This window comes from Mytilus californianus, unplaced genomic scaffold, assembly GCF_021869535.1.
Source record: "Mytilus californianus isolate M0D057914Y unplaced genomic scaffold, xbMytCali1.0.p SCAF_6, whole genome shotgun sequence".
Lineage (NCBI taxonomy): Eukaryota > Metazoa > Mollusca > Bivalvia > Mytilida > Mytilidae > Mytilus > Mytilus californianus.
Genome location: NW_026262712.1, coordinates 83008776 through 83076467, shown reverse-complemented (window position 1 = coordinate 83076467; position 67692 = coordinate 83008776). Strand labels below are relative to the sequence as shown.

General features: G+C 33.3%; 3 protein-coding genes across 3 annotated transcripts in view; 2 read left to right on the top strand and 1 right to left on the bottom strand.

The window, feature by feature from the left end:
• Nucleotides 1-7234, top strand: part of LOC127705201 (mitochondrial inner membrane protease subunit 1-like) — a 15256-nt gene extending 8022 nt beyond the window's left edge. The window contains exons 3-6 of the mRNA XM_052209524.1: nucleotides 4340-4428; nucleotides 5452-5563; nucleotides 5859-5969; nucleotides 6986-7234. Coding sequence (XP_052065484.1) covers nucleotides 4340-4428; nucleotides 5452-5563; nucleotides 5859-5969; nucleotides 6986-7036 — 363 coding nt within the window. The 3' untranslated portion in view covers nucleotides 7037-7234. The remainder of the gene's footprint in view (nucleotides 1-4339; nucleotides 4429-5451; nucleotides 5564-5858; nucleotides 5970-6985) is intronic.
• A 12175-nt stretch (nucleotides 7235-19409) lies between these two features.
• Nucleotides 19410-25909, top strand: LOC127706641 (uncharacterized). Its single transcript, XM_052211296.1, has 3 exons — nucleotides 19410-19965; nucleotides 23823-23985; nucleotides 25355-25909. The coding sequence occupies exons 1-3, from the start codon at nucleotides 19410-19412 to the stop codon at nucleotides 25644-25646; spliced, it is 1011 nt and encodes a 336-aa protein (XP_052067256.1). The 3' UTR covers nucleotides 25647-25909.
• Nucleotides 25910-27393: 1484 nt separating this feature from the next.
• On the bottom strand, nucleotides 27394-66677 carry LOC127706640 (uncharacterized). The gene is made up of 5 exons (XM_052211294.1): nucleotides 66249-66677; nucleotides 65635-65721; nucleotides 63935-65021; nucleotides 31138-31208; nucleotides 27394-29781 (listed from the first exon to the last, which is right to left on the bottom strand). The coding sequence occupies exons 1-5, from the start codon at nucleotides 66675-66677 to the stop codon at nucleotides 27604-27606; spliced, it is 3852 nt and encodes a 1283-aa protein (XP_052067254.1). The 3' UTR covers nucleotides 27394-27603.
• Between the last annotated feature and the right edge of the window lie 1015 nt (nucleotides 66678-67692).

Sequence of the window (67692 nt, the reverse complement as noted above, 5' to 3'; positions counted from 1 at the left end):
GTACAGTTTGGATGAGTTGTACAAGGATTGACAGATATGTGGGTTCTTTTGTGACGGTAAGTCCATGCTTCATGACATTGGTGCAGCTAGGTATAGTTTTGATGAGTTGTACATTGTATTGACAGATATGTGGGTACTTTTGTGATGGTAAGTCCATGCTTCATGACATTGGTGTAGCCAGGTACAGTTTGGTTGTGTTGTACATTGTATTGACAGATATGTGGGTTCTTTTGTGATGGTAAGTCCATGCTTCATGACATTGGTGTAGCCAGGTACAGTTTGGATGAGTTGTACATTGTATTGACAGATATGTGGGTACTTTTGTGATGGTAAGTCCATGCTTCATGACATTGGTGTAGCCAGGTACAGTTTGGATGAGTTGTACATTGTATTGACAGATATGTGGGTTCTTTTGTGATGGTAAGTCCATGCTTCATGACATTGGTGTAGCCAGGTACAGTTTGGATGAGTTGTACATTGTATTGACAGATATGTGGGTTCTTTTGTGATGGTAAGTCCATGCTTCATGACATTGGTGTAGCCAGGTACAGTTTGGATGAGTTGTACAAGGATTGACAGATATGTGGGTTCTTTTGTGATGGTAAGTCCATGCTTCATGACATTGGTGTAGCTAGGTACAGTTTGGATGAGTTGTACATTGTATTGACAGATATGTGGGTACTTTTGTGATGGTAAGTCCATGCTTCATGACATTGGTGTAGCCAGGTACAGTTTGGTTGTGTTGTACATTGTATTGACAGATATGTGGGTTCTTTTGTGATGGTAAGTCCATGCTTCATGACATTGGTGTAGCCAGGTACAGTTTGGATGAGTTGTACATTGTATTGACAGATATGTGGGTACTTTTGTGATGGTAAGTCCATGCTCCATGACATTGGTGTAGCCAGGTACAGTTTGGATGAGTTGTACATTGTATTGACAGATATGTGGGTTCTTTTGTGATGGTAAGTCCATGCTTCATGACATTGGTGTAGCCAGGTACAGTTTGGATGAGTTGTACATTGTATTGACAGATATGTGGGTTCTTTTGTGATGGTAAGTCCAGGCTTCATGACATTGGTGTAGCCAGGTACAGTTTGGATGAGTTGTACATTGTATTGACAGATATGTGGGTTCTTTTGTGATGGTAAGTCCAGGCTTCATGACATTGGTGTAGCCAGGTACAGTTTGGATGAGTTGTACATTGTATTGACAGATATGTGGGTTCTTTTGTGATGGTAAGTCCATGCTTCATGACATTGGTGTAGCCAGGTACAGTTTGGATGAGTTGTACATTGTATTGACAGATATGTGGGTTCTTTTGTGATGGTAAGTCCATGCTTCATGACATTGGTGTAGCCAGGTACAGTTTGGATGAGTTGTACATTGTATTGACAGATATGTGGGTTCTTTTGTGATGGTAAGTCCATGCTTCATGACATTGGTGTAGCCAGGTACAGTTTGGATGAGTTGTACATTGTATTGACAGATATGTGGGTTCTTTTGCAAATTATTTTAGGAAATATTTTTGAAACCCATACTGTGGATTCATTTATTTTCGTTGGTACTAATTTTTGTGGATTGAGGAAAAATTGTAGGACCTACCAAAGTATAATTGCCAAGTTCAATTACAAAACTATTGAAAATATGTACTTCTTTGACCATTTTAATTGGTTAACCTTTACCAATGAAATCAACGAAAACTAATATCCCACGAATAATAATGAATCCACAGTAAATAACATAACTTCTCTGTTTAAATGTTCTTCTTCTTAGTATTCGCTATAAATGTATGAAAAGAATACAGATTTTGTAAGTTTAAATGATGAGACAGTAAGTGATGTAGCACTATTTTTAAGGATAGATAAATTGATTACTGGAGCTTAACATCCAGTAGGGAAAAAGTACTGCCAGAATGGTCAAAATCACTGATCTACTGGTAAATCACCTGTTCCATTTTTAACATTTGTAACAGATTGCAAATGATTACAATGTACTAAATAAAGTTACATGGTCACAGCCATTTGTGAAGGGATTGGGAACATGTCATGGAGATGAAAGTAGCTGGCTATCTGTGATATCATATGCATGCAAATTATGGAAAGAATTTTGAATAAAATATCATGCAGGCACAAATTTGTCCTCAAAAGACTCTTTTTGGGGTAAATTTACTGCAAGAGCTCTAGGTATGGTAAAAAAATCCAAAATTCACAAAGAAAAGCCACGGGACCCTATAGATTTAAGTGCTGTAAAATCAGAAATAGATATTGTGCTCCTTTTAGTTAACAGCAGTTTTTCCATAAAAAGTTGATTAAAAGTGCCTTTAAGGAATTAATTGCTAAAAATAGTATTGTTGACAATGGGGCAAACATTTAGTACACACTTTATATATGTATATATATGAGTGTAAATTTGAATTGCCTTCCTTCACTAAGCAGCTCAGAGTTTTTAGAGAGATTGTTGAAAAAATGGAAATAACAAAATCTGCATTCAATTTTTAATTGATACAATTAAGTTGTGTTGGATATTGCTTATTACTAAAGATCGAAAATTGGTTGAAAATAAGATTTTGTAATATTAAGATAGAGTTGGAAGGACTCAAATTTTTTTTTCAATTTTTTAGACCAACTATCTTATATTGAATCAGTTTTTTTATGTAACATCCCAGATTTGAGTTGAAATGTACATTTTATGATGATCTGTTAATTCTGTACACAAGAATGCTGTTCAATATTGACACCTTGGAAAAGGGAAATAACTTATATTAGATTTGCCTCCCATTGGCAGCTATTTTGCTGAACAGGTTAGCTTTAAATATTCAACACTATAAGACTTCACTGTGTCACTAAATCTTATCTCTACATTAAAGCTTAAAAAGATGTATGCTTGTGCAAATCTGACATACTCTAATGTATTGTGCTTACTGGTACTTTAAAGGGGCATTAACTGCCAAATTCATTATCACCTATTTGACTTTAATTCTCATATGATTTATAACATATGTACAAAAACTTAGATCCAAATTACAAAAGGTCCAAAAAGAAACAATTAACAATGCATGAACTCATATAAATGTATCAGCATTTCATTCATATTTTAGACTACATGCAATCTAATTAACCATAGAGATGATCTCCGAAGACTGCAGATAGTCTTATGACCTGATAGAAACAAGAATATAAATATAAATAGATAGACAAACATGTGCAATTCTGTAATGATGATTTGTTAGGTCTGTTTGTTTTCATGTTATAGATAAAAAAATGTAACCATTGTTAACCTGTACTGTATATGAATGATTTTTTGTGGGACAAATCAGTCAAAGAAATGATTTTTCATGGTGGCTCCCTTGTTTCACTTTTCAATGTTGATATTCTTTTCTTTCTAATATATGAACATGGTTAGCACATGCGTAACCTGAGGTAAAATGTAAGTTTTCATGAATACCTATTCAAAAGAGTAAGCCAATAATACATTTGCAATGTTATTGAGCTTATTTAGATCAAATGAACCAAACTGACAGCTAATATATTATTTCAATATTACGCTTTAATAAATGTTTGAAACAAAAAAACATCATAATTTCGATTTTTATGCCCCACCAACGGGCATTATGTTTTTCAGTTTGTGCGTCCGTTCGTTCGTCTGTTTGTTCGTCCGTCTGTCTGTCCCGCTTCAGGTTAAAGCTTTTGGTCAACATAGTTTTTGATGAAGTTGAAGTCCAATCAACTTGAAACTTAGTACACATATTCCCTATGATATGATCTTTCTAATTTTAGTGCCAAATTAGAGTTTTGACCCCAATTTCACGGTCCACTGAACTTAGAAAATGATAGTGCGAGTGGGGCATCCGTGTACTATGGACACATTCTTGTTTTGTCTAATTTGTAGCTCATGTTCCTTGAAATCATTTTGCCTTTCTTTGTAAGAACGATAAGAATTGAAATGTGGTTACCATATTCTATAGACAGTACAAAAATATTGATATGAAAGTATCTGTATTAATGAATATAAACAAGACAGACAGGAGTCAATGTAAGCAGAACAGTATAAAGATAAGAAGATGTGGTATGATTGGCAATGAGACAAGTCTCCACCAGAGACCAAATGACGAAAATGAGAAATGTAAAACAATTCAAATGAGAAAACTAACGGCCTGATTTATGTACAAAACAATAAAAAAAACAAATATGATATACAACAAAAACGGACAACCACTTAATTACAAGCTCCTGACTTTGGATAGGCACATAACAGTGGTATATGTATTTTTATAAACATTTGTATTTTATACTTCATTCATTGTATGTTTGCCTATTGTACAGTCTTTTTCTTACAGTGTTGTGGAGATTCCATGGTTCCTACCTTATTCAATAATGATATTGTACTAGCAGAAAATATATCTGTGGCTTACAAAAAACTACAGAAGTAAGTGATTTTATGTTCGTATGTGAATGGAAATTTGAATAAGGCTCACTTGGCTCATGTAGTCAGTGTAAGGCATCTTTTTTTAGATCCTCTATCAAATATTGTGGCTTCAATCTGTCTGGAAAAATGGACACTAAGGGGAAATTTTGATTTTGAAATATCAACTTTCAAATTTTTCTTCCCCTGAAACTACAAAACTCAATCTTTCGCAATGAGCAAAACTCATACCATGTAGAACGGTAAGCTATAGAAGACCCTGGGATGACAAAATATGATACAATTATGGCCCACAGCAACCAAAGACAACTACTTGATAACAACACATCACAAGAACAAATTGTAAAAATTAGCTGTAAATGGCCTGAGAAAAAATCATATTTTCATCTTCACTCTGAAACTATTTTGGCAATGTGTGCCAATCGGTCTTTTGTTGTTATAAATGAGGATTTGTGATCTTTATTTTTTGTACCCTCACATTCTGCTTATGTTCCATAGAATTTTTCAAATTCTGTTCTTTAATATAATCAAGAATTTGTATAGTTAAATATACAAATCTTTGATATACTTGTGTTAATTATTATGAAAGGGAGATAATCAATGTAATAATGGAAAATTATTTTAATATTACTGTGGATTAATTATTATTGGCGGGATGCCAATTTTCATGGATTTTGTGCATAACCATGAACTTTTATGTTCCAAAAAGTACAAAATTTCTAAAGGTTTGTATACAAACTTTTGCAAACCACAAAATCAAATATCTATGAAAATTGGTATCCATGAAAATAAACAAATCCACAGTAGGATATGTAGCCCTCAAAATTGAATGTAACAAAACAATAAGCAAAAATAAAATTATTTCTTTAAATTGTGATTTCTTTAAATTGTTAAGTCTTGAATAATCAGAAAGTAATTTACAATATGCAAGCTTTAAACATGCAGTAACTATTTATAATGCTTTTAATAGCATTTTAGATAATTGAATCATAAAAATAAAAAAAGATAATCCTACTATCTTTACAGGGGTGATATTGTGATTGCCAGATCCCCAGCAGATCCTTACCAGTTTATTTGTAAACGATTAGTTGCCATGGAAGGGGACAGTGTTTTTGACGACAATGCAGAAAGGCAATATGTAAATATTCTCCAATATTTTAATTTGAAGTTCAATTTACATGAATTGCAATCAGATATATTATTATGAGATAAACACTAAATAAATGGAAAGCAAAATCAACATGCTTACACCCATATTCTTCAAAATTTGATGAGCAGTACTGGTATATAATTTTTATGTAGGTTAATACTTCAGGAAAGGAAAAAAATGTCTTTAAAAAATGTTACTTTGCTTTTCTTTATATTGTATTGGGAAAAAATGGCTTTATAGGAAAAATGTTTTAAAACTTTTGAAATGTCTGTTTACATTGCAGGTTCCAAAAGGCCATGTGTGGTTAGAGGGAGATAATCAAAGAAATTCCAATGATTCTTGCCATTATGGACCAGTGCCTGCTGGACTTCTTAATAGACGTGTATTCTTTAGAGTAAGTGTTAATCAGACAACAGTTTAAATAGTTTGATAAATTTTGTCAGAACTTTATAGAAATTTCTACAATTCCATCTCCAAAAAGTTTTAGCATTCAAAAGACAATTCCACCCCAACCCTTCTATACTATTGGTGTATGACCTGGGCATGTAAAATTTTGCAGTCTGTATTGAATTAAATGTCTTAAAGACATATATTTAATTAATAATTAATACATGATTAAAATGGCTGACTTTCTATTATTATATTGCTGCCACCATTTATTTATAATTTTGATTTGATTGAAACTGAAATATTTTATCACATTTGCTTAACACATTTTCAAGCTCAATTTAACTGTTGATAATGAATTCATTATCTTACAAGCTCATAACAAACAATAAATATTGCCTTGGTTTTCTCGTGGCTGCATGCTTGCCTCAAGAACAGGAAGTTGTGGTTCTATTCAACGTTGGGTCGAACAAAAGACTTTATATTGGTATCCCAACAAATTGATTGACATAGGATTAATTAAGGAAACTAAGTTGGATGAAGAATGAAACATAGGATTTGAGAATGAACACAAACAGAATTGGGATATAGGAAAATTATTTTTCAGAAGTGCTGTTCTTAATATAAGTCATAGTGTTTCTATGTTTTGAAGTTGATGTGGTAACTTTGGGTCAAATCATCTTTTTTTTACCAATAGATAATGTGAATATATATGAAATCAGGGGGATAAAGTATCTAAGGTCTATTCTGTGAATGGAAGTTAAATAGTAAAACTTTTGTAGTAGAACTGTACAAATATTTAGTTTGTTCAATTGAGTGTAAATGAATCAATTTAATAACAAAGATGATTCCTAGAAATAAGACAAGTCTCCCTGAAAAAACCCCAACAATAAACAGAAAATATTTCAGCTTTTTCTTTTGCAATGATGACTTACCATTGCAGCATGAATGACATGAGATTACAGAAAATAGAAAAATATGATAATATATAATCAGTTCTGACTGACTTTCTTATTTTTCCAGATATGGCCATTTCCTCATATGGGATATTTGAAACACCCAGCAGAAAGATGACAAATATTGTATCTAACTTCTCAGGGATAGTATGAATGGTACTGGTGTGTTGGAAAATGCTGACTATGATTGATTTTTTTTCTTTTATTAGAGAGACTTTTAACAGTTTTATAGCTCATTTTTTTAAATCAAAATTTACTATTGCTAAAAATATGTTTACTGTAGATTTTTGAATGAATAAAAATGTATATGATGCTATTGTTGTTGCTTACAATCAATCTCAGGATATGTTTTCTAATAATCCATTTATGTTAACTCAGACTGAAATTGAAATTCGTTGGAAGAATTTTATAAATGATTCATTATCTACTTTAGCTAAGTGTCTAAAGGAAGTCATCTGAAGTGTTTCATTGAAAGAGATTTTTCAGGTATCTTTAGTCATATTGTGTTGCATGCAAATTGTAATTACAAATTTTCTAAATCCTAAAATACTAGTAGTAGTATTTCTAAAGTTCAGATTCCAATGATATAGACACTTGTCTATTTATTAAGACTACATGTATATGATGATTTCTAGATATTTTTATGCCCCCGCTGTAGGCAATGGGGCATTAAGTGTTACCCTTGACTGTCATACCATCCTTCTGTCTGTCCCATTTTCTTTTCCGCTTTCTAACTTAAGTTTTCTTCATCCATATTTTATGAAACTCATACACAATGCTAAGAACCAAAACTCACAGACAAGAGTTTGAATTTGGGCAGTGAGTCTTTTATTAGTCCCCTACTGACGAAGTCGAAGGGGACTTTAGGTTTGCACTCCGTCCGTCTGTCTGTCCATCTGTCAGTCTGGCAAATCAGTTTTCCACACTTTTTTTCTTCATGCTTGAAGATATTGATTTGATATTTGGTGTATTGTTTTATCATGACAAGTTACAGATAAAGTTCGAATTTTGTTCCGGTCTGATGATTTTGTGCAGAGTTATGGTCCTTGGACGTAGAAAATTCACCAAAATAATCAGTTTTCCGCACTTTTTTTCGTCATGCTTGAAGATATTGATGTGATAATTGGTATATAGTTTTATCATGATAAGTTACAGATCAAGTTTGAATTTTGTTTTGGTCTGATGATTTTGTGCAGAGTTATGGTCCTTGGACGTAGAAAATTCACCAAAATAATCAGTTTTCCGCACTTTTTTTCGTCATGCTTGAAGATATTGATGTGATAATTGGTATATAGTTTTATCATGATAAGTTACAGATCAAGTTCGAATTTTGTTTTGGTCTGATGATTTTGTGCAGAGTTATGGTCCTTGGACTTCGAAAATTCACTCAAATCATCAGTTTTTCCTGACTTTTTTTCGTCATGATTGAAGATATTGATTTGGTAATTTGTATATAGTTTTATCATGACAAGTCACAGATCAAGTTCGAATTTTGTTCCGGTCTGATGATTTTGTGCAGAGTTATGGTCCTTGGACTTTGAAAATTCACTTAAATAATCAGTTTTCCACACTTTTTTTCATCTTGCCTGAAGATATTGACTTGATATTTGATATATAGTATACACCATAATAAGTTATAGATCAAGTTAGCATTTTGTTCCAGAACAATGAATTTTTAATTGGTAGGGCACTATGTATTGCCATGCAATACTTTCAGAATGCTTGTCATTCTAGAGTTATGCCCTTAAAGGGGCATTAGCTACGAGATATAAAAAAAATTGAAATATGTTTTTATTTTGTTCAATCATTTATGAAAGTGAAATAGTGAAATAATAATTCACTTTAAGCAGCCAGTTTAGTTCAATTTTGTCAAAATAAGCTAGGAAACATCGCTGATGAATTATTCACTTGCAAGTGAATAATTCGACCTCATTGACTCCATATTCTTGTGACCTTCAATTTAACCCCTTAGCTAGAGATTGGTTATGCATGTATTAGTCATGTTCAGCCATTAAAAGGAAAAGAATATCAACATTGAAAGTGAAACAAAGGTGAACCATTTTTGTTGACTGATTCGATCAACAAAATATCATTCTTATACAGGCAAAAACGATGATTAACTTATTTTTAGCTCACCTTGCCCGAAGGGCCAAGTGAGCTTTTCTCATGACTTGGGCGTCCGTTGTCCGTCATCGTTAACTTTTTACATTTTGAACTTCTTCAAGAGAACCACTGAATAGAATGAAACAAAACATGGCATGCATGTTCCTTATGAGGTGCTAACCAAGTGTTGTTACTTTGTAGCTGATCCATCATCCAAGATGGCCGCCAGCGGGGGACTTAGTTTAACATAGGACCCTATGGACAATACATACAAATGTCTTCTTTTAGAGAACCACTGAATGGAATAAAACCAAACATGGCATAAATGTTCCTTATGAGGTGCTGATGAAGACCTTAATACATGTATCTTTATAGATTGAGATATACAGTAAACTGCAAAAATATCAAGAAAAGAAGATCTACACATAAGTCAACATGAGCAAAATTGTCAATTGACATCTTGTTGGAGTTATTGTCTTATAAAGTAATTTTCTACAATTTCAATGAATTTATTGGTAATTTCTGTAAACTTTACAATACTCTTCTGCTTTTGATTAAATTACGGGGCCAATATTAAACCAAATTTGGCCTCAATCATTATTAGGGTATCTGTTATGATTTTAATCTATTTTTACATGATTTCCAAAACCAAAGTAGAATCAGGTGAGTGACACAGGCTCTTGAGAGCCTCTAATTTTAACCTATAACATGAAATCAAACAGACCTAAAAAGGTCCAATTGCACAAGGTCACCATCTATTTATATTTATGTTTGTTTATATCAGATTATGTGACTGTGGCAGTCTTCAGAGGTCATCTTGATGATTAATTAGATGGCGTCTAGACTAAAATACACACGAAATGCAAATGCTGATATATATTATCGAATCCATGCATTGTTAATTGTTTATTTCAGACTTATTGTAATTTGGATATACGTTTTAGTATGTTATAAATCAAATATGAGAACTTGAGTGAAATCTATGAACATGAATTTGACAGATAATTCCCCTTTAATAACTTTTAAATTGCCAATTTTTGTTTCCATACTCTTCCTTAAAAAATTATTACACCAGGGTTTTCGATATCACAAACTAGTCAAAACATTTACTAAATTTTATCATCGGTATAAGGACATCATTCGTAAATATAGCTCAACATGCAGACTTCTTATACGTTCAGGTATTTCACATCCAATTTTTTATGGAAATATTCTTTATAAAGCACAAAAATGTCAGTATTCACCTCTGAAACTAACAAAACCTTTAAATAGACTTATTAAGAAGGGATATAGTTACGATACTGTTGTCAGGTCATTAAAGATTGCATATTTTGGCGTTAATATTGATTCACTTATAGGGTCTTTGCATCGGCACTAAACACATTTATTTAAAAACCAGTTGTTGGCATGACACGGGTTATGTTCTTCTCATATATGTTATGATGGTATGATACTAAACCCCTAACGGGAAGGATTGTGCCTGATATTCATATGATGAAGACATAATCTTTCAATCAGTTTAATTGAAGTCTGGAGCTGGCATGTCAGTTAACTGCTAGTAGTCTGTTGTTATTTATGTATTATTGTCATTTTGTTTATTTTCTTTGGTTACATCTTCTGACATCAGACTCGGACTTCTCTTGAACTGAATTTTAATGTGCGTATTGTTATGCGTTTACTTTTCCACATTGGCTAGAGGTAAAGGGGGAGGGTTGAGATCTCATAAACATGTTTAACCCCGCCGCATTTTTGCGCCTGTCCCAAGTCAGGAGCCTCTAGCCTTTGTTAGTCTTGTATTATTTTTAATTTTAGTTTCTTGTGTACAATTTGGAGTTTAGTATGGCGTTCATTATCACTGAGCTAGTATATATATTTGTTTAGGGGCCAGCTGAAGGACGCCTCCGGGTGCGGGAATTTCTCGCTGCATTGAAGACCTGTTGGTGGCCTTCTGCTGTTGTCTGTTCTGTGGTCGGGTTGTTGTCTCTTTGACACATTCCCCATTTCCATTCTCAATTTTATCTTCCTTAAGTTTGACTCTTTCAAATTGAATGAAACTTTTACACAATACTTAGAACAAAAACTCGCAGACAAGAGATTGAATTTTGGCAGTGAGTCATTTACTGTTCTAGAGTTATGCCCTCTTTTAGCTCACATGGCTCTCAGGGCCAAGTGAGCTTTTCTCATCACTTTGCGTCCGTCGTCGTCATCATTAACTTTTTACATTTTGAACTTCTTCTAGAGAACCTCTGAATGGAATGAAACCAAACATGGCATGAATGTTCCTTATGAGGTGCTGACCAAGTGTTGTTACTTTGTAATTGATCCATCATCCAAGATGGCCGCCAGCTGGGGACTTCGTTCAACATAGGACCCTATGGACAATACATACAAATGTCTTCTTTTAGAGAACCACTGAATGGAATGAAACCAAACATGGCATGAATGCTCCTTATGAGGTGCTGACCAAGTGTTGTTACTTTGTAGTTGATCCATCATCCAAGATGGCCGCCAGCGGGGGACTTCGTTTAACATAGGACCCTATGGACAATACATACAAATGTCTTCTTTTAGAGAACCACTGAATGGAATAAAACCAAACATGGCATAAATGTTCCTTATGAGGTGCTGATGAAGACCTTAATACATATATCTTTATAGATTGAGATATACAGTAAACTGCAAAAATATCAAGAAAAGAAGATCTACACATAAGTCAACATGAGCAAAATTGTCAATTGACATCTTGTTGGAGTTATTGTCTTATAAAGTAATTTTCTACAATTTCAATGAATTTATTGGTAATTTCTGTAAACTTTACAATACTCTTCTGCTTTTGATTAAATTACGGGGCCAATATTAAACCAAATTTGGCCTCAATCATTATTAGGGTATCTGTTATGATTTTAATCTATTTTTACATGATTTCCAAAACCAAAGTAGAATCAGGTGAGTGACACAGGCTCTTGAGAGCCTCTAATTTTAACCTATAACATGAAATCAAACAGACCTAAAAAGGTCCAATTGCACAAGGTCACCATCTATTTATATTTATGTTTGTTTATATCAGATTATGTGACTGTGGCAGTCTTCAGAGGTCATCTTGATGATTAATTAGATGGCGTCTAGACTAAAATACACACGAAATGCAAATACTGATATATATTACTTAGTTTAACATAGAACCCTACGGACAATACATAAAAATGTCTTCTTTTAGAGAACCACTGAATGGAATGGAACCAAACATGGCATGAATGTTCCGTATGAGGTGCTGACCAAGTGTGGTTACTTTGAAGCCGATCCATCATCCAAGATGGCCGCAAGCGGGGGCTTCGTTTAACATATGGACAATACATACAATTGTCTTCTTTTAGAGAACCACTGAATGGAATAAAACCAAACATGGCATGAATATTCCTTATGAGGTGCTGACCAAGTGTTGTTACTTTGAAGCCGATCCATCATCTAAGATCACCGCCAGAGGGAGACTTAGTTTAACATAGGACCCTATTGGAAATACATACAAATGTCTTCTTTTAGAGAACAAATGAATGGAATGAAATAAAACATGGCATGAAAGTTCCTTAGGAGGTGCTGACCAAGTGTGGTTACTTTGAAGCCGATCCATCATCCAAGATGGCCGACAGTGGAGAACTTAGTTTAACATCACATGAACAATGAACATAGGACCATATGGGAAATACATACAAATGTCTTCTTTTAGAGAACCACTAAATGGAATGAAATAAAACATGGCATGAATGTTCCTTATGAGGTGCTGACCAAGTGTTGTAACTTTATAGGTGATCAATCATCCAAGATGGCCGCCAGGGGGGGGGACTTCGTTTAACATAGGACCCTATGGGAAATATATACAAATGTCTTTTATCTAGAAAACCGCTTAATGGATTAAAAATAAACATGGTATGAATGTTTCTTTTGAGGTGCTGACCAAGTGTTGTTACTTTGTAGCCGAACCATCATCCAAACTGGCTGCCAGCAGGGGGAGTAAGTTCAACATCGGATCCTTTGGGATATACATACAAATGTTTTCTTCTAGAGAACCACTGAATAGAATGAAACCAAACATGGCATGAATGTTCCTAATGAGGTGCTTACCAAGTGTTGTTACTTTGTAGCCGAACCATCATCCAAGATGGCTGCTAGCAGGGGACTTAGTTTAATATAAGACCCTATGGGAAAAACATACGAATGCTTATTCTAGAGGAGCACTGAATGGAATGAAACCAAACATGACATAAATGTTCCTTATGAGGTGCTGATGAAGACCTTAATACATGTATCTTTATAGATTGAGATATACAGTAAACTGCAAAAATATCAAGAAAAGAAGATCTGTAAACTTTACAAAAGTCTTCTGCTTTTGATTAAATAACGGGGCCCATATTAAACAAAATTTGGCCTCAATCATTATTAGGGTATCAGTTATAACTTTAATCCATTTTTACATGATTTCCAAAACCAAAGTAGAATCAGGTGAGCGATACAGGCTCTTGAGAGCCTCTAGTTAACTATGAAAATTGCAAATTTTTCAGTTTCCGCACTCTTAATTAAGTTTGACTCATTCAAATTTAATGAAACTTATACACAATGCTTAAGAACCACAACAAGCAGACAGAGTTCAAATTTTGGCAGTGAGTCATTTATCATTCTAGAGTTATGCCCCTTTTTAACCAGTTTCCGCACTCTAACTTAAGTTTGTCTCATGAAACTCATACACAATGCTAAGAACCACAACACACAGACAGAGTTCGAATTTGGTCAGTTAATTGTATACCATTCTAGAGTAATGCCCCTTTTTATCTTGGCTATTGCAAAACCTTAAGAGGGGTGGGGGGTGGGGGTGGTCATTCGTGTCCTCAGACACATTCTTCTCTTATTTTGTTTATGTTGTTGGGTTGCTGTGGAATGCATTCTACTTCTCTTTTTATTCATGAACCCACTATGAATGAAACAATAGGATAGCAGTTACCATATTGTTGTGTAAGGGTAGGCACTTTAAAAGCAAAGTGGTAGGTGACAACATGTTTTATGGACACCAAACCTATCTTGTAATATTTGCTGCTGGACATTTAGAAATCCACTTTCAATCAATCTCAATCATAGACTATAAATTCAGAATTGTTTGCATGCATTTATTTTTGTGATTGTTGAACAATTGACATAAATGGGAGATTGTGATTTTAGAAAATGGTACATACAAATAATACTATCAAAATTTTAAAATGAAAAGTTTTTATTTTTTTTGCGAAACCAATTTTATTAATGATAAAAACATCACAAAATTTTATGAATTAAAAGTAAATAAATTTTTCCAGGTCTAGTTGTAACTTTCAAGATTAAAAAAACCTAAATGATCATCCAAGGTTATTTTAAAAGTAAACTGATTTCCCTGGAGGAGGGCCTGGAGGGTTTGTCCATAGAAGGTGGTAATGATCCTTTCATTCAATCCCTTATCCTGTAAAATATTTCATGGAAAAACACTGATTAAACTAGAATTGGATTACTATCTTAAACCCCACACAACCATTAACCTAAATCAAATCAGAGTAGTGTGGATTCATTATTATTTGTGAGATACCGATTTTCATGGACAACGTAGGTATAGATGAAAAAAGAAAATTTAAATGTTCAACGAAGTACAAATTTTCTAAAGCTGTATGCAGACGGACAAAACAAATCAAATGTCCATAAAATACAATATTTTCTCAATGCACAAAAAATTGGTAGCCACGAAAATTAATGAATCCACAGTCACGGTACTGTAAATATTGTCAAAATTTAGCCAGAAATTATTTTATCAAATATTTTGTATATGAAACAGAAACACCTTTACGCCAGTAAATTGAATCTCTAAAAATAGTACAACATCATTGAGGCAGTCAAAGTATGAATGTCAAAATTTAGCCTTCTAAAAGGTCATGTACATATTATTTGTCAACAGTTGTTTAAAGGTTGCCATGCAGTCACTGGTTTTGCTCATTGTTGAAGGCTGTACAGTGACCTATATTTGCTAACTTCTATGTCATTTGGTCTCTTTTGGTGGAAAGTTGTCTCATTTGCAATCATACCACCTCTTCTTATTCTTATATTGTAAGAGTTGTTTAACATATATCAACATCAACACTTTGCTATCACAGGTTGCCTGGCTATTATTGTAACTATTTCCACCTTGATAAATGAACAGGGCTGTTTATTTATACCTTATATCATTTACCCATTTACAGCAAACCCCCTCCCCCACCCTTTTCAGGACATGACCCACTTCCTGAGATCAGAAATTTAGATAGTGATATTTATACTCTAGCTTCCAATTTGGAAAGGAATATAACATTCAAAAGGTAGATTGTATGGTAGACATGATAAAAAAAAACGTTCTATGACAGAAATAAAATCAATTTGATACAAAATAAATGAATTCTAGAAAAATCTTTTAACAGAAAGATTTTGGATGTAAACATGATATATGCAACCAATCTATGAAACACCATGTAATGAGGATGGTGAATTGATTTTAATTTTTCTTGACAATTGCTAGATGGTCTTCAATTATGAACAGTACAGCCAAACAACTTACTTTAGCATATCGATAGAGCACAAAGCATTGACTTAAGCCACAATATTTGATTTGTGTCTATAAATAAGGCAAGTATTTGAAAGACCATATGCAGAGGTAATCAAGGAATTCAATAAAAAGACATGTATATAAAAGTAAGCAGATGATGTATAATTGCCAATGAGACAACTGTCCACCTGAGCCCAAATGACATCGATGTTAGCAATTCTAAGACACAGTGCAGCCTTCAACAAATGAGCAAAACCCATACCCTATAGTAAGCTATTACTGAAGACAGTCGGTGAATTACAGGCTACTGACTTGGAAAACATACATACATAATGTTGCGAAAAAATCTATCAGTAAAAGAATACATAATGAATAGAGAGGTAACAGGATGACAAACAAAGATTTGGCATGACTCATACGGTTTCCATAAAGTAGACTTTACTGTATAGTAAGCACCAATAATGGCCCGGTCTTGACTAAATGTTAAACAATTCAAACAAAATCAAAGTACTGAAGTACTGAACATCGGATGACCGCAAGTTCTTGTGGATGGTCACAAACACTTGTCTCAGAAAAAAAAATCACATCTCTATACCTGAAAGTGAGGTTAATGAACAGAGATATATTTTTTTCTGAGACAAGTTCGTGCGTGGATGATGAATAAATGACAGGGAATTCAACCTCACCGTAATAACTATTATATTGTAGTGATACAAATCAGTATACTCTGGTTTGTTGTTATATATTATATTAATATTTGTATATAACAGTTACATGTATATATAATTTTCATCCATTTGTATATCATTCTATTCTACTATTCTAATAATAGTGCAGTGCAAGTGCATGGTGGACACTCTAATAATTCGATTTTTCTAATAGATTGGATTTGAGTAGGCATTCATATTTTCCCGCAAAACGTTCTTGAGATATTCTTCCGCATGCGTTAACACAATTTTTCTGTACGTGTGCATAAATATTAATGATTTTTTACTTATATATATATTCCTAACGTCAAACATTTTCATATTATTAAATTATGTTCTAAAAAAAAGACTCGTTTTTATGAGTATTCATTGAAGCAATGAATTTATAACAAGCGATAAGGAATGTTATTTTGCACTCGATAATGTCCGCGTATTTATACGATCGGTTCCCATTAAAAAACGAAAGTCAAATCTCTGTGGCAACAATACATCGGAATGCCCTCACGGTCATCGCGATGTAAAAACCAACATCTTGTTCTATAATACCACAGACAGCAACAAAAGACAACCAATGAATTACAGACTATTAAATATTTATACAGTTTCAAAAAAGTTTGAAAACGGACATAGGTATATAAAAGAATTAGTTAACTTATTTCACAGATCTATATATGTCCCTTCTTGTTTTGTTACTATTCTAACTGTTATTTATTTTTTAAAACTTTTTTATTCTTTTTTTCAACTCATGTCAGTTTAATTTTCATTAACTTAATATGTTACTTCAATTTAGTTTCCTTCTCTTTTTTTATGGGGAGGGTAGCATTAAAGAGAACAGTGGGAAACTCCTTGTTTTGTAAACAATTATGTTATGGTTTTTCTTGAGGTCAAATGCTTCAGAACTGTTTACCTTTTAACATACGGTTGCCTGGTTTGCGAGTTGTTTTAAGTGCCATTTTATGTTTAGCTACATGCTCAGCAAGCTATATCCTTAGCGTTTGCATAAATAGAAGAATATAATTGTATACCTTAATGAATTGATCAATGCAACACACCTGTTATTAAACACGTGAACAGGGTTTCTATTAATTGATTATTAGGTGCTTTCCAGTGCTATGATTATTGACACAAAACTATATTTTTCGTGTATAACAGTTTTCAACTATTTAAACGTTAGAGGAACTACTGACTCTCATTTTTAATCGAACCATGAAGATTTCTAATCAAGAGTATCGATTCGGAATTATGATAGTTATTTTCAATTAGAAAAATATGTCGAATCTTAAAAGTTATTATTCGGGAATATAGTTTTCTTTTAGTTAGAGAGAAAATACTTAAAGCACTAAAGGTGTGATTGTAAGTTTTACAACTGACCTGAAGATTAACCATATGGATAGAATCGGCTACGTTTTATTCTATTATATTCTCAAGGAATTTAGAACAATTGACGATCAAAACTAATAGAAAGGTCTGTTTTAATGTAATTTAATTTTTAAAAAAATCATGTCTACATCAACACTAACAAACAGCACTCCGAGTTTAGCAGAAAGCAACGTAGCAGCGCGATCTTCACGCCCGGCACCTACTACGTTGGAGATAATGTTACCATCCATGTTACTTATACTGGTTTGTGGAATTGGTAAGTTTTTTAAGGAGATTTTGTAATTTTCATGCCTTTTCTTTGAAGGAGAAATCCTATATTTAGTGAAATGAAAATAAAACATCCTATTTTTGTCTAATTTTGGGGACGCTCATTTGACATTTTTAGGAAGGGGTATGGGGGTTGAAATACATATCCTGTTCTGGATGAAAATGACTATTGATATTCTGCCTCATTTAAATGCTGAAGTAAAGAATTGTGTACAAAGATACAAAATTTAAAATAATTAAGCCGACCTAGCAAAAGGGGAGAAAATGAATATTCCGTATGCGAAACATCGTCCTGTCCCCCAAAAACTAATGTTAATGTTATATAGTAGTACTAGAAAAGAAAGGATATGGGGTATTCATCCATGACACAAAATCAGTTCATGCACAGCAAAACATAAAAAGCAAAGGAACAGCCCTTTTATTGCTATTCTTCATCTCAGTCATGGTGAGGCCTTCAACAAGGAGCAAAAACTCTCACCTAACTGCAAGTTTAAAATGGCTCCTGTAGCACTGGTTTGGGCGGATTTTTGTTCAAACTGACGATCACGCTACAACTGTTAACTATAGTATTCTTGTCTTTCTATTGATCTTAATGCAAATAGCCGTGTTCGTCTTAATACCTCCACAAAACATGTCTGTAAATAAACTCATCATAGATACCAGGATTGAAATTTTGTATTTGCGCTAGACGCGCGTTTTGTCTACAAAAGACTCATCAGTGACGCTCGAATAAAAAAAAGTTAAAAAAGCCAAATCTGTGCGATACCAAAAAGGAGTCGGTTATTGCATTTTTTTGTCAAACCTAACACGTTTTTGTCCGTGTTACAAGTTGATTCTTTCGGTATTATGAAAATATTTCCCCTCCCTTCCAGTCAGTAAGAACCCATTTTACTTTTTAGTTCAATGAAGCTCTAAGATTAGCAAATGTCATATGAAGTATTTATGTCTCACTACATATTTTTATTCAAGCAGTATTAATATGCGATTACCCTGTTTGACCAGACAATTAAGGCTATATGACTCGAATACCCCTTGTCCAAAATTTTCTAAATAGTTTTAAAAGGTGCTTTGATAAACATTGGCCTCTTTTTTGTTGGAAATGCCATTTTATATGATCTTTTATTGTGCTTGGTGTCTTCAAGTGCCCTTCAACTGTCGCATATCAAGTTTATTTTGAAATCTAGGAGAGTCACTAGTCAATAACGAGTACAGATTCCAGGTTGAGGGACTCCTAGTTGTCCGATATTTATCACTTTGACGCAAATGTTAATGTAGAAAACTCTCCTTTTTGTGTTTGTACATATAAATGAAGATTATAACTAATTACTTAAAGTTATAATTATGTCTTTCGTATAGGTATTATCATAAAAACTCTCCATGATAATTACAAGTGCCTAAGTAAGTTGCGAGCAAGGAGAAGAATTCAAATCGAGGACGAGTTACAGTGGATGAGCGATGGCCCAGACATTATGTTCTACCAAGGAATCATTCAGGTCAAGAAGAACAGAAATACAAAAAAAGCCTTCCTGTCATCCTTCGATCAAGAGGTCATGGAATCTATGAAAACGTTTAAACACTCAACCACAGAGTTCATTCAAATTAGTATACCAGCCTTAGCCACGATGATCATTGGTCCGTTAATGATACTCATGTACCATTCATCGACTGAATTTTTCTGGTCTCTAACAGAATTTCCGTCAATGCCCAATATTAACCAATGCGTTGCTTGTTTTCTGACTCCAGCAGGGCTTGTGTATGCTTTGTCGTTCGGTTTTGCATTTCAGCAAGCTCTTGCAAAGCAAAATGATGTATTAAACAAAATGACCACCGAAATAAGTTTCTTGGATCAAATAGCAACTCTTACTTGTAAGGTAAACTTCAGGACAGGGGGAATACGTACAAGTATTTACCGAGCTCTAAAATCTGAAGCTATATACATGATGACATTGGTTCAAAACAGAAAACTGTCCAGCTTCAACAGTAAACCAGACTGTGATATATCAAGTGAGTAAAGAATGTATAATCCGACCAAACAGTTTCACTCTTTATACCTTTTGTCTTTATTTACGTGGTTTTGAATCTAATAGGTCACATATTTATAACTCAACGTATATAATTAAAGGCATATTTATGTAATTTTTAAATGCAAAGTTTAAATTTATTATAACTCTTTAATTCGTAAATATTCCTGTGACTTGTTTTTAGCTCACGTATGTAAATCATTCAATGCAAGTTCTTTCAAACTTGAAGCCTTTAAAATATAGTCATATCGTTGTGCAGAAATCGTTGTTCAGAAATATGAAAAACAGTTGGAAGAAACTCAACCACATGAACATGTACCAAGGTAGTTGTTTTAATGACACTCCACTCGTGTTAAAATGGTCCCCCATTCCATCTAAATCTCCGCTCCGAAGGTTGGTGTAGCGATAAGTGAACACAACAGGTGCAGTTTACCCTAATGTATATACACATGAAGATGTTATTATACGAATATCTAATAAAAAAAACTTAAATTATCCGGTTCTTAGATAAATTCAAGGAGGAAATTGGATCTAGGTCTTTGTGTCCGATTTTTTCTGCCAAACATTTAACATGACTTCTGTTATAGAAATATTTTCTGCCAAACATTTAACATGACTTCTGTTATAGAAATATTTTCTGCCAAACATTTAACATGACTTCTGTTATAGAAATAGAATTTTAAGTGAAACGCAAAGAGCAAATAAATTAACAACAAAATAGCAAATCATGTTAAGAGACAGTTACTACCAAACTTTGTAAGTATCCTGTTCAACCTTTCAACTATTGTTTGCAAACTTTTACCATAGCAAAAATATCTCTCCCGATCCAACGTGCTGTCGTATTCTAGTGTCATAAAACATTTCTGGCTATCCTTCTGGTTCATCCATTTTTCCGAATCTATAATTGATTAATTGTATAAATCTTTTGCCCTTTATAGAAGAAATTTGTGTAACTTCATATTAAACAAACAACAATTAAACAAATTTCAATGTGAATACCTTGTTTGTTTAAGGTGATCAGTATCATAACACTTTATTGTCAAACAAAGCTAAGCATACTGTAAAGACACTTTTCTTAAATAATAAGTCTTTTTTAAATATTGACCAACATGTTTAAACAGTCAATAACATCGGGAATGTTTTCTCTGTAGCTTCCAAACATACATTTTTCCATCGAATATATATAGCACAAGATCTCTTACAGCATTGTTTCTTAGATGGTCTGAATTTTATATTATTTTTCAGATGAAAAGTGGGATATGTATGATTTGTAGAAACAGGGATTATCTAGAAGAAAAAAAGAATTGTTTTAGATTGCATGGTTGCCGTTTGCTTAACTTGGCGTCTAGTGAACAAAAAAATTAATCTTATATAACAAAAATATAGAGTATCCATTTTTCTACAAATCATATACAACTTCCCCTTCTCAGTTGAAATACGTTTTTCATTTTACAGATGAAATAACACCTTGACTTTGAATTTTCACAGTACACTTATAAAATACGATATCGAACATTTTCTTAAACTCACTTCCGCACATGTCTTATTAACACTTACGAATTTTTAAAATGTTTTTACAACAAAAGAGTCATACATTTCTTTACATTGACTTTCGAATGATTATAAGCTTAATGTACACATCTTTTTGGTGTATAGTTTGTATGCTTTAAAGTTACCCGAATGTCTTCAACGACCAGTGAAAATACTTTACAACCAATCTGGCATTGATCTAAGATTAAGAATATTTCCGACCGAATTAATGTCAACAACAAAATACGTCACATGCAGATAAAAAAAATGATGTCAATAATAAAATCAAATCTTAGACAAAATGGAATTCCTATTTTATATCTGAAACCAACCCAAACAACACAAAAGTTATTTTACTGCATATTCGCCAACAAAAAGCAATACATTGTATTAAATTATCCCACTTCAACGCCCTGAAAAGTTTCTCATTCTACTTATAGAAAATTCAATATTGATAAACTAAGTAAGACTTTCAGGGTGATAGTATTCATATATTCAAGCCTATTCGAGTGAACATTTTATTGATCAACGTACCAGCAAAACGTTTGAAAATTAAAACTTACATAAGGTAGCTTTCTAGTGAGTAATAACTATCGGTTGGCATAGCATGGAATAAATTCGTCTTTTAAATAACAAATATAAGAACAGAAGTATTAGCTTAAATTTCGTGTAGAAAAAAATCGTTTTGTTTCCTTTAATTTACTATCAAACGGACGTTGCTGTTTATTTGTACATCTCAACCAAACTGACACCCATCGGAAGCGTCCAGAGAGCCTAGCATACTTACAATTTCACATCCTCAGCAAAACGCAACTGCGTATCTATCCATCCCGCACAGTCATGCGGACCCTTGTCAAAAGTAGTGGCAACTACTTAACGTCCTCAGTCAGTTCCGACGCGGCTTCGTATTTATCCATCCCATACAACCAAACGGATTTTTTGGAAAGAATAATTGCCAGAATAAAACGTCTTTATCTAGGTTCGATGTGGCCACGTATTTATTCATCCCGCACAATCAAATGACCTGTTTGGTAAGAGTAATGACCACAATTTAACGTCCTTAGTCGGTTCATGCGTGGCTGTGTATTAATTTATCCATCCCTTACAATCAAACGGATTTTTGGCAAGAGTTGTTTGCCTTTAATAGCCAGAAAACGGTAAATATAGAACCAAACAAATGAGAAACAAGACAACGACAACATCATAGTACAACAATACGACCACATTTTCCCCTTTAAAACAGACAATGAGCCTTCAAACATTTGAATTATGCATCATTCTAAATTTCAAGTGAAATTCGTGATTTTATCATTACATTTTCAATGTTTTGCTTTGATTTTCTTTGTGTCGGTTTTTTTGTTTTTTTGTTGTTTTTTTTTTGTAACGTCAGTTTAGTTTTCTTGTTTTGATCACAATATACTGTCCCCTAGCTTTGTTTCTAAATAAATGAATACATCCTTGTTCGCGAGTCTAAGGCTGATAGCTATTATACCGCATCTCATTGTTTTCATAAAAATAAATAAATAAAAATGTACAAGGGGTGTCCAAAACTATCTTTAATTTGGCTCTCCTTTTTTACTTTTATACAGATCTATTCATGTATATTTATGTTATGCAAATACATCGCGTGAGACAGCTGCCTCATTGCAGTAATGAAATAAATGCCACGATACAACGGGAAGAGAAAAACTAATATATAATGGCCCAGCTGTATAGTTGTAATATTCTGGTAGCATAAGGGTGACTGGGGTATAGAAATATGGTCACCTTGGTCTCCTCCCGACCGACAGTAAAACTGTGACCTTTGCGATAAAGGGGCGTCCGTTAGACTGTGCGGGATGTATAAATTAGCAGCCACGTGCGATCAGATTTAGGAACGTTAAATCCGATGCCTCATTTATTGAGAGTGCCACGTTCTCTGCATGTGAAAGAATCCGTGTAACAACTCTTTGCGGCGATCCGTAGGTGGTCTTTTGCGAGACGAAATTTCTGCCCCTATCCAACATACTACCATTGTTTTTAAGTTACAGTCCAAACTTCCTACCTTTCATCCCTGTTGTATCACCTTACAGAACCTACCTATTGCTTTAATTGTCAAAGGTTTCTTGTCCTGAATTTGCATGAAACAATTGTCACTGGACGTTAAGCAAGCAACAATCAATCAATCTAAATATTATGGAGTAAATGCCAATGTACAGTACTAAATATTATTACATGGTCTTTTCATTATATATGACATAAGAAATTTATAAAATTGATCTAATTTCTTTTTTAAATTACTAAAATATTGTGTGTTTTTAATATTTACAGTTGATATATGGAATTTGTTAGATCTACTGAGAGAAACCAATAGAACAACCGAACATTATGTCGATACTATCATGGTTCGATACATCATCGATTATACATCGATTCTTAATAGTGTGTGTTCTGATCAAATCGGTATATTACACTCCAGAATTAATTGGATACTGTAAGTAATTCTAAAATGACGTATTGACAGATCGATTCTAGATAATTCCAAAATACAAAAATCTAAGACGTGGGAAAAAACAATAGATGCAACTTACGAGAACAATGTTACAGAAATATTCTTCAAAATTTTATGAATAATGATATTTACTCAGAAGTTAAGAAGTTGGTTGCATCTAGATTTTGACTGAACTTTATTTCTTTCATATTTTTACATCTGCAGAATGTTCTAAAACTAAAATTACACAGTTAATGCCGTGAACATTGAAGATATTATTTTTAGCACTCGAAATGATTTCTATATTACCTATAATTCACTAAATTTTAATAAATAACATATGTCGCCTGTATTACGCCAGTTATGCTGAAAAATCATTGCTTTGCTTGTGCAGCAATTCACAACTCTGTGATGGTTTTGTTTCAGTTCATCTTTTCTATAGAAATTTATTGTGGCAATATATATGTAGGACTCAAATCTATGGCGGGTTCCAAATCTATGGCAGATTCCTAATCTATGGCAAAAGTGACGTTACAAACGTCAAACAAATCAAATCTATGGCAGATTTTTGTTTTCTCCAAATCTATGGCAGACCTTTTCATAACGTCACAATTGAAAAACGCCATATTACATCGTCGCCGCCGCTTACGATTGCGGAACCCATAGATTTGAACATTTTTAAACAATTTGCGGATGGTTTAAAGGAAGATGTGACCTATTATCCGAAAGAGGGACAAAATGTGCGGTACCGGCCGAAGCCCGCAATGAATAAGTACACCGCTGTTTTCAGTACCGGATATTTTAGAAAAGGAGTTATAATAAATATTTTACGGCTGGCAAAGTTGACCATTATGGAATGTTTATTTCACAAATGTTTATAGACATGCTTCCGTTGTCGTACATGTCCACTTGTTTAAGAAAAGTCATTGTTCGTATATGTACTGCATTGTTTTCCATTTGAACAAAATCCACCATAGATTAGGAAACTACAAAACTTGCCATAGATTAGGATTGTAAAAAATCTGCCATAGATTTGGGATGTCATGACGTCATATTTGCCATAGATTAGGAATCTGCCATAGATTTGGAACCCACCATAGATTTGAGTCCTACATATATATATACATTTTTATAAGTGATATTTTCTCAAACCAACAATACCCCTTAAATGTTTAGAATTCCGATGTTAATTATAAAATCTATTTAGCAGAATGCGTCATCGAGAACATTAATATCATGAATGTATTTCATCAATATATGTAAGTATTTTTATCAGGGATATTCTCTTCAAAGCCAACAATTACTCTTCAATGTTTAGAATTCCAATTTTGTTTAGAAAATCTATTAATAAGAGTTGTTTTTTTTTCTTCAGATGGACATTTCTTGTAACTCTAGGATTTTTCTCACTATATGGTGTCATGATGATACAAGCCTTCTCCTACAAGATGGAACTCATGCTGTGTACTCTGACATTGTTTTCTATTGGAATGCTGTGTTACATAGTAGCTGACTTAGATTCTCCATTTACGGGAATATTTCGTATTGATCTGTCTATTCTGATTGATGTAATTCGACGCATTGAAATTATGTGCACGTTGGAGGAATCAGGGAGAACGGACCTTGTTTACTATCCAGACAGTTCTTATTTTAACAACATTGATTAAACATGACTGCTTAAAAATTGATATAAAGAATGTTCATTAACATAAATCTTCATGAACCTAAGTAAAGTAGCCACACAAAAGGAAATGTATGGGTGTTTTGATTTTGTTGTTGTTTTGTTCATTTGTTCATATGTCTGTCAGAAAAATCGTCAGTGTTTTTTTCAGTGGCGGATCCAGAAATTTTCATAAGGGGGCCCACTGACTGCCTAAGTGGGGGCCCGCTCCAGTCATGCTTCAGTGATTCCCTATATAATCAACCAAATTTTTCTCACAAAAAGGGGTGGGGGGGCGGGCCCCCTGAAAAACCCTCTAAATCCGCCTCTGGTGGTTCTTTTGTGTTAGACATCTTTATATCAGTATTGATGACATACCCTTGATAGTCTCTGTTTAATCTATTAAAGGAATGACTGTTATATTTTTTATGTGAATGAAGAAATAACATCAAAAATGTGGTGCACAGTGAATAACCCGCGTACAGGGTTATTTAAAAGTGTGCACCACATTTTTTAGGTTATTTCGAAGACAGAAAATATTACAGTCATTCCTTTTAATTTAATTCCAAATTCTATTTTTAAGGAGTAAATCATGAAAAAGACGATGATGACGTCACGGTCACATGACAAAATTATGTCTATGATCTGATAGACCAAAAAAAAATCAGCCAAGCAGAAGACGTGTTACATCCAAAATTAAATTATTCTAGAATGCTTTAGACTCGGTAACATTTAGGGCTTGGCATATTGTATAGACACTTGTGTTTTTTTGAACATTGTTTGTTGACCTGTAGCTGTCTTTTGGTTATGTGTTTCGTTGGTTTTCTGTCTCATTGATATACACCACTACTTCTTTTATTCACATCATGCAAGTCATGAATACTTGTGTACATCAATCAGAACTTATTAAAGCCATTAACTAATACAACATTTAAAGCAATAAAACAATCAAAAAGGTCTGAGATACAATATGATTAAAGTACAAACCTTGTGTCCACGCTTTGCTTAAAAGGAGTTTTGTTTTGCTGTTTTGATGAAAACTACATCCGCCAATGAATTTTTTTTATGGTGTGTATCATAAGGACAAGACCAGATGTGAAGAATGGACATATGATCTGTATTTGAATCAGATTTAATGTTGATAAATCTTGTAATAGAGGTTGAAGTAATCAATGGCTCAATTTGAAACCGGCAATTAAACAGAGATCCACAAAGACAACATCAAGAATGAATAAGCCATATCACGTGAAAACAGATCTATAATCATGGTATTATTGTGGTCACAGCCCCGTCGACTTATTCCTGGTAAAATTCTATATTAGTCCATTCAAAGTCAAAACAAGGATTGTAGAACATAAGGTAACGACGACAAACAACATCATTCGTTTAAACATACCAGTGCTTCAGGAATGACAAGTCGATATTTGATACCTTCGAGTATTCAAAGTCCAACACATCAGTGCTTCAGCTATGACAGCTCGACATTTTATACCTTCGAGTATTCAAAGTCCAACATATCAGTGCTTCAGTAATGACAACTCGACCTTTTTATACCTTCGAGTATTCAAAGTCCAACATCTTGAAACACATGTTAAATTATATATCTCAGAAAAGCCTCACTGTGACTTTGAGATAAAGAACAGCAATAAAAGCGCTGTTCCTTTGCTTTTTTTGTGTGTGTTTTTTGCTGTGCATGTACTGATTTTGTGTCACGGATGGACACCCTAAATCCTTTGTTTTTCTATTATAGAACATTATGAAGCATGCAAAATTTAATGAAAGTATGATTACTCGACGTTTCTCCACATTTAGCAAGCACAGTTTGATGAAATTAAGATAAATCGACATTTCTCGATGTTACCTTCAACAGGTGACTTAGACCTCGTCTGGTTTGTTATCTGCAACCTACCGAAACTGAGCTTTTAGTTTCATGTCACAAAAAACATTTAGTATCTCATTTCGCTCTATGTACTATTTGTCTTTTGATGGTAATCATTTCTTATTTTAGGCGCCAGTTCATGTTGTATATATTTTCTGACACTTTCTATTGAGTTTATCTTTTCGCGGTTGATATCTTTTCTGAATTCGCTGTCAAATGGACGAAATTTTTGGAATGTACCAAAGTTTTTACCATGAAATCCTTGTTTCCACAATTCGTGAGAATATTTTGAACAATCCGTTCTCCAAATTTGTGTCATAAAATTAGACGATACTGAATGAAATGTTTGAATTTTGTCCGATTTAAACCAACAATGAAACTGAAATTTTGTGTACGTGTTAAAAGTAGGAAGAAATGTAACTTTATATCCAAGATAATATAAACACATCCCGATATAAACATCTTCTAGTTGGAAAAATGGCACATCTCGCGATATTTGCATAATATCGTTGATGACATTTCTACGTAATATGTATGAAGGTCCGGCACAAAAAGCTGGGAAATTAGAATATGGATAAGTTTCAGGTGATAAATAATATTTACTTGCTGGGTTTCTTATGGGTTGCCCTTTGAAATGACATTCTCCTCCGATATGCTGAAAAGGAACATTAGTTTGTAGTGTTTTCAACAACTCCGGTGCATTAAGCCAGACATCGTCGTCAATTTTTAGAACATATCTTGCATTTCTGCATTTTCGAGATATCCAGTTGAAGCCATTTAAAGTCTTTAAAGTCAAATTCAGGTATGTATCTGTAAAATTGAATTTCAAAATATCATGAAACTGTTTATTTTCCTCCTTCACTATTGTATTTACTCGCACATCGTTGCTGTTCCCCATAATAAACAAAAAACGCAGATGAGGATTCTGTCGTCTGAATGGTTTAAGATAAGTATTCCTTATAGTTATTCTTCTATTAATGTTGGTAGCTGAGGAAAATACTAAAACAAATAAGTAAAATACTCCAAGGTCACAAACATTATTACTTATTAATACTGAATGTTGGTAGTTAAAACATTTGTCACATTTTGGCCTCTTAGAAAAGTCTGTTAAATTTTTGTTTATCAACTGGTACTGTTGTGATCGGTCTACAGGAGATATGCGAGTGAAATTTTGCCTTTCGTTACACTTAATCCTCTGTATGATATTAAAGAAAGGAGGTGGTATTTGATGGTAAGTTAAAACGTCATCAGATTTGTAGTAACATGCATGATGGTATCCTTCAAACCTATGGAATTTTGGGTTATGAGTAACGGTATAATTCAATGTCTGTATACATAAACCAATGAAAACGTCTTCCATGTGTAGAACGGGTAGATAATCAGCAACAATACTAATGTCCTCTGCAGTTTGCATGGTCATTATGTAAGATGGACCATTACAATATGGCGGGAACTTTTCACTTTGATATTCTTGCTCTGATACAAAATGTTTGTGGTGTGTTTTTCTTACAGGTTCAGCATCATTGTAACGAAAACCTCCTATATGATTGATGAATGGAGACGATTCAGATGCGCGTAATAAAGCGCCTGTATTTATCCAAACATCGTCGTCAACTTTTAAAACAAAACGCGCATGCTCACAATTCCATACTGCCCATTTGAAAGCCATAACCGATTTGATAGTTAAGTTTTCATAACTGTCAAAGAAATCAAATTTCACAATGTCATTATAAAAATCACTTTCTTTCTTGATGTTTTCTTCCATCCTAGGATCATCCGTTTTTCCAAGCACGAAAACATAATTTAAAGGTTTCTTTTGAAGATCAGTCAGATATGTATTCCTTATAGTCTTACGCTGTAGTACATTTGTTGGTTTACTCATAATCATAATTAATATCTGAAGGTTGTTGTTTGGCATGTAAAGGCATCTTCCCGTGTTCAGCAGTGTATTGAAATCAAACTTCTTACATCCAATACACTCGGTGATTCCTAAACTATTCAAAACTTCCGCTTTCCGGACATTCCTTTTTTCGTGATGTTGTAGGTATTCGTCAACAATGGCTATTATGGTGTCCTTATTGTCCACTTTTCGTTCTTTAATTATGTTTTCCTTATCAACTAATACAATTAGATTCTGATTTTCTACAATTTCAGTTGGTACCCTTGTTTCTAAAAGAGTCGGCAAAATGATACAAAGCCATTGCAACACAAGAAAACCTAAGATCAGCCTTAATAAGTGTATTTCAGTAATGGCCATTTCTATATTTAAACATTATTTATTTTAAGTCTTACAACTAAAGATCCTTCTTTTTAAACCATTGTACATTGGGGTATTTAAATAAGGTACATACAGGGAGAAATAACATCAGTCGGTGAACAAAAACATTCAACTAAATATATATACATTATTATATTGGCTATTACTTTGTGTACTACCATGTACTGGATTGAATGAGAGATTTAACTTTTTCAAAAGGGATATTTTGTTCGTATAGTCGAATAACTAGAATAACTGAGTCGGTCAGAGTCCTCTCGGAGATCGAATGGCGAAATATATAACGACTGGATTATTCGGGTAACTAGTATATCGTCTCATGTTAAACTAATAAAATTAAGAATGGAAATGGGGAATGTGTCAAAGAGACAACAACCCGACCATAGAGCAGACAACAGCCGAAGGCTACCAATGGGTCTTCAATGCAGCGAGAAACTCCCGCACCTGGAGGCGGCCTTCAGCTGGCCCCTAAACAAATATGTATACTAGTTCAGTGATAATGGACGTCATACTAAACTCCAAATTATACTCAAGAAACTAAAATTGCATGCATACTTACGATAATACTAGAATTCAAATTACTGTTTATTCAACAGTTCATGTTGGGCAATATGCTTCAGATTTTGTTTAACACAAGTATTGGAGAAATTACTAAGAGATCTTGTAAGGCAATCGAAACTGTATAGAAGAAGAAGATGTTTTATTTCCATTAAACCATTAAATGGACCCACAAAGAGCATAATACAATATAAGGCATTAATAAGACAAAAAAAAACAAAAAACAAAAACAAAAAACAATAGTCAAGTATATATACAAAGAAAAGAAAAAGCAGTTTGAACATGAATGAACTACACACACATATAAATATATATATATATATATATTAACCGAATGTATTGAAGATGGCCGTCATTCAACTGTGTTACGTCAAGCATCACTTTAGAGTACATAGGGTCATTAGATATTAAAGTTGGCTCTAAACTAAAACTTATTATTGACATTTTTTTCATTTTCACTAAAAGCGATTTTTGATTGTAACATTATGTTTTTCCACACCTTCGGTTATTGAAATAATTTTTTGACGTAAAATTTGAAATTGACGTATTTTTCATAATTTTCTGTTTTCATACACCTGAATAACTAGTCAAACTTCTTAAAAATAAATATAATAAATCAAAAAAGAATGTTTCTACAAACGGTTTTCTTTTGTTTGCATACGACAAGTTTAAAAAAATCATCAAACTCTTTGATTTCTATGAAATATCGAATCTTTCTGAACGCCCTTGGAACCTGATTAATCAAAGAAACAATTTATGTGTATGACGTGTTGTCAATCATTTGACATAACTTGATACGTATAAGAAGTTGAAACACTTCTTTGTTCTTTCAGTATAACCAACAACAAAAAAACGATCTTAATAATTCTTTGTAGTGTTTCTATGTATAGTTCCAAAGCAAGGTTGGCAGGTAACCAGTTTGATCGGTTAATTAAGACAGTCCTTTAATCTGAGTAATAAAAAAAAATATTTCAAAAAGGACGACATGATAGACTTTAAAAAGTTTACCGTTCAGAAACTTAGCTGAGCATTGTAGGAGGGTGTAGATAGGGGTTTACAGAATAGAGAATAATGGGCAAAACATATAAAGAATAGAGAAAAATGGACCAAAAAGTATAAAGAATAGAGAAAAATGGACCAAAAAGTATAAAGAATAGAGAAAAATGGACCAAAAAGTATAAAGAATAGAGAAAAATGGACGCAAAAGTATAAAGAATAGAGAAAAATGAGGTGCTAAAATATAAAGAATAGAGAATAATGGGCAAAAAGTATAAAGAATAGAAAAAATGGCCTAAAAAATTAAAAAGAATACAGAAACGAAGGACCCCCCACCATCCAGACCCTCATGTAGGGGTATTGAAAGTTGAACTTTGAGTGTACGAAAGAAAGTGTTGAAAAACAATTACGCCCTTACAATCTGACAAAATTACGTTCAGATTTAAATTTAAACAGTGACCCTATTTCGCATGCGAATGAATGTTAGTCTATTCTAATGTTGTGGTCGCAGGACGTTTGCACCATGTTACCTGTAACACAACAGGACACTTGCTCTCAAACAATATGGGCATTTGCGCTTTTAACTTTGATACACCTGAACCAAATTGACCGGACATGTGCGCTTTTTACCTATATAAATTAACCTGTTATCTTAACCAGATTTACCCAAGTCAAGGTATATATATAGAAACTATATTCCTCGTATGTTCATTCTGTATTCTGGTAAGTCCGAGGAACACTTCCATCATAGTTTCTATGAGATTGTTTCAATTTGCGGAGACCGGAATTAAAATTTTTAACCATCTGCTGTTTATGTTGACTTTGAAGAACGATTAGTGGCTATTATAAAGAGAAATGTTTAGTAATTCGCATTTTCTAGGTGTCGGATGTGAAATTTCTATGTCCTATAGCATTGAATTCATCAATAAGACTTCATTTTTAAAAATTAATCATAATGCAGGCAGCTAAGCTATAAAATTATGTAGTTCTTATAAAAATGAAAAAGTGATATCATGTCGGGGCCAGCTGACTATATATAAGGTATGGGTTTTGTTCATTGATGAAGGCCTTACGATGACCTATACCTGCTTACATCCACATCATTTGGGGTCTGGTGGATAGTTGTTTCATTTGCTTTCATACCACACCCCAATATGTTTATATTGTGACAATATAGGAATGAGGAACCAACGAATCATCGAAAGAGTTCATTAAAACTATGTAAACTACTTTTACAATAGAAATATTTGTGACTAATGGTTATTTAATATTCATTAACACAGTAGGTATAGTGTCCGGCTGGGATCGTGTTTTTTCAAGTGTGGCCACGTTTTTTCGAGTGAATATGACCAAAAATGAAAAACAAACAGACTTCTTCTAAGGCTTTAAATGTTATATGTCAGTGCGATTACGTTTAAAAAAACAATGCATTTAACCAGTTTGATTATACTGTAGTATGCAACACGTACATTCGTAAAGAGCATCGTATATTTGTATATATTATTGTTTGCCACATCTTATAAATTGTATAGACACCGGCATTGGTATATTTGGATAGATCAAACATGTCGCGGCCATGTAAATATGGTGAAACTATCCAACAGGTCAACCCTCAGGTACACATGTTGTATCGGTCCAAACATACGTATATCGATATCGATTCGACCAAATATGTATATCATACAGTAAATATTCGTGTTGTAAACAATATTAATATGAACACACACATATATATATAAAGAAAAGGAAATGTGGTATGACTGCCAATGAGACAACTATCTACAAGAGTTCAAACGACGAAGATAAAAGTAGATATAGGTCACCGTACGGCCTTCAACAATGTGAAAACCCTATACCTTATAGTCAACTATAACAGACCCCAACATTAAAAAAATGAAACAATCAAAACGATAAAACTAACGACCTAAATTATACAATAGAACGAACGAAAAAAAAAAACAAATATGACGGACATGAACCAACGACAACCACTGAATTACAGGCTCTTGGCTTGGGACAGGCATATAAAGATTGTGGCAGGGTTAACATGTTTGTAAGACCTCAACCCTCCCCTAACTCTGGACATTGGTGTTACAGCACAAAATAAGAAAAACTGTAAAAATCAGTTACAAATGGCTTTACTAAATCGATCGATACGAAGCACAGACAAACCAAATAACATGAAAACAATAGATACAAAGTATCGATATAAGAGTACTCACGGTTACTGAAAGCTAGTTCAAAGCCATTTACAATTAATAAATAAATCATGTTTTCCCAGACTGAAGTATCAAGTAGTCCAATGCTGGATTGAGACGTACGTACATTTTTTTAACAGAAAATACATCCTAGATGTTTCATTTACTATTTGTCTTGATGGTTATTTGTTTTATCGTTCTATGAATGGAAAACAAGAACAATTTTCAAATGCAACTACTGTGATGAGGAGTATGATCCTTGGTCACACAGCAATAAAACACCATGATAGCATCCTTTCCATCAGTTATCAGTGCTTTAAAAAATGAAAAATACGGATCTTTATCTATACATTACAATTACCATTATATATTTACGGAACTCTGCGAAAGTTATGTATTAAATACACGAGTTGTACGCAATTGTATACAAATTTTTCTTATTGTTATTTCAAAAGGATCGTATAAACTCGGGGGGGGGAAGGGGGGGGGGGGAGGGAGGGCACTTACTATGTAATAATTGGTAGGGATGAGCCGCTGGAATAGGTCCACTATTTCATGCTCCATAATATATGAAAAGGGTGAGAAATTCAGATTAAATATATCAATAGGTTGATATTATCACTTGCTTGGTTATATCATAAGTATCTGAAACTAATCAGATGTCTTATTTATTTTTGATGCGGTTAAACCACAGTCGTAAATGCATCAGCTAATTGTCACACCAATTAAACTCTATTTATTCTAATGTGGTATTTCCACTGATGCTAGTTATAGATGCTATAAATCCGATCATTTTGACACATTTAAAGGTTTGTATACATGAAACATGATAACAATTATTTAAAGAAATTCCATAGTGTCAGCGTCCTTTAAGAGGGAACGGCAATGTAACTTTTTACCAGTTTTTATACGACCGCAAAAATTGAAAATTTTTTGGTCGTATATTGGTATGACGTTGGCGTCGTCGTCGTCGTCGTCGTCGTCGTTGTCGTCGTCGTCGTCGTCGTCTGGCGTCGTCCGGCGTCGTCCGAAGACACATTGGTTTTCGCACTCTAACTTTAGTTTAAGTGAATGGATCTCCATGAAATTTTACCATAAGGTTCAATACCACGAAAGGAAGGTGGGGATTGATTTTGGGGGTTATGGTACCAACAGTTAAGGAATTAGGGGCCAAAAAGGGGCCAAAAATAAGCATTTTTGTAACTTCCAGACAATAACTTGTGTGTAAGTGTATGGATCTCTCTGACATTGTACCACAAGGTTCCATATCACAAAGGGAAGGCTGTTATTGATTTTGGGGGTAATTGCCTCAAAATTTTAGGAATTAGGGGCCAAAAAAGGGGCAAAAAACAAGCATTTTTATAGTTTCATGACAATAACTTGTGTGTAAGTGTTTGGATATTTCTGAAATTGTACTACAAGGTTCCATATCACAAAGGGAAAGCTGGAATTGAGTTTGGGGGTAATTGCCCGAAACGTTTAGGAATTGGGGGCCAAAAAGGGGCCAAAAATAAGCATTTTTCTAGTTTCCAGACAATAACTTGTGTTCAAGTGAATGTATCTCTCTGAAATTGTACTGCAAGGTACCATACCACAAAGGGAAGGCTGGGATTGAGTTTGGGGGTGATGAATCATAAGGGGGTTCAAAAAATTTGGGGGGGGGGGGAATTTTTTTTTCTTCTTTTTTTTTCTTTTTTTACTTTTTTTTTTCTTTTAAAATTTTCCATTTTAAGTTGGTTATTTCTGATTAATATTTAAAAGCAAATAATATTGATATGGTAGGAGATACACACCAAACAGGATGTGTAAATTATTATATAATAAGTATTGTGCAATAGCAAGAAATTTTCAATTGCACAGTATTGCACAATTGCAAGAAATCTTCAATTGCACAGTATTGCGCAATAGCAAGAAATCTTCAATTGCACAGTATTGCGCAATAGCCAGAAATCTTCAATTGCACAGTATTGCGCAATAGCAAGAAATCTTCAATTGCACAGTATTGTGCAATAGCAAGAAATATCCAATAGCACAATATTGCGCAATAGCAAGAAATTGTCAATTGTACAGTATTGCACAATAGCAAGAAATATTCAATTGCACAGTATTGTGCAAAAGAAGATACTTCGTATAAATTGCTTATTTCTTGATCAATTTCAATGGGGTTTTATTCTTGAATTCTTGGGGTTCTTTAATATGCTGAATCTAACCGTGTATTAAGTTTTTGGATTTTGGGCCCCGTTTTTAAATTGGTCCACATTGAGGTCCAAAGGGTCCAAAATTTAACTTTGTTTGATTTCATCAAAAATTGAATTATTGGGGTTCTTTGATATGCCGAATCTAACCGTGTATTTAGATTCTTAATTTTTGGTTCCGTTTTCAAATTGGTCTACATTAAGGTCAAAAGGGTCCAAAATTAAACTTAGTTTGATTTTAACAAAAATTGAATTTTTAGGGTACTTTGATATGCTGAATCTAAACATGTATTTAGATTTTTGATTATGGGCCCAATTTTCAAGTTGGTCCAAATCGGGGTCCAAAATTAAACTTTGTTTGATTTCAACAAAAATTGAATATATGGGGTTCTTTGATATGCTGAATCTAACCATGTATTTTGATTTTTGGGCCCCGTTATCAACTTTGTCCACATTGAGGTCAAAAGGGTCCAAAATTAAACTTTGTTTGATTTCATCAAAAAATGAATTCTTGGGGTTCTTTGATATGCTGAATCTAACCATGTATTTAGATTTTTTATTTGTGGACCCGCTATCAAATTGGTTCATATTGAGGTCAAAAGGGTCCAAAATTAAACTTTGTTTGATTTCATCAAAAATTGAATTATTGGGGTTCTTTGATATGCCAAATCTAACCGTGTATTTAGATTTTTTATTTTGGGTCCCGTTTTTAAATTGGTCTACATTAAGGTCCAAAGGGTCCAAAATTAAACTGAGTTTGATTTTAACAAAAATTGAATTCTTGGGGTTCTTTGATATGCTGAATCTAAACATGTGTTTAGATTTTTTATTATGGGACCAGTTTTCAAGTTGGTCCAAGTTGGGGTCCAAAATTAAACTTTGTTTGATTTCAACAAAAATTGAATATATGGGGTTCTTTGATATGCTGAATCTAAACATGTATTTAGATTTTAGATTTTTGGCCCAGTTTTCAAGTTGGTCCAAATTGGGGTCCAAAATTAAACTTTGTTTGATTTCAATAAAAATTGAATATATGGGGTTCTTTGATATGCTGAATCTTACCATGTATTTAGATTTTTTATTTGTGGGCCCGCTATCAAATTGGTTCATATTGAGGTCAAAAGGGTCCAAAATTAAACTTTGTTTGATTTCATCAAAAATTGAATTATTGGGGTTCTTTGATATGCCAAATCTAACGGTGTATTTAGATTTTTAATTTTGGGTCCTGTTTTTTAAATTGGTCTACATTAAGGTCCAAAGGGTCCAAAATTAAACTGAGTTTGATTTTAACAAAAATTGAATTCTTGGGGTTCTTTGATATGCTGAATCTAAACATGTGTTTAGATTTTTTATTATGGGACCAGTTTTCAAGTTGGTCCAAGTTGGGGTCCAAAATTAAACTTTGTTTGATTTCAACAAAAATTGAATATATGGGGTTCTTTGATATGCTGAATCTAAACATGTATTTAGATTTTAGATTTTTGGCCCAGTTTTCAAGTTGGTCCAAATTGGGGTCCAAAATTAAACTTTGTTTGATTTCAATAAAAATTGAATATATGGGGTTCTTTGATATGCTGAATCTTACCATGTATTTAGATTTTTTATTTGTGGGCCCGCTATCAAATTGGTTCATATTGAGGTCAAAAGGGTCCAAAATTAAACTTTGTTTGATTTCATCAAAAATTGAATTATTGGGGTTCTTTGATATGCCAAATCTAACGGTGTATTTAGATTTTTAATTTTGGGTCCTGTTTTTTAAATTGGTCTACATTAAGGTCCAAAGGGTCCAAAATTAAACTTAGTTTGATTTTAACAAAAATTGAATTTTTGGGGTTCTTTGATATGCTGAATCTAAACGTGTGTTTAGATTTTTTATTATGGGACCAGTTTTCAAGTTGGTCCAAGTTGGGGTCCAAAATTAAACTTTGTTTGATTTCAACAAAAATTGAATATATGGGGTTCTTTGATATGCTGAATCTAAACATGTATTTAGATTTTAGATTTTTGGCCCAGTTTTCAAGTTGGTCCAAATTGGGGTCCAAAATTAAACTTTGTTTGATTTCAACAAAAATTGAATATATGGGGTTCTTTGATATGCTGAATCTTACCATGTATTTAGATTTTTTATTTTGTGGGCCCGCTATCAAATTGATTCATATTGAGGTCTAAAGGGTCCAAAATTAAACTTTGTTTGATTTCATCAAAAATTGAATTATTGGGGTTCTTTGATATGCCAAATCTAACCGTGTATTTAGATTTTTAATTTTGGGTCCTGTTTTTTAAATTGGTCTACATTAAGGTCCAAAGGGTCCAAAATTAAACTTAGTTTGATTTTAACAAAAATTGAATTCTTGGGGTTCTTTGATATGCTGAATCTAAACATGTGTTTAGATTTGATTATGGGCCCAGTTTTCAAGTTTGTTCAAGTTGGGGTCCAAAATTAAACTTTGTTTGATTTCAACAAAAATTGAATATATGGGGTTCTTTGATATGCTGAATCTAACCATGTATTTTGATTTTGGACATTGGACCATAATAGGTAAATTAAAAAAATTGAAGTTCTTAGACCACATTCTTTCTGTGTCAGAACCTATGCTGTGTCAAATATTTAATCACAATCCAAATTCAGAGCTGTATCAAGCTTGAATGTTGTGTCCATACTTGCCCCAACTGTTCAGGGTTCGACCTCTGCGGTCGTATCAAGCTGCGCCCAGCGAAGCATTTTATTCATTAATATTAAACTCAGTGAAAGTGTTACTCTCTGGCGTTACTACATTTATCTGACCAAACATCTTTTATTGTCTTTTGAAATTGAAATTTCTTCAGAATGAAAGATATAAAAGGGGCAATTAGAGGAAAGTGTTTAAGATGTGACGAATTTATTGGAAAAGCAAGGTGTGATTATTGCGACTGCGTTGCTTCTAAACAAGAACGTGATGATGAGCGGGACCCAAAAAAAAATCTACATACTAATGTTTCAGAAGATAAAAAATATCCAAATATATCTATAGGTCTGTTTTTTGTTAATTGATATACAGTACAATACAGTACAATACAGTACAATACAATACAATACAATACAATATTTTTATTTTTCCAAATTAAAGGGCCCATTAAGAGCATAACATTAATAACAACATGACATAAACATTACAGAGTGATTAAAGAAACATAAAATAATAGTTCAAATGCATGAGGAAAGGGTCAGTGGTCAAGGGGAGATAATTTTGCTATCTATTAGAGTATTTAACTAATTTTCTGATTTTCTAAGTTGCAGGCCTTTATCAAGGTATGCACATAAAATAGATAAAAAAAACTGCTATCTTTATTACTCATGATCCATGTAAAAAGATCATTTCTGTTTAATTAACTAAACTGGGGTATTTTTTGATATAATCAGTCATATCTCTTCTGAGGTTATTGTAAAGAGGGCATTCCAGAAGAAAGTGCATTTCATTTTCAATAGAATTTGAATTACAATATAAACATGTCCTCTCATGTCGAGGTAATATTTCATATTTACCACATACCTTGATAAAACGTTCATGTCTGCCAGTTTCTATTCTTAAACAGTGATTGCTGAGTCTGTATTTTGTTAACAAATGTTTTTGGGGGTGCTTTAAATCTAAATAATTTTCATAGTCAAATGACCTCTTGAATGAAAAATAAGTGTCCAATTTGCCTTGATTCTGTAAATAAAAATCTCGCATTTTCTCCCAATCATTTTGAAAATTTAATTTGAGCTTTTTTTTCAGTAAATTTTTAAATTTATTTTTGCCTAAATTTTTACATATATTTAGGTCAATACCCAATTTTTCCATGTAGAAAATGATATTAGAGAGCCATGAATTATTGGAGATAGTTTGAGCTTTACTCTCAATCATTTTTAACTCAGCATAAGCACTTTTCAATAAATCAGATGGGGAATTCTCTAGTCTATGCCAATACATAAACATATGTGTTAGCAAATTTATATAAAGAGGATATCTACCCAGTTCAGACAGGACTGCTACGTGTGTGCACATCTTTGTAACACCAATAATATACTTGCAAAATTTTAAATTTAGCTTCTCAAACTCCCAATCTTTAAATATGTCATAAAGGGATAATTTATAATTTTTTTCCTTTTAGGAGTAATGTTAATAACACCCCAATTTTCACAACCATACGTTACAATTGGCTGTATACAATGATCAAATAAATGCAAAAGAGTTTTGATAGGAGGATTTGATGATTTCAAATCTTTATACAGTTTAAAACTGGCTATATATGACAAGGTATATATTTTTGATAAATAAAATATATGAAAAGGGTGGGGTACTTGATGTCTCAGCTGCTCACCCCTACCAAAAAAAGTTTGAAGTGCCCCCCCCCCCCCCCCCCGAGAAACTCGGGCGTATAAAGGCTTATAGATTATTTATTTCATTGTTTATTATATATTCCTTTCAATTAAAAAAATGTTGTCAATAGGAAAAATAGTACAGGGGCGGATTAAGTGTGGTGTTGTTTTTTTTGTTGTTGTTTTTTTTTTTTTTTTGGGGGGGGGGGGGGGTCTTGGTTGGTCCTAGACCTCTCTTAGAAGAATATTTGTGGTCAATTGCATTTTATTGAATTTATAACTTCTGTCTCCCTATTTTTACATCGGATGGCCGTGAGGGCATTCCGGTGTATTGCTGTCGCCTAGATTTCCATTACGTTACCTTTAGTGTTGGGATTGTAACCGATCTATAAACATGATAAATACGCGGAAATTATCGAGTGCAAAATAACATTCCTTATCGCTTCGGTTATAAATTCATTTTTTCAATGGATACTCCTAAAAATATTTGTTTTAGAACATAAATTAATAATATGAAAATGTTTTGTCGTTAGAAATATATATATAAGTAAAAAAATCTTTAATATTTATGCACACGTACAGAAAATGTGTGTTAACGCATGCGGAAGAATATCTCAAGAACGTTTGCAATCTCCCATGTAGAGTTATCGGTCCTCGCTCTCTCTCAAGGACCGATAACTCTGCATAGGAGATTGAAAGTTTGGCGGGAAAATATGAATGCCTACTCAAATCCGAGTGTCCACCATGCACTTGCACTGCACTATTATTAATATAGTACAATAGAATGATATACAAATGGATGAAAATTATATATACATGTAACTGTAATATTCAAATATTAATATAATTTATAACAACAAACCAGAGTATACTGATTTGTATCACTTCAATATCATATTTATTACGGTGAGGTTGAATTCCTTGTCATTTATTTATCATCCACGCACGAACTTGTCTAAGAAAAAAAATTATATCTGTACATTAACCTCACTTTCAGGTATAGAGATGTGATTTTTTTTGTGAGACAAGTGCTTGTTACCATCCACAAGAACTTGCAGTCATCCGATGTTCAGTATTTCAGTACTTTGATTAAACTCCAGGTTTCGCCACTGTAATATATATATAAATCATAAACTATTATTTACTGTCAAAATATTGTAGCATGAAATGATGATTGATTTTGAGTCCCCTGTTCTCGGTTCTTAAGACAGTTTTACAAAGAATCCAGTTATTTCTAATATATCTTAATACTGCAAGGTTATGGTCAAATGATTTCAGAACAGAAAATTATCATTAAATTGAAAAGGGTTAAATTTGATCAACATAGTAATAAGTTTTGTTACTTGTTAGGAATATATGATATTGCCCCTCGCTTAATTACAGTTACAAACTAGAAAAAAAGTTATTTTTAAGCCCAAGAATGCCTTCTTTCTTATTCACATTTTCTTTGAAAAACCCAGACCATTTGTTTTAAAAACCCGGACTTTTTAAATGTTGCTCTCGAAAAACTCGGACAATGTAAAACACTAAATTGTGCGTCGTTTGTGCTAAAAAAATGTTTAGTATTCATAATAAGATGAACAGTCATGAATAAAACTATTAGCAAATCGATCTGATCGCATGCACTTGAAAAAACCTGATCTACACTCGAAAAAAGTGGACAGATTCACTCGAAATTATCCGGGCTGACATTCACCTCTTAGTTCTTTCATTTCTTCAATTTGTTACTTCTCTTCACCTTTAAACTGTAGTTTATGAGAAATTAAGAAATTTATAAATATTTACTCTGCGATAAAAACATCGCATTTTCAATTGATTTTTCACATTTTACTCGACATTTTACCACTTGATAAACAAGCATACTTTGTATATAATTATTTTGATCGTATGCCATTAAATTTAGGACTTTAGGATGGTCAAAACAAAAAATTTGAAAAAATTGAAACTTTTCCTAAAAGTTATCTGTCTTAATTCTAAAATATATCCTGAGATTTATTCTGACAAAGATCACATGACTCTAGTCGTTGTATATGGTAACACTAATAACTTACTCTTAAAAATCATCTCGCCCGCTGGCAAAGGGTGCCGTGCATGGAACTTAGTTACGACATCAAAGTTATTGAGAAAGGGTCGCTCGTCGTTGAAAAAAGAGATAATGGAGATATTTAATGTATTAAGAGATGTGAGTTTACGTCAAAAATACAACAACCAAACCATAAAAGAAACCTTTTAGTAAAGTTTGTTTTACGTTTTTTTTTTAAACTTGTTCTTAATATATCTCATACTGCATGTAGTTTGTAAATTGATTGTGGTTATAGTCTCTCCTTAAACAAAATATGAACATTCTGAAAATTTTCAATCGCTTGAATTTTTTATTGATTTTAGCGCAATACCATTTCCCCAGTTTCGATGATATCAAATTCAAATGGATGTTTTTAAAATTATCGTTTGGTCATAAAAGTACATGCACTTTATTTGACTTATATTAAAATTGTTGTACTTTTACGTGTTGTGTTTTTAATTAGTTAAAAATGTCGATACTGCAGATTCTTATCCGACGTTTATTGTACGCTTCTGTGTTCAAACTGACGGAGAAAAAGAAGGGGTGGAGTTTTTTTGGGAACTACGTAAAAAAAATCTAGAGTAACTTCGACAAATGTAATAGAGTCGAAAATCAGAGGTAGAAATCTTTGTGTTTTTATATTAAAAGAATCGATGTTAATGACAGATCTTTGGCAATGTATTGAAAACTTGTAAAGACTCGGCCAACTTAGAGATTGACATATGATACAGACACGTGTCTGTTTTTAAAGCCCGTATGTTGACACATATCTGTCTTTCTGGTTTAATTGTGGATCTAATTGAAGTCTTATCAACGTAAATATATGTCTCACATTTCTTTGTATGGTTGTCGTCTAGTGTCTTTTGAATACTTCAAATACGTCAATTTGGTATAGATTCCGCAAGTTAATCGGCCAGGATGATTTGTCAACAACGTGCAATAAGTCACCTACGAACCCCTGTTATATAGCTCTTGCAAATGTTTTTTTACAAGTAGGAAACGTGGCACTTTCCAAACCAATCTGATTAAAATTCTGATCCATATTAACTCGCGTGCTCGTATGAGGATAACGAAATCAGAGGTCTATATTTTAATTAGATTGTTTCCAAACATAAGGCATATAATCTCATTCTCTTTACTTACCGGTATACGAGCACTAGCACAGATATGTTGAGCATAATCTTAAAAAAAAACACACAAAAAACTGAAAGTCATAACCCTACTATATAAGTTTGAACCTTTAAAATTGCGATGCATAAAAATGAGAGAAATGCGTAGTGAAAAGATAAGATGTAGATTTTAGTTTCTCCGTACAACCAATTAGGAAATAATTTGAAACGTAAATTTATGTCACTTGATTTTCGGCCGTCAACAAGGCCATTCATTATTGAGAAAAACAGATAGTAATCGTCAAAAGACCTTGAAGTTAAGAAACCCATTAATGAATTAACTGATAAGATAGAAATTTAATAAAATGGTGGATGGCTCAAAGCTATACTAAGTATAAATTTTAGGGAAAATTACATATTTATTTTTTTTTTTAAATTTCCAAATCACCTTAGAGCATTTTCCTTCAGAGAGACATGTTAAAAACATTTTCATTTTTTGTGAAAACTGCGCAAAATTCAACTTTTTATCAAACTGTTTTGACTAACTAATGAACAATGCTGAAAGAAGTGACTGCTGGTCGGGTACCTTTTGGGACTAACAGTTCACAAGCAGTGATATCATCCCAGCGGATAGGATTTGATTTGGTTTTAAATGTCCTTTCTATCCTTTTTTTTTTTTTTTTATAGAAAACATACAAAATGTCAATTTCTAGAAAATGATTGCAGTTTTGAGTCATGCATTTATAAGTTGAATTAAACGCAGGGGCGGATTCAGGCGGGGGTGTGGCGGGCATGCGCACAACCCCCTCCCCCCCCTAAAATTTGCAAAGCATGGGTTGTCCTCAGCTTAATAAAGAATATTTCGATAATTTTACCTCAAAAAAAAATTAAGTTTGCGCTCCCCCTAACCTTAATTCCTGGATCAGCCCCTGAAACGCTCATGAATATAATAGCATGTTGAAAGAACCTTGAAGCAAACACTTAGCCAAGCTAAACACATAGTAAAGATTCAAAGAATGTTATCTTAATGTCCGTGCTGGTGAAATGTTTAGAAGGGAAATCGGTCTTATACCTCTTCATGTCATTGTTCCTTCTATAATTTTGGAAAAAAATCTTTAAAACAATTCTCTGTCACAGAATAGAGATGTACATATTCCAAATACGTACACATCATATATATAGTCTCACCACATACATCACACCATGTGAGCAATATAATGACTTCCATGATCACACTTATGTTGTAATCAAAAATCATTTAAACGCCTCAATAATTTGCTGCATCACAAAAATCAAAAAATCTAAATTAAAAAAAGATGTGTCATTCTTAGTATATATTAAAGATTGAATATGAAAAGCATTTTAAATGAGTATGTGAGAAACCTGATGCTCTATCAATAAAAGTAAAAAAGATGTATGACAAAGTTTTCTTCGTATTGAAATATTACAATAGGTTTGGCAAACCTTCTTTCTTCTTTATTTCTGTTTTCAAACATATCAAATAACATTTACTTATAGTTATTTAATTCTTTTCATAATAAAATGTGAGGCTATTTTGTTTGTTTTGTTTTTTTTCCTTCACATATAGTTGCAATTTGATATTTAAATAAAAGTGTAACAAATTATATGTTAATTTAATATTGCGTGATTCGGGCAATTTTGTATCAAATTAAATGTTTTCGTTTTCCTGAGTTTATAGGACTGAAAAATTATTCTAAACTAATACTTATCGCTAGTTAAGGTCAAGTTCTTTACTTACGATCGCATTTCTGTAGAAAAACAAATCATGTGTTAAGATGACATTCAAAGTTTGTCTTACAATCTTTAAATATTTAATGATGTAAGTCATTCGGTAGTGTTCCATAGTCATTTTACGACATTGTAATTAGATAAATATTTTAATATGGTATTAACGTGTTGAAATATTTGTTATAATCATGGTTGATCATGGTTTGTTTACAAACATGAACACTGTCTTCACTTGTCAAGCCCTTTGAAAATTGTACAGCTTATCCTTATTTAAAAAAATTTATCCACGTAAAAATGCATAATTTTATGATGCAATGTATCATGTAAACATACAGACAATAAAATGAAATTTCACTCAGTACAATTTTTCAATTTGTTTGTAATATTTTTCCTTCCCTTTATGTATTTTAACCATTGTTTTATGATCGTTTACACATATCCGTTTTCACAAGTGACTTCTAAACTCTTAAAGCTAATGAAATATAGTTTTTCGGAAATTGTATAGCTTTGTTCAAAAATAAATAAAATATATATAATACATATATAGCCTGGGAAGTATTCTACATTTAAGAATATAATATTATTAAGAATATTTCAATGTCGCCATTGAAAGCTGATACGGCCTTGTTAAAGGGCTTTCTTTATAAGACGCCGTTTAATTCCCCCTGTATACAGTGGCGTTTTGTATGGCTTCGTACAAATATTTACTTTAAGAGACCCATAAATGTGAAATATAGATATACTTATTTCATTCATTTGAAAATTATAATTCATAAACATAAGAGAAATGTACTTTATAATTTTTTGTCAATTCCATGTTTATTTCACACCTGCTGTTAGTAGATTTATCATTTTTATCTAAAATATGAAAGTTTTTAAACTTATAGAAAACCAGTTTTGTACCTCCGTGGGCGACATGGCAACACTATATACCGATGTGGTAACAGTTGAGTACATTTAGCTAAGACGATCTGACAAAGAAGGTTATAACTTGAAGGTCTTCGGTAAAAATTAAATAATGAAGCTGGCTATTGTAGTGGTTTTTTTTCTCGGTACAGCAACAGGGTTTTCATTAAATGGTCTAAGAAATCAAGAGGAACCCATGGTAGACCAAAAGGAAAATGTTGCCAAAAGCACTGGTAAGTATGCTCTGAGTATGGGGATATGATACATTTTAAAAAAAAAATATCTAAAATAAAATCAATGCTATAGAAAAGATGCAAAAAAATATAATTTTATACTTTATTTGAATACTTGTTAATAAAAATTGGTAAACTACTAAATATTGAACTGTTTAGGTGGGGTTATATTTTTTTTAAGTAATTTGCAACTTAAAAGTATTGATGATCGGAGTATTCTACAAACAATTTTCATTTAATTTTAATCTAGTGGCAAACGTGTACCGATTGGTTGCAAACATGTTGATGGAATTAATGGCACATTGTTGTTCCAGTTAAAACCTTATGGGAAATCACATTTTCATATTTTTTCTGAAATACATGGCTAATTTTAACCAAACTTGGTAGGAATGATGTATGAAAAGTTTTTTTTAACAAACGATACATGTTTGTGCTAATTTTATTCTGCTTGAACAAACAACATGACAACTAGAAGCAATCTTTGTTTTTTTAATGTTCCAAAAAATTTCAATAGGGAATAGTTTTGAAATTTAATAGGATTGGTGATTGAAATACCCTCTACCAGATATCGAGATTTCAATAGCAAACATCGCGACATTGATGGCACACAATTTCAGTTGAAATTTAATGGAAAGTCACAGTTTCAACTTCTTGTCTAAACTACATTTTGTTAGCACAAATAAATGTCAATGTTTTGTATACACCAGATGTTGTTACATACGGAAGCCCATTTCGGACCTTCCTAAAATATAATTTGAATTCGAAATCACGAATTGTATAATTTGTAATAACAGATTAAATCTGTGATAAGGAATTGGTGGAAATCGTTATAACAGATTATGTAATTCGTTATCACAATTTTTTTGCAATTTGTGATGACGAATTAAAATCGTTATAACGAATTGTATAATTGGTTACAACGTATTATATTCGTGATAACGAATTTGAGGAATTAGTTATCATGGCACAGTTTTTATTGTAATTTGTGATTTCGGATTAAAATTCATTATCACAGATTTTTAGCTCACCTGACCAAACAGGGTTAAGTGAGCTTTTCTCCTCACTTTGCGCCCGTCGCTGTTCATAACTTTACGAAAATCTTCTTCACTGAAACCTTTTGGCCAAAGTGCAACAAAATTGACCACAATCAATTTAGTTTTAATGCATTTTATTTGGAAAACTAGCAAAAGGGATCGGACACAAACTGAAACAACATTAGTGAAGTCTTCTCAATGTACAAATATAAAACACAAAAACACTATACCTAGAATTTTTAGTCGTGTAAACGGGTAGTTTAACTCACAAACTGATATGTAAGTTTCTTAGCCGGCGACCCAGTTTACACACCAAAACACTCTAGAAAAAAAATGTGTCCAATCCTCATATTTCTTGACTGATATATTTTTATTCCTTAATTTTTATTTAAAGTCTTTTTAGCGCGGTGAATATCATTAGTGTGTATCGTACATGGATACATTTTACACAGAGGCAACGAAAGTATTTTCACCAACATGGTTCATCGAAGTGTAAGTCTAGGAAAGAAAATCTAACAGACCAATCACATTCAAGTATTTGTTGATATGCTAATAATATAACAGTTATTTAATAAAGACGAAAACATAAAAAGGAGTGCATGTTATTTAAAAACAAACACAAGATTTAAAGAGGAAGAAAATAGAATATAAGTGCAAAGTGAGAGAAAAAAATCATGTTTGAAGAATGTGTGCAATGAACCCGCCTGCGTAAAAACATGGCCGACATGGCAAAAAATAGAACACAAGGGTAAACAAACATGTTTTTTTTATCTTGAAAACTGCTGTAGATAAAGAATTGTTTAGAATCACAAGATTTACTTACTGTCTACTTACATCAAAATTGTAAGATGACTATTTATAGGAATAATTTTCCTGTATTGACGTTTTTTTTATTTTATGTTTTTTTGTGTTTTGTCTATTATTTTGAAACTTTTATAATAGAGATTTTCTTTCAATCAATTACTATAGCAAAAATGATCACCGAGAAAGCAAAGATCTACAAATAATTTCATATGATTGAAAGCGGCAATTGACCCTCTTTTTACCCTTATGTTCTATTTTTGGCCATGTTGGCAATGTTGTTCCGCAGGCGGCCTCATCGCACACATTCTGTATAGTAGATATCCTAATTTATTTCTCTCACTTCACTTCACTCTAGGCTAACCTTTAAGTTATATACTTTTGCACATTATATTCCAAGTTCTTCTCCTTAATCTGTTGGTTTTTTTTTTAATTACATGCACTCCTATTTTGTTTTCGTCATTATCAAATAATTCTTAAATTCTTAAATTATAAGCATATCAACAAATACTTGAATGTGATTGGTCTGTTAGATTCTTGGTCATTCTTAGGTTTTACACTTCGATAAACCATGTTGCCGAAACTACTTCTGTTGCCTATGTGTAAAATATATTCATGGGCGATACACACGAAGGAAAACGCCGGTCTAAAAAGACTTTAAATAAAAAAGAATGAATAAAAATTTACCGTTCTTACGAACTATAAGTGTTAAACACAATTTTTATGCCCCCGCCGCTAGGCAAAGGGCGGCATTAAGTCTAGCCCTTGTCCGTCAGTACAGTCCGTCCGTCGCGTACGTTCCCGAAACTGGTTTCCGTTCTCTAACTTTAGTTGGTCTCAACCAAATGTTATAAATTTAACTTATACATTATGCTTATTACCACAAAACACAGATCAAATTTGAAATGCATGGCGTCAATTTTACCATTCTTGACTTATGCCCCTTTACAAACGGACAAAGACTTAGTGCTCAATCTGTCGTTTCCGTTCTCTACATTTAGTTTGCCTCAATCAAATGTTATCGAACTACTACACAATGTTTATTAACACAAAACACAGATCAAGTTTGAAATTGGGTGACGTCACTTTTTCCGATCTTGGGTTGTGCCCAGTTAACGCCCATTTACAAAAACAAAAAACAAACAATGTTCCTAGTTAAGTGTCCAATCTCTTTTCTAATTTTTCAAATAAAATTCGTTAAAATTAAATTGCTTGTGGTCAAGTTTGTTTCACTTCAGCCAAAAGGTTTCAGTGAAGAAGATTTTCGTAAAAGTTAATGAACAGCGACGGGCTCAAAGTGAGGAGAAAAGTTCACTTAACCCTGTGGGCAAGGTGAGCTAAAAATCTGTGATAATGAATTTTAATCCGAAATCACAAATTACAAAAAACTGAGAAAACTAATTCCACAAATTCGTTATCACGAATATAATACGTTATAACCAATTATCCAATTCGTTATAACGATTTTAATACGTTATCACAAATTATAAAAAAATATGTGATAATGAATTTAAATCGTAATAACGAATTACAAAATCTGTTATAACGATTTCCACCCATTCGTTATCACAAATTTAATCTGTTATAACGAATTATACAATTCGTAATAACGATTTAAATTCGTGATTTCGAATTCAAATTATATTTTTGGGAGGTCCTAATTAGGCTTCCGTAACTATAGTTAGCTGACAATTCATATAAATAAGAAGATGTGGTATGAGTGCCAACGAGACAACTATCCATCCAAGTCACAATGTGTAAAAGGTAAACAATTATAGGTCAAAGTACGGATTTCAACACGGAGCCTGTTTATTACCCCAAGTCTATTTTTCGGAATAATTAAAATAAAACCACTTGACGAGACTAAATAACGAGTAAGTGTGGCAATGACTCCCCCTGTCGGAATATTGAACTTGGAATATCGATACAGAACATGCCGGTAAGAGGACGGAAGTGCATTCAATTCACAAATGTATCATTACCTCTTTCCATGCATATAGTGGTAAAGTGTTTCAAAATCATGATTTAAACTTGCTTAACAAATTTTCAATGTATTTTTGGGGCGTTCTTGGTTATTTTGCTTTTCATTTCAGATTCCTGTAACGGTGAGGATGTAATAGGTAAAGTTGCCTGTCATAATATGGACCAAAACATGGAATTTTGCACTAGTACAAATTATTCACAACTTCGCAACATGTGCTGCAATTTTTGTGCTGAAAAAGGTAAATGATTTAATAATCTAATTTGATAAAAATGTTTTATCGGCAAGAACTTTAAGTACCTGTCTTTATTAGAATCATGCAGAGGGGATATATCAGAGGGGATTCATGACATGTCACAAAATTCATTAATTTTTATTTTTAAAGTAAGGACACTGTCTTACTGTTTAAAAGTAAATCTTTGTTTTCTTTGTGTTACTTATTTCTTTTCGGTAGATATGTCTCAATAGCTCAGCTGAACATAAGACAATGAACAAGATTCGTTTCCATGTATGCCATGTATATACAACTAACCCGTATGAAGAAAACATTAAGGTGCACGAGACAATCGGAAAACCTCAGGTGATTCCGCTTCTCTCAATCTTTAGATGGAGGTACGGAAACGGCCGAGTTGTGACTTGACGAATGGTGCACGAGATAATCAAAAGTGGCGGAAGATAACAAAGGGAAAATCAACATATATTATAAAATCGAAGTGAAACTGACCAAGCCATGGCATAAAACAAAAAAGACAAACAAAGTCTACTAAATACTACATAGAAAAACTCAAATTTTCCATCTCCATATCATATACGATTATATGTAGTTTCTGAACATTTCTACATTTTACGATTATTCAATATTCTGTTTTAAATCTACACTAATAGCTAAATATTTGAAAGCCATGGAACCAAAACAGTGGAAGAGCTATATGACCAAAACGAACCTAAAATAATTGTAAAAATTAATAATGAAACAACATATCACAATATGGATAGACAAGTCCATAACAAAAAAAAAGATGGAAGCAAAGATAAGAGATACAGTACACATTCATTTATAAACAAAGAAAAACAAAGATTTAATGATACGAAGCCAAAACAAAAAACCCTCGAGATAAGTCAGGTGTTCCGGGAGGATAAGCAGGTCTTTCTCTAAATGCATTGTGGCACATTATATGATGCATGCATTGTGACACATTCTATTATGCATGCAGAAACACATGCATAGATGTGTTACAAGTAAAACACAATGGCTGTTATTTCAGTATTTACTAAATAATGAATTTTCTTTGAATCCTAATTGATAATTTTTCTCCTTTTTTCAGAAAAAATGGAGATTGTCTCCTTGTTGAAAAAGATTTTAGCTGAGGATGAGATCAATGAATAAATTAACACAAACTTAGAAATACTATAAAATCAACAAACTGTTCATATGTAACCTCTAGATATAATTGTATTCTATATTTGACACCATAATTTGTTTTTATATTAAACAATTTTCATTTTTTGTCTATATGCACTAAGTGACAAGTTTAAGCATACAAAATAAAGTATGCACAGTTATACTATATACTGGAGTGGATGAAATCCATTCATGTTGGTTTTTGGGAGGGATAGTCTCAAATTTATATATATTTTTTTTAATTTCCTATTCGGTCCAACTTTTTTTTATGTTGGGAATCTCAAATGCAATCTCTTATACTACATTATAAGAAATTCCTTTGATTTGACTCCTACTTGAGACTCCTAAATGTAGAAAGCAAATCCGAGACTCAGAACTTGATTCGTTCATTAGAAACATAGGTGCAGAAATGATGTAGACTTGCGTAATCTTGAAGATATAAGAATATTGAAGATTGTAATGCGACTGGGCGGAGATAATGAACTCTTTTGCTATCATTTGTATAACAATTGTAAAATGCTCGAACAACTTCACAAATGATATTTTAAGGAACGAAATTGAAAATAAAGCCAATCGGTTTATGTAATTACTTTTCATCGTTGTTTTCAACCCCACTCATCTTGCATAGCAGCCATACCTCATGTATGGATTGTAGCAACATTGAAGCAAAACTGAAGCAAGAAGTATCAGAAAATATATTCTCACATGTTTCACTTGAACTACTATACGATTTGCAGAAATCTTAAGTATTAAAAAACACCAAGCTATATATACTGTATATCACCGTTAAAACATATAACTGGATTACCTATATTTGTAATAATGGTGTCTAGTTAAGTTATGATTGAAACACACAAGTTGCCTTAATCGGTTGCCTAAGGGGAAGGTTGGGTGCTCTTAAACATGTTTAACCGAGCCACATTCTCTGTGTGCCTGTCAAGGTGCTTGTAATTCATATGTTGTGATTGATTGGTGTCTATCGTATTTGTTTTTCGTTTTTTGTTTTGTCATAAATCAGACTGTTTGTTTTCTCATTTAAATCAAGTTGTTCCCCTTTTAGTCATGCCAGAGCCTCTTATAGCTGAATATTCGAAATGGGATTTGTTCACTGACGAAGGCCGTACGGTGACCCTTAGTAACTTACATCACTGACGAAGGCCGTACGGATAACCTTAGTTACTTACATCACTGACGAAGGCCGTACGGTGAACCTTAGTTACTTACATCACTGACGAAGGCCGTACGGTGACCCTTAGTTACTTACATCCACGTCATTTAGACTATGGATATTTAGTTATCTCATTCATACAATCATACCACATCTCCTTATTTTTAGTTTAATCGGCATCCTATGATATCCATCGATAATAATGAATGTATGTTGTGTGTCAAGGAATTCTAGGGTAAACAACGACTTTAAATTGTCATTTGTTGTCCGTAGAAAGGATATGTATATAAACAATATACAAGCATTTAAGTTATCATGAGGTAAATGTCTAGATTAAAAATGCTAGAAAGCATAATAGAAAACCGTGGTTAAATACATTGAGTTTGTCTTTTTAACTTCGTTCGTTTGAGAAGACTACAAGAAGGATAGCACATTCCATGAAGCTCTTCGGAATCTGATGCTGCGTTCACACGTAATTCGAATTCGATTCGCATTAACTAATTCGAATTAGTTTAATTCGCATTCGAAACGTTTAACGTCCAAACGTAAGTTCTAATTCGAATTGCAATGCGCGTCAAATTCGCTTTACTGTCCTAACGACGTTAACTTTTAATTCGTATTAACAAAAACGCATTTCGAATTAAAAAAGAAGAGTGTGTGAACGCGATTAGCGAATTCGATTCGCATTCGATTCGAATTCAATTCGAATTAAATGTACGTGTGAACGAGGCATGAACTAAATCTTGAGAGTTCGTGACAGTAAATATCAGATATTTGGTTTGCACGGTTCTTTTAGAAGTTATCTTAAAGGCAAACAAATGTCATGGTATTGGTCAAATTGAATTACCAGACCATATACTACATGAACACGAAATGCATTTGGAAAACGAAGAAATAAAAGCTATTCATGTTTGACACGTTCCCTATACAAGAACGCCTTACAATTTTAAATCATATCAAAACTGAAGTTACCATGTTTAAATAAACCAAACGAATACAACAGCAGTTTATATGATTTTTTTTAATTGGTTTGCGAAATTATACCTTACGTTCCAAATTCAGTCTTTTTTGGTTTATGACTGAACATAGGACCATAACAATACTTTAAATCGTATATGTATAAGTAGGAAGCTAGAACAGAGAAGTTCATGAGAAATTTACCAAAGAAATAGAGTGATATGCAGCAAAGATAAACACATTCAAAGGATGTTATTCAATGGTGCACAATAAATGTGAATAGATCAAGAAATAATGTATTGACAATTCAAAATTTTACTTTAACCCCTGTCGTTTTGTAAGATTAAGAATTTACAGATAAAATTTGTATAATATCGACGACCTATTAAAACTGTTATAAGTTTTGAAAAGATCTTTCCTTTTATACTCTGAACCGAACAAACAAAAACTTTAAATAGTTATATACAAGCAGTCTCAATATTTTTTTTTATAAATGTAGTTATCTATTAAAACGGGTTAATATACAGTTAAACATATTGTAAATTTAAAAAGAATGTTGTTGGTCTACGTGGCAACCCTTGATTAGAATGAGTACTTTTCTTTGGTTTTCAACCCACTAGTTGTTACATTACTGAAAGACGTTATTTCCATAACAAAGTATATTTGTATTTCATTCGACAAGTCCGCGGTTATGATACACATTTCTTTCGATATTCATACTCTGTTATCCGTTGAAAGTAAAAATGTACGTCTATAAATGCAGCCATTAAGACAAAAACTTTCGCTATTTTTTACCTTATATTATGGTTTATTTACTATTTTCCCTTTTATTTCATCTGAAACACCCATCGTGTTCTTCCGACAGGCTAAAGTCTGTTTTCTCATGTTGCATTACACGTGGAGTGAAAAAGAAAAGGCGGAGGTTAACAAAGGGATATTCAAACTATATAAGCAGTCTAATTAAAATATAGAACTCTGATTTCGTTATACTCCGTATTTAAAATATAGAACTCTGATTTCGTTATACTCCGTATGTAGTATAACGAAATCAGAGTTCTATATTTTAATTAGACTGACTATATAAGTATACTGCAGACATGTCTCTAAAATCATAATGAAAGCACATGCAATGACTGCATTATGAAATATTGCCATATAGCAAACAAGTTTTTTTTCGAATTTTGACTGGGAGGTCTTTCCGTTTTAACAAGTTTCCTTCAATAAAGATTTGATCATCAAAGTTTTGCGTAAGCTTTCCATATGTATGTTACATCTTTTATCTCAATGTATATTTCCATATAATGCCTAATAACATTTTCCCTTTATCAAAATTAAATCGAACTGTGACCATTATATATCAGAAGGAAATCTTTCAAATAAAACATGACTGGTGTATAGTTTAAATGTGGCATGCCTGGAGTGTTATGTTGTAATGATTATGTTGTCACTTTTTGGATTAGCCAATTTGTTCACGCATATTTTTCTTTGTGTTCTGACAAGAAGTGTAGTATGCATTGCATTTTTATATAACCAAGAATACCACTTTGTTAAAACTGAATATTTACAATTTAATTATATACTCTTTTGTTATACAATATTCCATCTAAAATAAAAAAAAAATAAACCTTTAAGCATCAGTAACACATACATTTGATAACAAGACCAAATTACCATTATTAAATGTATCCGTAAATAACTCATCACAACTCGCAACAACAATCCGTAAATATCGTAAACCGCTCATGTACAACAACACGTAACCATCTGAAAACTGCTCGTTAGAATCTGTAAATGACTCGTAACAATTTTTTAAACGATTTGTTAACGGATTATTTACGGATTATTACGAGTGCTTACATGTTGTCTACGATTTCATTTGGGTCATGTTACGATGGCTTTACGGATTGTTATGAGTTATTACAAGCACTTTCCGTGTAGTTAGGAGTACTTTACGAATAGATACGAGTATTTTACGAATAGATACGAGTATTTTACGAATAGATACGTATACTTTACGTGTTCGTACCTGGTATTGTTTACGATTAAGGGAAAGGTAGAAAAGCTGCAAAATCATAATTATAAGGACTCGTAAATACTCGTAATTAATTCGTAATTATTTGTAACAACACGTAAAAGATTCGATGAATAATAACATTCCGTAATATTCTTGTAACTTTTCATAAAATGCTCGTAAAATGTTGTTCGTATTATACATGACAACTCGTAACAAATCGTGAAATTTTGCGTAAATACATCGTAAAACTCGTAATAATCCGAAAAAAGCTCGTAATAACGCGTTACAACTCTTAAATCGGTCGTAAAAGTTGCCAAATCGTACGATTTCGTGAATTTGTGCGAACCGTGAGGACTCGTATGAAAAATTCGTGTATGTGAAAGGGGCATAATAGAAATCTCGTGAACTGTAAAAACTTTTCATAAATGTGGTAGAATAGATAGAACAAGCATTTCCTGCCTGAGAGTTATAATCATTCACATGCCCGCAAACGTAATCACTAGAAACTCTTCTGTTCCATTACAATATCAAATCACTTTTTAGCTCACCTGGCCCAAAGGGCCAACTGAGCTTTTCTCATCACTTGGCGTCCGTCGTCCGTCGTCGTCGTCGTCGTCGTCCGTCGTCGTTAGCTTTTTACAAAAATCTTCTCCTCTGAAACCACTGGGCCAAATTTAACCAAACTTGGCCACAATCATTATTAGGGTATCTAGTTTAAAAAATGTGTCCGGTGACCCGGCCAACCAACCAAGATGGCCGCCATGGCTAAAAATAGAACATAGGGGTAAAATGTAGATTTTGGCTTATATCTCTGAAACCAAAGCATTTAGAGCAAATCTGACTAAATAAAACTGATTATCAGGTCAAGATCTATCTGCCCTGAAATTTTCAGACAAATCTGACAACCCGTTGTTGGGTTGCTGCCCCTGAATTGGTAATTTTAAGGAAATTTTACAGTTTTTGGTTATTATCTTGAATATTATTATAGATAGAGATAAACTGTAAACAGCAATAATGTTCAGCAAAGTAAGATCTACAAATAAGTTGTCATGACCATAATTGTCAGTCGACCTCTTTAGGAGTTATTGCCCTTAATAGTCAATATTTAACAATTTTTTGTAAATTTTTGTAATCTTTTACAAAAATTTTCTTCTTTGAAACTACTGAGACAAATTTAACTATACTTGGCCATAATCATTATTAGGGTATCTAGTTTAAAAAAATCGTCCGATGACCCCGCCTTCCAACCATCATGGCCGACTTGGTTAAAAATAGAACATAGGGGTAAAATGCAGTTTTTGGTTTATATCTCTGAAACTAAAGCATTTAGAGCAAATATGACAGGTGGCAAAAATGTTCATCAGATTTAGATTTATCTGCCCTGAAATTTTCAGATGAATCCGACAACCCATTATTGGGTTGCTGCCCCTGAGTTAGTAATTTTACAGAAATTTTACAGTTTTTTGTTATTATCTTAGATATCATTATAATATCTAATATCTAATACTATTAATTATGATTTTAACCTTATTTTACATGATTTCCAAAGCATCAGTAAATACAGGTGAGCGAAACAGGCTCTTGAGAGCCTCTAGTTGGCTTTTATTGCAGTCGGAAATCTAGTGAACGAAGACGCAGTCAGGATTCTACTTCGTCAAAATTATCTCCCCATTACGCCACGTTATTTTTATAATCGTAAAAATGGAAGCCATTGTAGTGATGACGCGCTTTCAATTCTCTTGAAAACCGACCAATTTATCAACATAGCATAATTACTATCCTTATATGCCAGTTGTATTTTAAAAGACAAACGTATCTACTAGCTATTGAGCATCATTTAAGGTTCATGTGGACCCTTTGGCTAAAATGACTGCATTTTCACCTCAAAATTAACTCTGAGTACAGATAAACCTATGTGTCTGGAAAAGTTTTAAGGCATAGCATGCCCTAGATAAATAAAATTCAAATATATTTTATGTTTTAGAAAAATTAAAAACTTAAATGGATTTTGCAGTGCACTTTTTTTCATTTCTCTAGAAGATGCCAAAATAAACTGAGTTGTGAAAGAGGTTTGAGAACTTCCCAACAGGTAATAATTGAAGTGAACTGTATCGATTGATATGGACAATAGATGGACAATAGATACCTGACAATAATTAGTGATTTAAACCATGTACCTGAGTGGACCATATCAAGTGAAATTCAACTGTTTGTTAATTTTATCACCTTCTGCAGGGACGAAAAAAAGTGCACTGCAAAATCCAGTTAAGTTTTAAATTTTCTAAAACATACAATGCATTTGAATTTTATTTATCTAGGGCATGCTATGCTTTAAAACTTTTTCAGATGCACAGGTTTGCCTGTACTCAGAGTAAATTTTGAGGTGAAAACGCAGCCATTTTAGCCAAAGGGTCCACATGAACCTTAATGTACTTTTATGTATATGGTCAACTTAAAACTATTATCTGATCGGTTGTCAGAGGGAATTTTCGAAAGTTCAAAAATATTTAAAAAAATTCTAATTAAATATTTCAGAGGTTGAAGACTAAACACCCTAGATAACACACACACAAAAAAACTGAAGTTTTTTTTGAAGTTATACCTTTTTTAAGATCCACTTGCAAAGTTTGTCGTCAAGAACTTTTAGTGAAAATTTGTTATTCGAACACACCTACTGTGTTGTTATGACTCATTAGAAAGGTATTTCACTTGACCCATATATTTCATTTTTTAGAACTGTAAATTTTTAATGTTATTATATCAACCTATAACCTAACTATATAAAAATAATAGAATCTGAAGCGAGATGATGTATCAAATATTTTTCTTTTAAACGTTTTCAAGACAGAATAGTCAACTTAAACACGTCTGAACATATAAAAATGTGTACTAGACTTTTCTTTTCGATGAAATTATAGCCCATTTTTCGAATTTTTTTCCCAAAAAACTGTCGCCGGGGGCAGAGATGCAAGTTAATGCTATTAAAAGATCATTCTAAATTTATCTTTCTTTTGGATTTTTTTCGGCTGAATTTATGCTTATGCACAAAAAAGATCCACATGTTTTTGCACCTACCACAATTGACTGTTTTGTGAAAATTTTTCTATAATTTAAAAGTTTACAAGTATCTCGAAGCTCCATACCATAATTTAAGTAAAAACACATATATAAGATGCATAAAATCCTAAATTATGCACATTCATTAAACTTTTAAAGCCCATAGAAACAGATGTAAACAATTCAAGTTTACCAACTTGGCCTTTTTAACCTTCTCTAATAAAGAGTTCCATTTCTTTTGTTTAATTTCAACTTGGTTTTCGCCTGATAGAAAATTCGCTCTTCTTATGATAAGGTCGAGGAAATCAATAATAAAACAATGCCGGTGACGATATTGATCAAAAGTTATTTCTAAACAACAATTGTAAATTTTAACGAAATTATTTGTTAAACTGTATTATTAGAAATATACATGCAAATACACGAAAATTCGATGTTTTATGTTCAGTATTTATCGAGATAATTACATTAAAAGCTTGTGAAACTGAAATCTAAAAAATGTTAATCTTTGCTGCATATTGATAACAAAAATTGGAAAAAATCATGTACATACAAAATCTAAAGATCTTTCGGGTAACCAACTTTCAGGATGTCCCACAAAGTCCATAGCATGTTACAATTTCAAAAAATATACTTATTTTTCACATCTAGGTTTTCTAGTACACCGGTCTGCTCTTGTCACGTGAACATGCAATATAGAAATATTGTCTTTTCGTGATTGTAACAATTTTAAAGCCTGTCTGTACAGGTTAAAAAATTAAAGATAAATATTTTTTTATAAAGTAGGTATCTTTTTACTATTTTTTATACAATTTTAAGAAAAGGTCGTCTCGATTTTTGAACATGTATTTGCGGTCTTTTCGATCAATTCACATTCAATGTCTCGGATAAGGTTCGTTTGAATTTGCTTAGTTACTAAATTTCAAAAGTGCTAATCTTTGCTGCATATCAATCGATTCCTTTTGAATTGTTTCCCTGAACTTCTCTGATCTAGCTGTATATATGTGTAATGATTTAATAGGGATACGTGTATGCAGTATATTACCTAAAATATCACAATCCTAGGCTTGAGTCACTGGTTATCTTATATGCCGCTCATCAAATGGGGACGTCCGATCAGGATAACAACTAAACTATGACTGCCCAATAATCCATGGGGAATCCCGGAATTCCTTTGTATGACGTAGTAGTCCTCCGAGTGTAATTGGATAATGATAAAGCCAAGTATATTTAGTTCCGAATAAACTGCTGGTATAATACCATATTCCTAACATTCCTCCCTTTTTCAAAGAAGTAAACCCGTTCTGTAGAATAAAGTTATGGGTATTCCTTTTACATCTAAACACTAAATGGTACAAACGGTTTGAAGTTTAAATGCGAAAATGAATCCTTAATTTGAAATACAGTTGTCCGTTAATTGAAGTAGATACATGTAGACATAATGTTGGAATGTCACAAAATGGTCACAATAAACTATGTACAATAACTATGTACAAAATGATTACTATATACAAAATATCCGCCATGACTTAAATGATGTTGTAGACATCTGTAGCGTTCTTGGTCGTAATATTGGCTACTTCCTCCACACTACACAAGAAAGAAAATGTTTGCCAACTTTTCACAGATATCCTTTATCATCAACGGCGAGCCAAATTCCTCCAACTCAGAATGTAGATACGGGGCATCTGTCTCCAATACAATATCCCTCAGTTTCATATTACACACCAGAGACCTAAATTTTGGATATTTTTGGTCATTTAGGATGAAAGGTGAAATGCCGAATTTGCAGTTCGGAAATGACGTTTTCCATTTCCGATACATCACTTCATCTCCATTAAAACAGTGCCTTTGTAATTTAAAATGTTTTGGCAGCAAACGAACAAGTGTATTCAATCACATCTCATCAGTACGTTCATCTCCTCTGCAATGAATAACCAACGGTAAGTCTCTTTTAACTGCAATTACAATCTGTTTTTCTACATCCCATTTCCTCCCACTATTATCTAAACCACACTCACCGACAGCAACCACTCTATTCGCTTTTAACATCCATTCTAAATCAGAAATCCATTCATTCAATTTAGAAGAATTTTCCAGTTCCACAATTCGTGGGTGAATGCCGAAAGTTAGTCTAATCCTGTTATTCATTTCTAATTTTGGATCTTAAATCACTAGATGGCCAGTTTCTGGGATAACAGTAATTGCTAATAAGATGGGATATTTTATAATCTTTGTTGCTCCAAGTCCAAAAATAGGGAGGTAATGAAATGGTGCCTATTTTTTTTGATAGCATATCCAAATGAAAATGAGAGTCCGTAAGATGTAATGTCTCGTTTACCTCAAAAACTGGTCTTAAAGATTTAATTTTTTCTACGGAGATGATGTTCTCGCCCATTTCTGTTTGCTGGATCAACGAAGCTAATATTCTCCAATGTAACAAGAACGGTATACTGTATGGAGATTGAACTATAATATTTTTACTTCCAAATTCAAATACATATTCATTCGTGGCATTAAATATGGATAACAGTTTTAAATCTTTTTCCTGAAAAATGGGCTCCGAATGCTTGGGATAAACACAGTTTTTGTCAGCTAAATTACAGAGATCTTGCAACGTATCACATCCGAGTTCTTTAGAAACAACATCCAACAAACCATTCATAAGGTTGACTCAACGTTCATATTTGTCTTCCGAAAATTTTATATTTGTATTTTCAATGTCAGATTGATGGCATTCTGCAATATGAGCTTCTAAAACACTATTCTGGGCAAATTGTATTTTGCACTGCCAGCAAGCAGTTTGCGCGGCAACATACCAAGGTAGGTGCGTTCTTAACACATGTCTGCTGACATTAGTGAAAATTCCAGCACACGTCGGACACTTTCTTCCCTTATTGTATCTCTTTGTACTCGCACGAATATACATTGCATCATTTTTTGGTAGTTCATCCTCGAAAGGTCCATAGTCTAGCTCGAATTCATCATCTTCATGCATACTGCAGGAATAAGTAAAAACATTGAGATGAGACATACACGATAAATATAGATAAATATCAAAATATATTTTAAAAGTTTCTTTATAAGCAAAAATTGCGCACACATTATTACAGTAGTAAAGCTAAAAAATATGTTACATTTTGGCTAAAAATTTCTTTCCTATGTAACAATAATGGACAAAAAACTATATTACAATATTATACATAAATAATGATTATCTGTAACAAAATCATTAATCTTCGACATAGTCTGATAAGTAAACAGGTTTTTTCCTTTGCCTCCTCCTACTTAACATATCGGATTCAACACAAGATGCGTCCATTTCATGAACATGAAGATCCCCATTGATATTCTTCTCACACATGTCGGTCAGACCTTTATTCTCTGAAGACGACGCAGGATCAAAAGAATTCGAATTACTGACTGTGTGAGACACCAGAGGATCTGGCGCACTCACAATAGCAGCATCACTAATGAAATGAGACATCAGAGGATCTGACGAACTCATGACATTAGTGTTTTCTTTAAATATATCTGGCAATCCAAGTGTGCATTCGTCCATCTCGTTGATTTCTTCATCCATAGTTTGATCCAATAATTGATTCCTCATCCTTTTAATCCAGATTGGAAGTTCTCTGTCTTCGCAAAGTTTAATTCTGTCATGATGAATCCAAGATTATGTTTTCCTATCCTTAATCTTGTATAATACAGGTGATCGCCAAGCTGTTATCAAATATGGTCCTTTCCACGGAGATTTCAATTTTCCAGACTGTCCCACCTTTGTAGCTTGATTGAGTTTATAAACGACATCTCCGACAGTATAAATATTCTGGTTATATTTCAAGTCATATATGCCTTTTTGTCGTTCCTGAGAAGCCTTCAAATTATCTCTGGCAATGTCATGCACCTTTTTTAAATTCTCCACTAGATCTTTAATATATTGTGGAACTTCTTTTCTGTCAGCATTCCAGTTTGACGTGCCTAAAATTACATCAAGTGGTTGGAAAACTTCTCTTCCCAGCATCATCATGTTAGCAGAGAATCCTGTTTGCGAGTTGCGTGTTGCTCGGACAGCTCCAACTAGTTGTTGTAAAAATAAATCCCAGTTGTGTTGTTTACTTTTGATATGACATCTTATTGTCTGTAATATTGTTCTGTTATACTGTTCCACTTGCCCATTAGATGACGGATGATATGGTGTGGTTCTAGTCTTGGCTATTTGTAGTAGTTCACAGAGCTGTCTTACTAAATTTCCATCCATGTTTTTCCTTGGTCTGTGTGGAGCTCAATTGGACAGCCAAATCTAGAAAAGAAATGATCCACCAGGGTTCTTGCCACAACTTCAGCTGTCTGTGTTGCAATTGGGAAGTATTCTAACCACTTTGTATACTGATCAATTACCATAACCAATATTTACTTTCTGTTTTTGTAACAGGAAGAGGCCCCAAGATGTCCATGTGTACTCGTTCTATTGGGAAACCAGCATGGTATTGCCCTAGCTTCGATCTGGCGGTTCGTGTTGGTTTCTTGTTAAGATTACATGTAGTGCATGATTTCACATAAAGTTTGCAGGATTGCGTCATGTTGAACCAAACAGCTATTTGTTTCAGTTTTTCTAATGTTTTGTACTGTCCCAAATGACCAGACGAGGCGACATCATGACATCCATGTAGAAGTTCATTTTGCATCTGTTTTGATGTCATGAAGAGGAGTCTTGGCGAAATAGGATCTTCCCACTTGTAAAGCAAAATATTGTCTTTTATATGTATTTGCTGTCGTAATGACCAAAAATGTCGGACTACTTCACTACACAGTTTGAGTTCTGCTTTAGTTGGCTCATATTTATCCTCGATCCATCTCTTTAAAGTTTTTAAATCAGAATCTTTCATTTGTTCTTCATGAAGTTCTACTGGAGAGTATGACGGAGTCCAATTTATATTATATGAATCGTCGTCAACAAGTCTTCTAATGGTTAAGAGGACGACAAAATCCACTTATTCCTCAAATGTTTGCCACTGTTGTCGTGCCCTTGTGCAAAACTTGCAACCTCCACAAGGTAACTCTTCTAAATTGACATCTGGTCTGTAGTTACGGCATGCTTCAATGTCATCAGGTATTCTTGACAATCCATCTGCGTTAATATGTTTCTTTCCAGCTCTGTGTTGTATAATCATGTTATACTGAGACAGTTCTTCTATCCATCTTGCCAGTTGTCCTTCAATATTTTAAAAGTTTAGTAACCAGGTTAAACTGTTGGGTCCGTTCTTATCACAAAAGTCCGACCTAATAGATAGTGACGAAATTGCCTAGTAAAACATATAATGGCCAATAATTCCTTTCTAGTTGTACAATAATTCCGCTGAGCCGCTGTAAAGACTTTACTTGCGAAGCTTACTGTTCTTTCCACTCCATCTTGTATCTGGCTTAATTCTGCCCCGATAGATTTTTGTGAAGCATCTGTATCTAAAATAAAGAGGTCATCAGGTGTTGGATAACTTAATATCACTGAATTTATCAAAGCTTCTTTAAGGTTTTGAAAAGACTGTGTTTGTTCTTCATTCCATGCAAATTCTGCCTTTGGACCAGTAAGTCGATGTAAAGGTTCCGCAGTTTCAGCAAATTGTTCTATGTGATCACGATGGTAGTTAACGAATCCAATAAAGGATTCCACTTCTTTTCTGTTCCTTGGTGTTGGCCATTTCTTTACAGATCCTATACTGTCGGGATTCACCGCAACTCCGTCGGCGCTGACTATTTTCCCCAAGAACTTCATTTGTGTTTGTAGCAGTTGACATTTGCTTGGTTTTAATTTTAAGTTGTACTTCTGGAACCTCGAAAACACTTCACTTAAACTACAGATATGGTCATCAAAATCTTTGCCTAAAACAATGACATCGTCAAGATATGCTAAACATTCTTTCCAGGTAAGGCCTTGAAGAACAAGCTGAATTATTCTGCTGAATGTTGCAGGACTATTACATAGACCAAATGGAAGTTTTGTATACTGAAATAGACCGTATTTAGTAACAAACGCTGTCTTGTGTCTGTCTTTTTCGTCTAACTTCACCTGATAATACCCTGAGGCCATATCAAGCGTTGACATGAAAACGGTTCCTTTCAATGCGTCTAAACAGGTGTCTATGTTCGAAATCGGGAACGCGTCTTTTACAGTGACGTCATTTAACTTCCGGAAGTCTATGCTGTATCTGAGCTTCCCGTCTTTCTTCCTAACTAAGACTGGTGGTGATGCCCATTCTGAAGTAGATGGTTCTATAATTCCTTTATCTAACAATTGCTGTAAATGTTCTTCTTCTTCTTTTTCAAATCCCAGAGGTGTTCTGCGCATTTTCTGTTTAATAGGATGAGAACTTCCAGTATCAATCGTATGTTGGATATCTCCGTTGAAAAGTCCAATATCCAGGTCATCCTTAGCGAAAATATCTTGGAACTTCAGTAATAATGTGACTAGCTGCAATGACTGTTGGTTGTTCAAATTTGCTAGTGATCGGTTGAATAGTTCTTTTAAATGTGTTGGTAACTTCTCTCTTAGCTGGTTCAGGTCAAAGGACTGTTTTTGATCAAAATCAATTTTATTCAACTTTAAAAAAGCTATGTTTGTCTATTTCCTCCATTACAGCATTAATCTCTAATCCTATACCCATCTGAAAATCTTTTTTCAGTGTTTTATATTGCTCTGTTGGATTTCTTAGCATTACAGGAATTTGTTTTTTACCCATACAGAGCATGTTTGGCACCAACAGGCCCTTCATGAAATTGGTTGGTTGAATTACAATATCATTCATCGGTTTCTCATCTAACTCAACAATGGCAACTTTACTAGAGCAAGGTGGTATGACTGTCTTCTTTTTTATCTTTATTCTGTATATTTTCATTTGTTGGTCCTGTCTATTTGAAGTCATGAAGGATGGAATTTTTTCACCTTTAAATTTGATAGAATAGTCTGTCAAATCAATAACTGCTTTTTGGCTCTCAAGAAAATCTATACCTAGAATGAGATTATCTGTTATTTCAGCTACAACCATATCCCATTTTACTGTGTAACTGCCTATGTCCAAGTTTACATTTTCTGCTATTCCTGCTTTTATTTCTGAACAAGCTCCAGCACCTTTTAGTATGATGTTACCTTTGACTTTGGGTTTGTAAGTTAACTGGTTAAAGAATGTCTTACTTATAACCGACACCTGTGCTGCCGTGTCTATTACTCCGAAAGTTTTCTTGCTGTTCACCACTACAGGAATATATAATGTCTTGGCGTCTGAGTCTTGGATATTTGTCTTATATAAATTGACTTCAGTTTGTTTGTCCAAAGAGAGAGTTTGTGGCCTTCCAGTATCACCTGGATGGGCTGAAGGTCGGCCTACTGCTTCAACCCGTTGGAGTTTAAAGATTCCCTGTTTACATTTGGTGAGGGTGACCTTGACCTGTTTCCATATCTTTGTGGCGATCTACTTTTTGGTTTTTCACATTGTGCAATAAAATGTCCTTCTTCACCACATTTAAAGCATTTATTATCTCTAATAGGACTTCTTCCTGGACTTGATAATCTTTGTGATTGTCCGAATCTATTGGTTGAATTACCTCTTTTCAAGATGTCCAGTATCTGTTTGATGCTCGACTTTGTTTCTTGAACATCTTCTTCTGTCTTTTTACGTCTTGACTCAAGTTTACTAATTACATCAGTATCACTTGTTCCTTTACTGTACAAAGCTCTTACACTTGTGGTGGATTCATGATCCCCATGTGAGTTATACATGTCTGTTTCTGTTTCATGGAATGTCACCCTTTTAACCTCAGGCTTTTTATTTCCTAAAATAACTTTCTGATTGGTAACAACACTCCTTACATACTTAAGCACTTTGTCCAAACTATCAGGATCCTTATCCATTGCTGTTAGAGCTGCCTTTTTGTCCATACAGCCTTTCAAAAATGCATCAGTGGCAACTATCGGAATAAAATCATCAGGTGTTCCTGGAAACCCATCAGTTGCAAGATCCTGTGTTCTCTCTGCATACTCATCAAGAGGTTCCTCTGGCAATTGACGAAGGTCTTGCAGTTGTCTCCTTATAACATGAGGTAAGTCCTTTCTTCCAAATCTGTCTTCCATCTTCTTACAAACAGCTTGATTAAGTTGTTTTATGTAATGTATCCGTTTTTATTCTGTAGTTAGTCCCCACTTTGGTTTTATCATGTATATCTATTATATAGTCATTTTATAAATTTACTGTTTGCAAAATTATAAATTATTCTAAATAATAAGGATGTTCTTGTCCCAGGCAGAAAACCCTAGCCGTGTTAGGCGCTACTTTTTGGAAGTTTTGGTCCTCGGTGCTCTTCAGCATTGTACTTGTTTTGGCTTTCAAACTTTTTTCATCTGAGCGTCACTGGTTGGTCTTGTGTGGACGAGACGCACGTCTGACGTATTGAATTTTATGCCTAGTACCTTTTGTTAGCTATTATTCGTGTGTTTCTTTGTCCTATATGTTCTCCCATTTATTTGTATTGTGGTCCTGTCATGTGATGTTGTCGTTTTGGTGTTGTGTTTGACGTTGCCATAAAAGCGGGAGATTTGGCATGCCACAAAACCAGGTTCAACCCACCATTTTTTTCTTAAAATGTCCTGTACCAAGTAAGGAAAATGGCCATTGTTATATTATAGTTCGTTTCTGTGTGTGTTACATTTTAATGTTGTGTTTTTGTTGTGTCGTTGTTCTCCTCTTATATTTGATGCGTTTCCCTCAGTTTTAGTTTGTAACCCGGATTTGCTTTTATCTCTATCGATTTATGAGTTTTCGAACAGCGGTATACTACTGTTGCCTTTATTGATATCCTTCCTGGACTGACTTTGGCATTGTGGTAAAAAACTTTAGTGCTCTGTCTCTCAAACATTCAATAAGTCTGTCTTGATTCGTCCAGTTATATCTATTGGCAATATGATTGAATTGAACAAGGTACGGTCGCCAGTCACTCCTACCATCATATGTGCTCATCTTAGGTGGCAATGGACCATCTTGTCGTTTATTGCCCTGTCCTGTGTGTGTATTGGTTTTGGTTTGCCAACTAGGTTCATCTTTAGTTTCAGCTATATTCATGCTAGGCTTCTCTTTTGGTAATGACCATTT

Excerpts from the sequence above, each read along its gene's own strand:
- LOC127706640 (XM_052211294.1), bottom strand. The coding sequence starts at position 66,677 with ATGGAAGACAGATTTGGAAGAAAGGACTTACCTCATGTTATAAGGAGA. Across the intron at positions 65,022-65,634 it reads AAGCAGGAATAGCAGAAAAT|CTAGTCACATTATTACTGAA; the intron begins GTAAACTTGGAC and ends CAGTCATTGCAG. Across the intron at positions 29,782-31,137 it reads TCTTATACGTATCAAGTTAT|ATAGAAATGGCCATTACTGA; the intron begins GTCAAATGATTG and ends TAATGTTTAAAT.
- LOC127706641 (XM_052211296.1), top strand. The coding sequence starts at position 19,410 with ATGAGCGATGGCCCAGACATTATGTTCTACCAAGGAATCATTCAGGTC. Across the intron at positions 19,966-23,822 it reads ACCAGACTGTGATATATCAA|TTGATATATGGAATTTGTTA; the intron begins GTGAGTAAAGAA and ends TAATATTTACAG. Across the intron at positions 23,986-25,354 it reads TCCAGAATTAATTGGATACT|ATGGACATTTCTTGTAACTC; the intron begins GTAAGTAATTCT and ends TTTTTTCTTCAG.